The sequence below is a fragment of the Ammospiza nelsoni genome, chromosome Z (genome assembly GCF_027579445.1).
Source record: "Ammospiza nelsoni isolate bAmmNel1 chromosome Z, bAmmNel1.pri, whole genome shotgun sequence".
Taxonomy (NCBI): domain Eukaryota; kingdom Metazoa; phylum Chordata; class Aves; order Passeriformes; family Passerellidae; genus Ammospiza; species Ammospiza nelsoni.
This window is the reverse complement of record NC_080669.1, coordinates 56992232-57047690: the sequence shown is the minus strand read 5'-3', so window position 1 is coordinate 57047690 and position 55459 is coordinate 56992232. Positions and strand designations below refer to the sequence as shown.

The 55459-nt window shown below is 40.2% G+C and overlaps 1 long non-coding RNA gene across 1 annotated transcript; it reads left to right on the top strand.

Moving 5' to 3' along the window:
• Positions 1–28302: 28302 nt before the first annotated feature.
• Positions 28303–33269, top strand: LOC132086233 (uncharacterized). The gene is made up of 3 exons (XR_009420391.1): positions 28303–28351; positions 29223–29316; positions 33059–33269. It is a non-coding gene; the product is annotated as an uncharacterized LOC132086233 (long non-coding RNA).
• Positions 33270–55459: the final 22190 nt, after the last annotated feature.

Sequence of the window (55459 nt, the reverse complement as noted above, 5' to 3'; positions counted from 1 at the left end):
AGGAAGGAAATGTCGGAAGGAAGTGTCGGAAGGAAGGAAGGAAGGATATGTCGGAAGGAAGGAAGTGTCGGAAGGAAGGAAGGAAGTGTCGGAAGGAAGTGTCGGAAGGAAGTGTCGGAAGGAAGTGTCGGAAGGAAGGAAGTGTCGGAAGGAAGGAAGGAAGGAAGGAAGGAAGGAAGGAAGGAAGGAAGGAAGGAAGGAAGGAAGGAAGGAAGGAAGGAAGTGTCGGAGGGAAGGAAGGAAGTGTCGGAAGGAAGGAGCGTCGGTAGGAAGGAAGGAAGGAAGGAAGGAAGGAAGGAAGGAAGGAAGGAAGGAAGGAAGGAAGGAAGGAAGGAAGGAAGGAAGGAAGTGTTGGAAGGAAGTGTCGGAAGTGTCGGAAGGAAGTGTCGGAAGGAAAGAAGGAAGTGTCGGAAGGAAGGAAATGTCAGAAGGAAGGAAGGAAGGAAGGAAGGAAGGAAGGAAGGAAGGAAGGAAGGAAGGAAGTGTCGGAAGGAAGGAAGTGTCGGAAGGAAGAGTCAGAAGGAAGTATCGGAAGGAAGGAAGGAAGGGAGGAAGGAAGGAAGTGTCGGAAGGTTGGAAATGTCGAAAGGAAGTCTAGGAAGGAAGTGTCGGAAGGAAGGAAATGTCGGAAGGAAGTGTCGGAAGGAAATGTCGGAAGGAAATGTCGGAAGAAAGGAAGTGTTGGGAGGAAATGTCGGAACAAAGTGTTGGAAGGAAGTGTCGGAAGTGTCGGAAGGAAGTGTCGGAAGGAAGGAATGATGGAAGTGTCGGAAGGAAGGAAGGAAGTGTCGGAAGGAAGGAAGTGTCGGAAGGAAGTGTCCGGAAGGAAGTGTCGGAAGGAAGGAAGGAAGTGTCGGAAGGAAGGAAGTGTCGGAAGGAAGTGTCGGAAGGAAGTGTCGCAAGGAAGTGTCGGAAGGAAGGAAGGAAGGAAGGAAGGAAGGAAGGGAGGGAGGAAGGAAGGAAGGAAGGAAGGATGGAAGGAAGGAAGGAAGGAAGGAAGGAAGGAAGGAAGGAAGGAAGGAAGGAAGGAAGGAAGGAAGGAAGGAAGGAAGGAAGGAAGGAAGGAAGGAAGGAAGTGTCGGAAGGAAGGAAGGAAGGAAGTGTCGGAAGGAAGGAAGCGTCGGTAGGAAGGAAGGAAGTGTCGGAAGGAAGTGTTGGAAGGAAGTGTCGGGAAGTGTCGGAAGGAAGTGTTGGAAGGAAGTGTCGGAAGTGTCGGAAGGAAGGAAATGTCGGAAGGAAGGAAGGAAGGAAGGAAGGAAGGAAGGAAGGAAGTGTCGGAACGAAGTGTCGGAAGGTTAGGAAGGAAGGAAGGAAGTGTCGGAAGGAAGGAAGTGTCGGAAGGAAGGAAGTGTCGGAAGGAAGGAAGGAAGGAAGGAAGGAAGGAAGGAAGGAAGGAAGGAAGGAAGGAAGGAAGGAAGGAAGGAAGGAAGGAAGGAAGGAAGGATGGAAGGAAGGAAGGAAGGAAATGTCGGAAGGAAGTGTCGGAAGGAAGGAAGGAAGGAAGTGTCGGAAGGAAGGAAGTGTCGGAAGGAAGGAAGGAAGTGTCAGAAGGAAGTGTCGGAAGGAAGTGTCGGAAGGAAGGGAAGGAAGGAAGGAAGGAAGGAAGGAAGGAAGGAAGGAAGGAAGGAAGGAAGGAAGGAAGGAAGGAAGGAAGGAAGGAAGGAAGGAAGGAAGGAAGGAGGAAGGAAGGAAGGAAGGAAGGAAGGAAGGAAGGAAGGAAAGAAGTGTCGGAAAAAAGGAAGTGTCTGAAGTAAGGAAGTGTCGGAAGGAAGGAAGGAAGGAAGGAAGGAAGGAAGGAAGGAAGGAAGGAGGAAGGAAGGAAGGAAGGAAGGAAGGAAGGAAGGAAGGAAGGAAGGAAGGAAGGAAGGAAGGAAGGAAGGAAGTGTCGGAAGGAAGGAAGCGTCGGTAGGAAGGAAGGAAGGAAGGAAGGAAGGAAGGAAGGAAGTGTTGGAAGGAAGTGTCGGAAATGTCGGAAGGAAGTGTCGGCAGGAAGGAAGGAAGTGTCGGAAGGAAGGAATGTCGGAAGGAAGGAAGGAAGGAAGGAAGGAAGGAAGGAAGGAAGGAAGTGTCGGAAGGACGGAAGTGTCGGAAGGAAGTGTTGAAAGGAAGTATCGGAAGGAAGTGTCGGAAGGAAGGAAGGAAGGAAGGAACGAAGGAAGGAAGGAAGGAAGGAAGGAAGGAAGGAAGGAAGGAAGGAAGGAAGGAAGGAAGGAAGGAAGGAAGGAAGGAAGGAAGGAAGGAAGGAAGGAAGGAAGGAAGGAAGGAAGGAAGGAAGGAAGGAAGGAAGGAAGGAAGGAAGGAAGGAAGTGTCGGAAGAAAGTAAGGAAGGAAGTGTCGGAAGGAAGTAAGGAAGGAAGGAAGTGTCGGAAGGAAGAGTCAGAAGAAAGTATCGGAAGGAAGGAAGGAAGGGAGGAAGGAAGGAAGTGTCGGAAGGTTGGAAATGTCGAAAGGAAGTCTAGGAAGGAAGTGTCGGAAGGAAGGAAATGTCGGAAGGAGGTGTCGGAAGGAAATGTCGGAAGGAAATGTCGGAAGAAAGAAAGTGTTGGGAGGAAATGTCGGAAAAAAGTGTTGGAAGGAAGTGTCGGAAGTGTCGGAAGGAAGTGTCGGAAGGAAGGAATGATGGAAGTGTCGGAAGGAAGGAAGGAAGTGTCGGAAGGAAGGAAGTGTCGGAAGGAAGTGTCGGAAGGAAGTGTCGGAAGGAAGGAAGGAAGTGTCGGAAGGAAGGAAGTGTCGGAAGGAAGTGTCGGAAGGAAGTGTCGGAAGGAAGTGTCGGAAGGAAGGAAGGAAGGAAGGAAGGAAGGAAGGAAGGAAGGAAGGGAAAGAGGGAGGAAGGAAGGAAGGAAGGAAGGAAGGAAGGAAGGAAGGAAGGAAGGAAGGAAGGAAGGAAGGATGGAAGGAAGGAAGGAAGGAAGGAAGGAAGGAAGGAAGGAAGGAAGGAAGGAAGGAAGGAAGGAAGGAAGGAAGGAAGGAAGTGTAAGAAGGAAGTGTAAGAAGGAAGGAAGGAAGGAAGGAAGGAAGGAAGGAAGGAAGGAAGGAAGGAAGGAAGGAAGGAAGGAAGGAAGGAAGGAAGGAAGGAAGTGTCAGAAGGATAGTATCGGAAGGAAGGAAGGAAGTGTCGGAAGGAAGGAAGCGTCGGTAGGAAGGAGGAAGGAAGGAAGGAAGGAAGGAAGGAAGGAAGGAAGGAAGGAAGGAAGGAAGGAAGGAAGGAAGGAAGGAAGGAAGGAAGGAAGGAAGGAAGTGTTGGAAGGAAGTGTTGGAAGGAAGTGTCGGAAGTGTCGGAAGGAAGTGTCGGAAGGAAAGAAGGAAGTGTCGGAAGGAAGGAAGTGTCGGAAGGAAGGAAGTGTCGGAAGGAAGGAAGGAAGTGTCGGAAGGAAGTGTCGGAAGGAAGTGTCGGAAGGAAGTGTCGGAAGGAAGTGTCGGAAGGAAGGAAGGAAGTGTCGGAAGGAAGGAAGTTTCGGAAGGAAGTGTCGGAAGGAAGTGTCGGAAGGAAGGAAGGAAGTGTCGGAAGGAAGGAAGTGTCGGAAGGAAGTGTCGGAAGGAAGTGTCGGAAGGAAGTGTCGGAAGGAAGTGTCGGAAGGAAGGAAGGAAGGCAGGAAGTGTCGGAAGGAAGGAAGGAAGTGTCGGAAGGAAGGAAGCGTCAGAAGGAAGGATGGAAGGAAGGAAGGAAGGAAGGAAGGAAGGAAGGAAGGAAGGAAGGAAGGAAGGAAGGAAGTGTTGGAAGGAAGTGTCGGAAGTGTCGGAAGGTAGTGTCGGAAGGAAAGGAAGAAGTGTCGGAAGGAAGGAAATGTCGGAAGGAAGGAAGGAAGGAAGGAAGGAAGTGTCGGAAGGAAGGAAGTGTCGGAAGGAAGTGTCGGAAGGAAGTGTTGGAAGGAAGTGTCGGAAGGAAGTGTCGGAAGGAAGTGTCGGAAGGAAGTGTCGGAAGGAAGGAAGGAAGGAAGGAAGGAAGGAAGGAAGGAAGGAAGGAAGGAAGGAAGGAAGGAAGGAAGGAAGTGTCAGAAGGAAGTATCGGAAGGAAGGAAGGAAGGAAGGGAGGAAGGAAGGAAGTGTCGGAAGGTTGGAAATGTCGAAAGGAAGTCTAGGAAGGAAGTGTCGGAAGGAAGGAAATGTCGGAAGGAAATGTCGGAAGGAAATGTCGGAAGGAAATGTCGGAAGAAAGGAAGTGTTGGGAGGAAATGTCGGAACAAAGTGTTGGAAGGAAGTGTCGGAAGTGTCGGAAGGAAGTGTCGGAAGGAAGGAATGATGGAAGTGTCGGAAGGAAGGAAGGAAGTGTCGGAAGGAAGGAAGTGTCGGAAGGAAGTGTCGGAAGGAAGGAAGGAAGTTTCGGAAGGAAGGAAGTGTCGGAAGGAAGTGTCGGAAGGAAGTGTCGGAAGGAAGTGTCGGAAGGAAGTGTCGGAAGGAAGGAAGGAAGGAAGGAAGGAAGGAAGGAAGGAAGGAAGGAAGGAAGGAAGGAAGGAAGGGAGGACGGAAGGAATTAAGGAAGTGTCAGAAGAAAGTGTCGGAAGGAAGGAAGGAAGTGTCGGAAGGAAGGAAGGAAGGAAGTGTCGGAAGGAAGGAAGCGTCGGTAGGAAGGAAGGAAGGAAGGAAGGAAGTGTTGGAAGGAAGTGTCGGAAGTGTCGGAAGGAAGTGTCGGAAGGAAAGAAGGAAGTGTCGGAAGGAAGGAAATGTCGGAAGGAAGGAAGGAAGGAAGGAAGGAAGGAAGGAAGGAAGGAAGTGTCGGAAGGAAGTGTCGGAAGGAAGTGTCGGAAGGAAGTGTCGGAAGGAAGGAAGGAAGGAAGTGTCGGAAGGAAGGAAGTGTCGGAAGGAAGGAAGGAAGGAAGGAAGGAAGGAAGGAAGGAAGGAAGTATCGGAAGGAAGGACTGAAGTGTCGGAAGGAAGTGTCGGAAGGAAATGTCGAAAAGAAGTGTCGGAGGGAAGTGTAGGAAGGAAGTGTCGGAAGGAAATGTCGAAAGGAAGTGTCGGAAGGAAGTGTCGGAAGGAAGGTAGTGTCGGAAGGAAGTGTCGCAAGGAAGGAAGGATGTGTCGGAAGGAAGGAAGGAATTTTCAGAACGAAGTGTTGGAAGGAAGTGTCGGAAGGAAGTGTCAGAAGGAAGGAAGTGTCGGAAGGAAGAAAGTGTCGGATGGAAGGAAGGAAGGAAGTGTCGGAAGGACGTAAGTGTCGAAAGGAAGTGTCAGAAGGAAGTGTCGGCAAGAAGTGTCGGAAGGAAGTGTCAGAAGGAAGTCTCGGAAGAAAGGAAGGGAGGAAGTGTCAGAAGGTAGTGTCGGAAGGAAGTATCGGAAGGAAGTGCTGGAAGGAAGTGTCGGAAGGAAGGAAGGAAGTGTTGGAAGGAAGGATGTGTCGGAAGGAAGATAGTGTCGGAAGGAAGGAAGGAAGGAAGGAAGTGTGAGAAGGAAGGAAGTGTCGGAAGGAAGTGTCAGAAGGAAGTGTCGGAAGGAAGGAAGGAAGTGTCAGAGGGAATTGTCAGAAGGAAGTGTCGGAAGGAAGGAATGAAGTTTCTGAAGGAAATGTCGGAAGGAAGTGTCCGAAGTGTCGGAAGGAAGTGTCGGAAGGAAGTGTCGGAAGGAAGGAAGGAAGGAAGTGTCGGAAGGAAGTGTCGGAAGGAAGTGTCGGAAGGAAGTGTCGGAAGGAAGGAAGGGAGGAAGGAAGGAAGGAAGGAAGGAAGGAAGGAAGGAAGGAAGGAAGGAAGGAAGGAAGGAAGGAAGGAAGGAAGGAAGGAAGGAAGGAAGGAAGGAAGGAAGGAAGGAAGTGTCGGAAGGAAGGAAGGAAGGAAGTGTCGGAAGGAAGGAAGCGTCGGTAGGAAGGAAGGAAGTGTCGGAAGGAAGTGTTGGAAGGAAGTGTCGGAAGTGTCGGAAGGAAGTGTTGGAAGGAAGTGTCGGAAGTGTCGGAAGGAAGGAAATGTCGGAAGGAAGGAAGGAAGGAAGGAAGGAAGGAAGGAAGTGTCGGAACGAAGTGTCGGAAGGTTAGGAAGGAAGGAAGGAAGTGTCGGAAGGAAGGAAGTGTCGGAAGGAAGGAAGTGTCGGAAGGAAGGAAGGAAGGAAGGAAGGAAGGAAGGAAGGAAGGAAGGAAGGAAGGAAGGAAGGAAGGAAGGATGGAAGGAAGGAAGGAAATGTCGGAAGGAAGTGTCGGAAGGAAGGAAGGAAGGAAGTGTCGGAAGGAAGGAAGTGTCGGAAGGAAGGAAGGAAGTGTCGGAAGGAAGTGTCGGAAGGAAGTGTCGGAAGGAAGGAAGGAAGGAAGGAAGGAAGGAAGGAAGGAAGGAAGGAAGGAAGGAAGGAAGGAAGGAAGGAAGGAAGGAAGGAAGGAAGGAAGGAAGGAAGGAAGGAAGGAAGGAAGGAAGGAAAGAAGTGTCGGAAAAAAGGAAGTGTCGGAAGTAAGGAAGTGTCGGAAGGAAGGAAGGAAGGAAGGAAGGAAGGAAGGAAGGAAGGAAGGAAGGAAGGAAGGAAGGAAGGAAGGAAGGAAGGAAGGAAGGAAGGAAGGAAGGAAGTGTCGGAAGGAAGGAAGCGTCGGTAGGAAGGAAGGAAGGAAGGAAGGAAGGAAGTGTTGGAAGGAAGTGTCGGAAATGTCGGAAGGAAGTGTCGGCAGGAAAGAAGGAAGTGTCGGAAGGAAGGAAATGTCGGAAGGAAGGAAGGAAGGAAGGAAGGAAGGAAGGAAGGAAGGAAGGAAGGAAGGAAGTGTCGGAAGGACGGAAGTGTCGGAAGGAAGTGTTGAAAGGAAGTATCGGAAGGAAGTGTCGGAAGGAAGTGTCGGAAGGAAGGAAGGAAGGAAGGAAGGAAGGAAGGAAGGAAGGAAGGAAGGAAGGAAGGAAGGAAGGAAGGAAGTGTCGGAAGGAAGTAAGGAAGGAAGTGTCGGAAGGAAGTAAGGAAGGAAGGAAGTGTCGGAAGGAAGAGTCAGAAGGAAGTATCGGAAGGAAGGAAGGAAGGGAGGAAGGAAGGAAGTGTCGGAAGGTTGGAAATGTCGAAAGGAAGTCTAGGAAGGAAGTGTCGGAAGGAAGGAAATGTCGGAAGGAAGTGTCGGAAGGAAATGTCGGAAGGAAATGTCGGAAGAAAGAAAGTGTTGGGAGGAAATGTCGGAAAAAAGTGTTGGAAGGAAGTGTCGGAAGTGTCGGAAGGAAGTGTCGGAAGGAAGGAATGATGGAAGTGTCGGAAGGAAGGAAGGAAGTGTCGGAAGGAAGGAAGTGTCGGAAGGAAGTGTCGGAAGGAAGTGTCGGAAGGAAGGAAGGAAGTGTCGGAAGGAAGGAAGTGTCGGAAGGAAGTGTCGGAAGGAAGTGTCGGAAGGAAGTGTCGGAAGGAAGGAAGGAAGGAAGGAAGGAAGGAAGGAAGGAAGGAAGGAAGGAAGGAAGGAAGGAAGGGAAAGAGGGAGGAAGGAAGGAAGGAAGGAAGGAAGGAAGGAAGGAAGGAAGGAAGGAAGGAAGGAAGGAAGGAAGGAAGGAAGGATGGAAGGAAGGAAGGAAGGAAGGAAGGAAGGAAGGAAGGAAGGAAGGAAGGAAGGAAGGAAGGAAGGAAGGAAGGAAGGAAGGAAGGAAGGAAGGAAGGAAGGAAGGAAGGAAGGAAGTGTAAGAAGGAAGGAAGGAAGGAAGGAAGGAAGGAAGGAAGGAAGGAAGGAAGGAAGGAAGGAAGGAAGGAAGGAAGGAAGGAAGGAAGGAAGGAAGGAAGGAAGGAAGGAAGGAAGGAAGGAAGGAAGGAAGTGTCAGAAGGAAGTATCGGAAGGAAGGAAGGAAGTGTCGGAAGGAAGGAAGCGTCGGTAGGAAGGAAGGAAGGAAGGAAGGAAGGAAGGAAGGAAGGAAGGAAGTGTTGGAAGGAAGTGTTGGAAGGAAGTGTCGGAAGTGTCGGAAGGAAGTGTCGGAAGGAAAGAAGGAAGTGTCGGAAGGAAGGAAGTGTCGGGAGGAAGGAAGTGTCGGAAGGAAGGAAGGAAGTGTCGGAAGGAAGTGTCGGAAGGAAGTGTCGGAAGGAAGTGTCGGAAGGAAGTGTCGGAAGGAAGGAAGGAAGTGTCGGAAGGAAGGAAGTTTCGGAAGGAAGTGTCGGAAGGAAGTGTCGGAAGGAAGGAAGGAAGTGTCGGAAGGAAGGAAGTGTCGGAAGGAAGTGTCGGAAGGAAGTGTCGGAAGGAAGTGTCGGAAGGAAGTGTCGGAAGGAAGGAAGGAAGGCAGGAAGTGTCGGAAGGAAGGAAGGAAGTGTCGGAAGGAAGGAAGCGTCAGAAGGAAGGATGGAAGGAAGGAAGGAAGGAAGGAAGGAAGGAAGGAAGGAAGGAAGGAAGGAAGGAAGGAAGGAAGGAAGGAAGTGTTGGAAGGAAGTGTCGGAAGTGTCGGAAGGTAGTGTCGGAAGGAAAGGAAGAAGTGTCGGAAGGAAGGAAATGTCGGAAGGAAGGAAGGAAGGAAGGAAGGAAGGAAGTGTCGGAAGGAAGGAAGTGTCGGAAGGAAGTGTCGGAAGGAAGTGTTGGAAGGAAGTGTCGGAAGGAAGTGTCGGAAGGAAGTGTCGGAAGGAAGGAAGGAAGGAAGGAAGGAAGGAAGGAAGGAAGGAAGGAAGGAAGTGTCAGAAGGAAGTATCGGAAGGAAGGAAGGAAGGAAGGAAGGGAGGAAGGAAGGAAGTGTCGGAAGGTTGGAAATGTCGAAAGGAAGTCTAGGAAGGAAGTGTCGGAAGGAAGGAAATGTCGGAAGGAAATGTCGGAAGGAAATGTCGGAAGGAAATGTCGGAAGAAAGGAAGTGTTGGGAGGAAATGTCGGAACAAAGTGTTGGAAGGAAGTGTCGGAAGTGTCGGAAGGAAGTGTCGGAAGGAAGGAATGATGGAAGTGTCGGAAGGAAGGAAGGAAGTGTCGGAAGGAAGGAAGTGTCGGAAGGAAGTGTCGGAAGGAAGGAAGGAAGTTTCGGAAGGAAGGAAGTGTCGTAAGGAAGTGTCGGAAGGAAGTGTCGGAAGGAAGTGTCGGAAGGAAGTGTCGGAAGGAAGGAAGGATGGAAGGAAGGAAGGAAGGGAGGACGGAAGGAATTAAGGAAGTGTCAGAAGAAAGTGTCGGAAGGAAGGAAGGAAGTGTCGGAAGGAAGGAAGGAAGGAAGTGTCGGAAGGAAGGAAGCGTCGGTAGGAAGGAAGGAAGGAAGGAAGGAAGTGTTGGAAGGAAGTGTCGGAAGTGTCGGAAGGAAGTGTCGGAAGGAAAGAAGGAAGTGTCGGAAGGAAGGAAATGTCGGAAGGAAGGAAGGAAGGAAGGAAGGAAGGAAGGAAGGAAGGAAGTGTCGGAAGGAAGTGTCGGAAGGAAGTGTCGGAAGGAAGGAAGGAAGGAAGGAAGGAAGTGTCGGAAGGAAGGAAGTGTCGGAAGGAAGGAAGGAAGGAAGGAAGGAAGGAAGGAAGGAAGGAAGGAAGGAAGGAAGGAAGTATCGGAAGGAAGGACTGAAGTGTCGGAAGGAAGTGTCGGAAGGAAATGTCGAAAAGAAGTGTCGGAGGGAAGTGTAGGAAGGAAGTGTCGGAAGGAAATGTCGAAAGGAAGTGTCGGAAGGAAGTGTCGGTAGGAAGGTAGTGTCGGAAGGAAGTGTCGCAAGGAAGGAAGGATGTGTCGGAAGGAAGGAAGGAATTTTCAGAACGAAGTGTTGGAAGGAAGTGTCGGAAGGAAGTGTCAGAAGGAAGGAAGTGTCGGAAGGAAGAAAGTGTCGGATGGAAGGAAGGAAGGAAGTGTCGGAAGGACGTAAGTGTCGAAAGGAAGTGTCAGAAGGAAGTGTCGGCAAGAAGTGTCGGAAGGAAGTGTCAGAAGGAAGTCTCGGAAGAAAGGAAGGGAGGAAGTGTCAGAAGGTAGTGTCGGAAGGAAGTATCGGAAGGAAGTGCTGGAAGGAAGTGTCGGAAGGAAGGAAGGAAGTGTTGGAAGGAAGGATGTGTCGGAAGGAAGATAGTGTCGGAAGGAAGGAAGGAAGGAAGGAAGTGTGAGAAGGAAGGAAGTGTCGGAAGGAAGTGTCAGAAGGAAGTGTCGGAAGGAAGGAAGGAAGTGTCAGAGGGAATTGTCAGAAGGAAGTGTCGGAAGGAAGGAATGAAGTTTCTGAAGGAAATGTCGGAAGGAAGTGTCCGAAGTGTCGGAAGGAAGTGTCGGAAGGAAGTGTCGGAAGGAAGGAAGGAAGGAAGTGTCGGAAGGAAGTGTCGGAAGGAAGTGTCGGAAGGAAGTGTCGGAAGGAAGTTTCGGAAGGAAGGAAGGAAGGAAGGGAGGAAGGAAGGAAGGAAGGATGGAAGGAAGTGTTGGAAAGAAGTGTTGGGAGGGAGGAAGGAAGTGTCGGAAGGAAGGAAGTGTCGGAAGGAAGTGTCGGAAGGAAGGAAGTGTCGGAAGGAGGTGTCGGAAGTAAGGAAGTGTTGGAAGGAAGTGTTGGAAGGAAGTGTCGGAAGGAAGTGTCGGAAGGAAGTGTCGGAAGAAAGGAAGGAAGTGTCGGAAGGAAGGAAGTGTCGGAAGGAAGTGTCGGAAGGAAGTGTCGGAAGGAAGCAAGAAAGGAAGGAAGGAAGTGTCGGAAGGAAGGAAGTGTCGGAAGGAAGGAAGGAAGTGTCGGAAGGAAGGACGTGTCGGAAGGAAGTGTCGGAAGGAAGTGTCGGAAGGAAGGAAGGAAGAAAGGAAGGAAGGAAGTGTCGGAAGGAAGGAAGTGTCGGAAGAAAGTGTCGGAAGGAAGGAAGTGTCGGAAGGAAGTGTCGGAAGGAAGTGTCGGAAGGAAGGAAGGAAGGGAGGGAGGGAGGGAGGAAGGAAGGAAGGAAGGAAGGAAGGAAGGAAGGAAGGAAGGAAGGAAGGAAGGAAGGAAGGAAGGAAGGAAGGAAGGAAGGAAGGAAGGAAGGAAGGAAGGAAGGAAGGAAGGAAGGAAGGAAGTGTTGGAAGGAAGTGTCGGAAGTGTCGGAAGGAAGTGTCGGAAGGAAAGAATGAAGTGTCGGAAGGAAGGAAATGTCGGAAGGAAGGAAGGAAGGAAGGAAGGAAGGAAGGAAGGAAGGAAGGAAGTGTCGGAAGGAAGGAAGTGTCGGAAGGAAGTGTTGGAAGGAAGTGTCGGAAGGAAGTGTCGGAAGGAAGTGTCGGAAGGAAGTGTCGGAAGGAAGGAAGGAAGGAAGGAAGGAAGGGAGGAAGGAAGGAAGGAAGGATGGAAGGAAGTGTTGGAAAGAAGTGTTGGAAGGGAGGAAGGAAGTGTCGGAAGGAAGGAAGTGTCGGAAGGAAGTGTCGGAAGGAAGGAAGTGTCGGAAGGAGGTGTCGGAAGTAAGGAAGTGTTGGAAGGAAGTGTTGGAAGGAAGTGTCGGAAGGAAGTGTCGGAAGGAAGTGTCGGAAGGAAGTGTCGGAAGGAAGGAAGGAAGTGTCGGAAGGAAGTGTCGGAAGGAAGGAAGGAAGAAAGGAAGGAAGGAAGTGTCGGAAGGAAGGAAGTGTCGGAAGGAAGGAAGGAAGTGTCGGAAGGAAGGAAGTGTCGGAAGGAAGTGTCGGAAGGAAGGAAGGAAGAAAGGAAGGAAGGAAGTGTCGGAAGGAAGGAAGAGTCGGAAGGAAGTGTCGGAAGGAAGGAAGTGTCGGAAGGAAGGAAGTGTCGTAAGAAAGTGTCGGAAGGAAGGAAGTGTCGGAAGGAAGTGTCGGAAGGAAGTGTCGGAAGGAAGTGTCGGAAGGAAGGAAGGAAGGAAGGAAGGAAGGAAGGGAGGAAGGAAGGAAGGAAGTGTCGGAAGGAAGTGTCGGAAGGAAGTGTCGGAAGGAAGTGTCGGAAGGAAGTGTCGGAAGGAAGTGTCGGAAGGAAGGAAGGAAGGAAGGAAGGAAGGAAGGAAGGAAGGAAGGGTCGGAAGGAAGGAAGGAAGTGTCGGAAGGAAGTGTCGGAAGGAAATGTCGGAAGGAAGGAAGGAAGGAAGGAAGGAAGGAAGGAAGGAAGGAAGGAAGGAAGGAAGGAAGGAAGGAAGGAAGGAAGGAAGGAAGGAAGGAAGGAAGGAAGGAAGGAAGGAAGGAAGGAAGGAAGGAAGGAAGGAAGGAAGGAAGGAAGTGTCGGAAGGAAGGAAGGAAGGAAGGAAGGAAGGAAGGAAGGAAGGAAGGAAGGAAGGAAGGAAGGAAGGAAGGAAGGAAGGAAGGAAGGAAGGAAGGAAGGAAGGAAGGAAGGAAGGAAGGAAGGAAGGAAGGAAGGAAGGAAGGAAGGAAGTGTCGCAAGGAAGTGTCGCAAGGAAGTGTCGGAAGGAAGGAAGGAAGGAAATCATAGTAGTAATTGAAAAACTTTGCAGGATTTTTCAGATGATAGCAAAAGTATGAGTCTCTTTTAAAGTATAAAGCAAAAAAATAGGATTTAATGGACTTTCTGTTGCGAACTTAATGTTGTCGTTTTCAAATGCTAAGGATAGTAGCTATTTGCGGTAGGTCAAAATGAAAGAGATGTGTTTCACCTGCAACTATCTACCGACCTGCAGGGAGAGACCAGCACGCCAGAGAATGGCCCATGCTGCCTTAAAATGTTCAAAATATATGGGAACCATGATGCAGATCCTGCAGGGAAGAATGTGGCTTAGGACATGCCACATCCTGTGTTGTTGCTGCTATCGAGCACTCTGGGAAGTATGGGCTATCAGCAAAGACCAACTGAGTTAGGACTGTCAGACTGGGGGGTCCTTTCACTTTACTGTTTCTCTGTATGTGGCTGGTGAAATTAGGAAAACAGCAATTTTGAGAAGGTTGGAATCTTCTGTCCAAAACATTGGCAATTGTCTGTCATAAATTATGTATTGATTCTGGTCCCAACATCCTTGTGACAATCTTGAGGCCACTTTTCTGTTATTATTGCACATTGATCTTTAAAACCTTTTCAAGGCAAAAGCAGGAACATTGACTCTGGCAGACTCACCAGCTCTTAGCAGTCCCTGCAAAACCAGAGTGTCTCCATTCAATACCCTAGGAGTAGCAGGAAACAAATTTGATGTCTGAATATCCATTCAAAAGGATATTGCACACTGGGAGAGACTGGAAAGCAAATGGTTTGTAGGACTTCACCCAGACTGAAATGCCAAAAAAGTTTCCACACAGGAGGATGAGACTGGATGAGAGACAAAAGCATAACAGAATATTTGCGAGGTTTTGTAACTCTTGCCTTTAGAGTAAATGTATACTCATTGAATATCCTTTGTTAAACTTTATTCCTAAATTGTCTGCTGTATTTCTCCAGAAAGTGAAAGACACACTTTCTGTCACTTTCTGACTTATCTATCACCTTGTAGAAGATCTCTGTGGGATTCCACTTCGAGAAGCATTTCCAGAAAGCATACAGAGAGTCAGGTTCTAACATTGACCAGATTATGTTCATAAATTATACATCACCAGGGTGATGGATCGTAATTAAAATTTTCCATAATTCATCTCTCACTTGAATGTGAATATTATTGGTGCATCCTAGTGATGCCATGTAATTCCAGTGCTGAATTCACAGAAGGTCTCTACAGTGGCTTGAATAAATCCTTTCAAAGGACACAAAATATGAGTCATGAAATTACTTATGAAGAATAAATCAAAGATGTAAAAAAATCATAGACAGGAAAAATCCTCCCTTCCTCTGGGATCAGATTATGTCGGGGCATTAGGGTCCTAACCAGAACAGATTAAAAATAATAATCATTTTAAACACTAAAATTGCAGCAGTTCAATAATCCAGTCCTCATTGTTGACTCTCGTTCAACAACGTGAACCAGAAGCTTCACAGTGAAAATAATTGTGAAAAATGGCATAGTTTTCATTGAGAAATCTGGTGAGAAAGGAAGAGAACCCTCTCCTCCTTAAATATTAGAAATCATGCAGTGTACAAGTTCCTAAGATCATGGTGTGGTGTCAGCATTTTGGATGCACTTAAGAACAAGTTAATTGAATTTACCAGCAGCAGCAGCAGGGGTGGCTGTGAAGATCCAGCACCTGTGCAGAGCTCCTGTGCCAGTCCAGAACCTTTGGAGACTGTTACTGATAGGGGTCAGTGCAGATCAGAGCAGATCAGCACATTCCCATCCCAAGTGGTATAATGAGCCAGATCCAAAAATAATGTTTAAATGCTTGATTCAGTTCAGCTTTTCTCTTAAGTGACATAAATCCTGAGGATAATTTAACTTGCATGCATGAGTCCAATTAGATTAAAGGTGCTGGTGGTACTGCTAATTTTCTTGCCAACAACTATACCAATTGCCATTCAGGATGGCTCTTCTCTAATAGCAGGATTATTCTGTTAGGTTGTTTACTGTGGATTTCCTTCTCCATCCATACACTTTAGACAGGAAGCAGATATTAATGTAAACCTATTAAGAATGTTGCATACATGTAAGACATCAATTCTTAGCTAGTGTAATCTTGAATATTTTTAGCCACTTCTGTAAATCCGCAGAATAAATTAATCTGAAAAGCTGGCTGAGTAGTTTGAATTTCCTGGGGCTGAGTCTGTGTACCTCTGGGTTTAATATCCCATTAAAAAAAACCATTTGAGTTCCAGAGTTTTTGAAAAGGTCTGTCATTTAGTAATGGATCAGATTTTTTAAAAGAACTCAAGTCCTCATGAAGGAGATGTTAATTTGCCTTTTGAATTATTTGACTTGAGAGATGAATCTTCAATTCACTGATTTTTCAGTTTCCAGCATTTTTTATAGATTCCATAGAGATGGAGTTCCACTACCACTTTTCCTTCCATATTCTCTCACTTGCAGACTTGACTTAACAAATATATTCAAGCACCATTTACATTTCATTTCACATTTCCATTTGTTTCCATTTCCATCCCACTTAAATATTTTTTTCTATAGATCACTTACATTTAATGTGATTATAGTAATAAAATAGCTTTCCCTGGGGAGGTTAAATTATACATGAAGCCCATGTAAGCTCAATCTCTTAAAAATACACATTTAAATAGAAGGAAATTGAATGTTGAATGCTAAGGATCAGTGATTTACAGTGAATTCTGGCTCGATGTGAAGTAAAATTGAGCAGGTCATTTTCCATTCTCTTATTATTGTTAAAAATGCAGCTTCTAAAAATGATCATTAAACTGCTTATTGGCAGGTAATGCCTTTTGCCTCAGTTTCACACTAAAAAGAATTTAAAAGACTGCTAAATTAAAGATTTTAATCCCTTCATTTTTATTGTTTTCCTCCTGATAGAGAATAAATATGCCTCTCCTTTGATTTTTTTTTTAATTAATCTGTAGAATTTTTTGCTATCTTGAGAACTCTTCATGGTAAATCCCAACAGTTAATGTTTATCAAGCGCAAACCTTTCTTCTTGCACATTTTATATAACTTCATTTTTTCTATGACTGATAGATCCTTTACATAACAGAACAACATGCTCCTTCAATAGTTTGTTTCAGGGATAAAAATCAAAGAGTTTAAAACTCCCCGGAAAAAATTGGCGATGGTTTTAATCAGCTACCATGTGAAGTTCTGTGCTTCTGCTGAGTAGATATTTTTTGAAAGATGCAGATTAAGCATCGTTAAAGCAACTTTTCATTTACAGCATTACATCTCTCAGCAAGTGCATCTGCTCTCCCATCCCTCTGTGCACACACAGCCAGAAACAAAAAAAAAAATAAAAGATTTGAAAGCAGAGATAGAAGGTATTTGATCAGAGAACTATAAGGGAACCTAGGAGAAATAGAAGGTAGTACTCAATGGGCTTGGAACATTCTGATTTCCTATTATCTGCTCAGAAGGACGAGAGACTTTTTTTAGATTAAAAGGTTTGAAGACTTCTTGTTGTTTGGTGCTTTGTTTTGTGTGCAGAACTGATCCGAGGGAACCATCTTCATCGGGTTTTTTAAAATGCTGTTGTGCTTAGCATTTTCTTTTAGTCTAGACATATCTTGCAAATAAGATTTATTTTCATAGATTAAAGCTCTCAGTCTCTATGGAGAAATACTGCATCTACAGGAAACATCGGCACCCCAAAGCACTGTTCACACAGTGACATTAAGACGCTGCTTAAATGTATTGTAAAAATCTGAGTTTACATGTTTGCCAAATCTAAGAATGTAGAAAAACATGTTTGGAAAGGCAAGAACATACCAGTATATGTATATGAGACAGAATACATACACTGGAGATATTAAACAAAATCAAAACTTGCAAAATTCCTTTTTCTCTTTACATACTGAAAAACAAAAATAGTGTTTAACAAGTTTAGAACTGAGTACCTCTTTGTATAGATTGTCCTCCTCTTCATGCTGGGAGACAGAAATGGCACAGAGGTAGAGAATAATCTGTCATTCAGCTTGGGTTATTAGGTTTAGCTGGACATCCTCACCCCACAGCCTGCTCTGAAACCTCTTTCCTTTGATTTTCAGGTCTCTTTTATATTACAGGGCTCTCTTTGATCTCCACAGAAGGTCTCACTTAGGCTTTTTATTTATATAAGATGATTTTCAAGATGTGGCACATTACAGGCTAGGGCAGAGGTTATCTGTAACACCATTTGAAAGGTTCTTTACTCTGAATGAAATCATGTACCAGTGAAGTTCTAGTGAAGAGCCCATTTTCAAAACCAATAGTCACTATGAAAAATGGTTAAGGTGTATCAGCATGTTTAATGCTGTTGCCTAACTTGCACTTCAAAAAATTGTCTTGCAACAGAGCACTAAATAGTAGGTGGAGATTCTGTGAATATAAATGATTAAACATGTTTACAATCACAAATTAAATGGGTGATTAGAGTGAAATGACAAGTCACAAAGAAGAACAGTCTTAATAAAAAGGGTTATTTTCTCAGTTCTTGACTGTTAAACACAAACAGTTTACAAGGGGTTTCTTTTTCATGTTAAGCCACAATAATTTTGAAAACCAAGTTCTGCTTTTGTTTCTCTTGTCCCTCTCCTTCTTTCATTTGAGGTTCACTTCTGCTATATTAAAGATTTTTTAAGCAAGACTAACAGTTTTTTTTTACTTGAACTGTTACTTCTGAAAAAATATTGGTACAGTGTTTTCAAACTGTCATTTAAAGATGTGGCTTGTCTCAGTTCTTCCTGAGCATCTAATAGACCGTGTGTGATCATTTTCTTTTGGTATTCCTAACATTCTGTCTGCAGTCTGCACATTTGAGGCAGCTGTTTTCAACTTCTTTCTCTTTCAGAATATATTTTTATAGGGCTGGCAGAAGGAAAAGGATAAAATTTGGCTCAGGCCTGCATGACAACAGCTCCTCATCAGTGGATTCTCTTCTGGTTCTTTATTGTATAAATTGTTCTCACAAGACCTTAGCAGACAGATTTACTTGTACTTATTTGATCTGGCTAATATCAGTTTGTCAGACTAAGCAAGGTGTTTTACATCTGCTGCTATGCGGCTGATAACCACAATTTGCTGAAATAATCACATTTGATCCAGAAATCCTGGAGTCCTGGCTAGGACTGGGAGGATAGGTAACCAAAATAAGGAGCTACAATTAAAAATTATCTTGCTGCTCTGCAAAGTTTTGTAATGCTGTGGAAAGCCAATGGAAAATTTAAATACTTAATCAATGTGAGCTCCCACATTTAAAGCCAAAGAACATACAATGTGAAAGAGCACTGAAGAATGTAGAGGTCATAAATATAATGTGCAACACTGGAGGAATTCACCCTGTCTGTCCTTTGGTACTAAAGGACGAGGCTGCTCTCACTGAGCCACCCAGGATGAGCAAAAGGTGTTGAGAGAGGGTTTCAGAGTGCTTATATTAACATTGTGCCCACACACCTGAGACTCCAGTCTATTATCCCAGATTCTCCAACACTACTCAGCATGAATACTATTCCTTAAATATCCCTCCTTCCTGTTGGATTTTCAGTGGAGGAAAGTACTGCATGCGCCCAAGCAGTCATACATTCCCATGTGGACTGCAGAAGACACTACATCTGAAAATTATTTTTCTGTTTCTTATGTAAAGTTTTCATAATCTGGGACTTTTCATAATTAATGGTTAAACCAAGGCACTGGTGTAGAAATAGCTATAATTGCTGAGAGAGTTTAGCAGAAGACTCTTCATTTGAATAAAATCTCATGTTCTTGAAAATGCCTTTCTTGATTTTTTAATACGTTTTACTAATATTATAGAAGTCCCATTATTGTACAGCATTGGAGTACAAGGTGATTTTGGCAGAGGTATTACAGAAAATATAGATAAGTTTGTAAGTCCAAATCTGCTGGGCTGCACAGTTTACCCTAGCAAGACTCTACAGTACTCCCCTATGATATTTCATTCATTAGTGCCTCCCTAATCCCTAGGGAATTATTTAAATGGCCAAAATAAATGGATGTTTAAGAGCTGCTATTTATGGCAGTACAGTGTTTAAATCAGCTTCTTTTCCAAACTGAGCACTTATGGCTATTTCAGATCAATCTCATTACTGGTCTGGTTTGAATATCTTGATTTTCTGCTTTTGATGCACAATAAGTAAATGCACGTTGCTTTCTAAATGTAGCTAATGTAATAAATCCCTTTATCAAAGTGTTAACATCTATTCAGATGTTAACAGCCCATATAAACCCAGATGCTAGCCAACCCGTCTAAATACATTTAGCTGTGAATGTAGAGAGATTACCTATAGAGTACTTGATTCATCTCTGCCTGGATACAGTTTCCAATATCACCATGAAGAAGCTTGTTGTGCCATTAATTACTCTAATGGGCATGCAGCTAGGAGGAAAAAGGGGAGGAAAGGTATTTTCATGTACAAAAAATGAATGGCAGTGTGATATCAGGTCCTCACTCCTGTGAAATCCATCCAGAATACACAGCCACAAGTTACCACCCATTAGCTCTGAAAAGCTACATTTTTTGTTTATTATGACAATTAAATATCTACTATTTGATTACCGAATCACTCATCAGAAGAAATATCTTTAAAAATGTAGGTTACTATTAGACAATAGATTATAAAAGTTACACTGGGAAAATCAAGATTGGCTGTACATTCCATTATTTTTGTACTTAGGGCAAAAAAAATTTGTGATGGTGAAAATTCACTCGTGAAGGTAAAAATTATGAAGATTTTGCTGAATCACTAACATGTAAGCTTCCAATTTTAACAGAAGTCAGGAATGCTCTAATGGCCTATGGGTTGTGACTGAAATATGTGTGAAAACAATTACAATTTGCAAAATATTTGGAAAAAAGGATAAAGTGCCCGCCGTGTGCATAGCATTCTCTTAAACACATACAATGGCTTTAATTTATTTCAAGTGGAACCAGTATGGGTCCCCTTTTCTTTTCAGAACAATGATGAGACAGAAACTTAGTGATATCAAACATTTTTATAGTTTTTTTAAGTCTCAATGTATAGATAAACTTAAAGGACTTAAACTTTTCCGGGATTTGTTCCAGCTGTCCCTAGTTATTATGAACTAGCTTTGATATTGGCTTTGATATCTTGCAGGGACGCATTACATATATTATATCAGATTTACTTGCAATTGCAATATTTCTCCAATAAGTATTTCCCAAACTGCACCGTTTTGGTCGGATCAGCAAGGTGTGATCCTACTCTGTATCTGGACATTATTTATATACACACATATACAGGTTAGGATTTTCTGTTTGCAGATGTGACTGTAACTCTTCAGTAATTGCAATAGTGGCACTGCTGGCAAAACAAAACGCTTTGTACAGAGTCTGCAAAGCCTCAGCACTGGGGCTTGTGATGCTTGCTTCACATGAACTTCCCTTGGCCTGGCTGGAACCTTGTTCATTCTTGCTTTAGCTTAACAGCAACTTTTCTAATGCCTATGTGTAACTTCTTTTACTTTTTTTCATATGGTGTGGCCATATTATTATATGGGTAGTATAAAACAATATAGTCTTCACAGAATAAGAGATTTATGAGGCCAGTATAAAGATAAACTGTGGTCAAAGAGAGTTGTGGTATCACAGGTAAGGCCTTGAGGAGTGGGATCAGAAGACCTGATACACAGGCAGGGTCACAAGCTGGCACTGGAGACCTCTTAATTATCACATCTACCAGTGCTCAGGGTAGGGCTAGGACAAAGAGAGCAAAGAGCGTATATGAGCAGCCACATGAAAACCACCATACATAGTCTAATGGAAGTAACATGAACTCGCAAAAAAATGAAGAGAAATCAAATTGTAAAAAACATATGAGCAAATTTAATAATTTCCTAAGGTGTAAGGGACAGGGAGGCCATCAATATCAACAGCACATGGGAAAGGACATAGGATGGTGATGACCTGCTGTACACTTCATTTCTACCATCAAAAGGTTGCTGTCAACATTAGGACTCTAAGAGGCAATGAAAGAGTTTGGACAAAATGAAAAAAAGGCATAGACATCAGGAAAAAAATGTATATGAATTTTAATTTCATTATTTTGGAACTTCTTTTCTGTAACAGTGTTTATTTCTTTTTTCATTAAAATAGATAATCTCTAATAATGTCTTGCTGATTATATTTTTAAGATTTCATTTATACAAGCAATAAATTCATACCTTTCTGTATTCAGTGTGTTTTCTATTTGTCCTTAATAATCCCACAATTTGATTTATAAAACAGGCTGGAAGAATTGATATGTGATTAGATGTGACATTGCATACTGAGCTGTCAAAATCTGAACAGGTTAACTCGGATGTTCTTGAGTAGTCAAATGGAAAATTAGGGTACATCCTTAGTGTATTGAATTGTGACTGGCCACCACGGGTACAGATCTGATCTTTGCAAAGCAGGAGTTCATTCTTGGTTCAGTTAACCAAGTTAGAACTTGAGCGTGTGTGTATGGTAAAATACTAAGCCGTTGTTTGTAGGGCATGAAAACCTTGATAGCTTTTTAAAATCCTTTTGCTGTTTCAGTAAATGTATTCACCTTATTGGTAATAGGCTTCCTAACTTGAGGGTTTAAGATCTAAAGTCAGAAAAATTAATTCTGGAAAACAAGACTGCAACACAAAGATCAGTGAAGCTGAGTGCCTTCCAAGTGGTGGCATCATAAATTTAGTGTGTTGGTTGGTGGAGAAGGCAGAAATTCCTTGATGCTGGGTATGTGAGTCTGATGCACAGATGGAGGGTCTGAACAACCTGGAGGCACCCCAATGATTCTGAAGCTATAAAATCTTCCTAGGCACTCAGATCAGACTGAGAGTGATGTACCCACACGGCCTGGGGATGGTGATAGCCTGGGTGGATCTCCTCATGCTGTTCAGAGCACAGTCCTTCCTCAGGAAGAATCAGGAGCAGACACAGGCACTAACAGACAAGGTTAGTGCAGACAGGAGGTGTGGTAAAATGACTGGGAAACATCTTGAATTAGTGGATTAAGTTTTAGATGGATTATTCAGGGAATAATATGCACTTTTTTTGTACAAATGCTGTTTTCTTGGTCTTGTTTTTGGTTAGGCTTTAGGTCTTTTAAAAAAATAGATGTTCCATACAGTATTTCCTTTGCAGTTCCTTTGTTCAATATAAGCTTAATTTTATACATTAATTTTCTAATACTTTGGGAATTTACTGAGAAAAATAAAATTCTGAGTTAAATTCTCATTCAATAAAAATGTGGTATTTATTTTCCAATTTCATTTATTGATTAAAAAGGTATTGTTAGTGCATTCCTTTGGCTGCTTTTCCATTTTTTCCTGCAACTACATGATTCAATTACTTTTATTTTAGAATAATTTTTATTTCATTCTTTTTCTTTGCATAGAGTAATGTGTGCATTATTGAAACTGTTGAATAGTCAAGACTGAACTCATTCTCCTTATTGCACAATAATCTATTAATAACTCCACTAGAAGGAGAAAGTGAATCTCAAGTGAACCTACTCCTTTTATTCATGTGTTAAATAAGAGACCTTGCTGAAGCCTCAAATTCATGTCCATCAAGCTAACTAGAAACAGCTGAAGTGTGTGAAGACAAAAAATGAAGATTGATATCACAAGCGCATATTACACAAATTTCATAGAATATCAATAAAAGTAAAATTTATTCTCATTTTTAAAGATATGTTAAGTCTCCTTATAACAAAAACAAGATTAAGCAAAAGTAACAATTATATGCCCAGCTCCTGATGGATTTTTGGTCATGATGGGAGCCTGGGTGCCAGATTTAGTAACAGGTTTAAGTTCCTAAGGAGCAATTAGGTAATGAGATTTTTCAAAGGTGCCCTGGTGCCAAAGAATGCACAGGCAAAGAGTAAAATTACTGGTACATTAGTGATTAAGGTCTGTACCAGTTGTGTTCCACACTTTTCAGCCATCAGACAACTCTTAGGAGCTTAAGTCTCTCAGCTTATTTGTCAGTAAAGCACCTTGTGTGGTTAAATGCTTCCTCAAACATAATTAAATATCACTTTGACTGAGGAGAGGGACTATGGATATATTCCTGAGATAACACAGTTCTCTTCCAGTTGGCAGGGACATTGTTGTCTCTTTGCTGGAAAAAATGTCCTCATGAGTGTTAATCTAAGTAACTCTTATGTGCAGGTAACCCACATGTGTACAGAAGAATTTTTATGGATCAGACTGTGAGAGGCTCTGCCACTGTTCCCAGTAGTTCAGGTGGTTGGAACCACCATTAGAAAAGAGCAAATCACTGTGAGGGTCTGCATGCTGACACTTTTCAGTTAGAGGTTGTATTTAACATTTTATTTTGGCAAACCACAAGATTAATTTCTATCAGTGGGATTGAAGAAAATTGGAGAGACATTTCATCCATACAGTAAGTTTATTGCAATATATAGTCAAGGTTAGCTGAGACCTATTGTATTGACATTTTTTTGATCACAATTCAGTTGTCATGGCGCCAGGCCCATTGGCAACAGGTGGAGTACACCTGTCTCAAATAGGAAAAAAATCTTTGCTCAAAGCTTAGCCTCTTCTCCCAAGTAACAAGTTGCTTCACTTGCACCAGAGAAGGTTTACAATAGATATTAGGAAAAATTTATTTGCAGAAAGGGTTTCAGGCACTGGAGAAGGCTGCCCAGGAAAGTGGTTGTGTTACCATTCCTGGAGGTACTTAGAAGACATGCAGATATGACACTGGTTTAATGGTTTAATGGTGGTCTTGGCAGAGTTCAGGGCTGGGCCTGGTGATCTCAAAGGCCTTTTCCAATCTAAATGATTCTATGATTTATTATTCTGTGGAAACGACTCATAGAATTTTATAGTTAATATACAAGCACTATGCTCTTACTTTTCCACCTAATTTTAAACCTGGAAAAAAAAAATTGAAACACAAGACATATGTTGAATATGTTTAGATATTTTGCCTTGAAATTAGCAGAATTTTTTCCATCATTGCAATTCTCAGGGAGTTTATTTTTGCCATTCTACAAATCATGTGTAATGCCTTTTGGCATTTAAGTGCATCTTAACATCCAAGCCAAGTGTAGAAGAACATGGTGAAATCCAAATTCTGCACACTCCAAAGTGAACTGATTGAAGGCTCAGAAAATATACACCTGGATGATGAAAGCAGAACCAGGTTGCTGAGCTCAGAAAATTATGTCATCCCATTTCCAATACCTTAATCCATTTACCCCTTTAGTTTCCATTACTGATCCTGTCATACAGAGAAATGATCAAACCTACTTTCAAAGTTCTTTGATCTCATTGAGATACTCTCAGAAACATTCAGTATAATTTACTAACACCTTCCTTAATTTAATTTCTTCAAACATACACAAAATTTCATACCTACAAAGTAAGAGCAATGTCAAGTTTTGGACAATATCAGGCTAAATGACGTGAATTCTAATCCTTAGTAGGTGGCAAGGAAAGTTTTGCTTGCAACAATTTCTGAAGATTAATACTGACTTTATGCAGGCAGCAACTTTTCCTTCTGAAGGAGGGATAAGTGCACATAAGTTTCTTGGATTTTTTATGTATATTTTATATATTCGGCTTTTCAGTCTAGTAACTTTATTGAAATTGTGAAGAAACCATTTTGAAAAGGCAATAGACCTAGTGCACTGTGTGCTTTGACCGTGAATAAAGTAGAATGACTTTATTTGAGGGAGCACTTTGCATTTCCTGAGTTAAGCAGTAGAGAAAAGAAATCGCACCATGTGCAACAATGTACCCATTTGCCGGGTTTGAGCTGTTTAGAGTGGTTAGGAAGTGAAAAGTAACTGATAAACCATTATGAGGCAATTCCAATTAATTTGTGTCCAAGGAAGTGCAAATGAAATGTGAAATCACTGAAATATGGTACTCACCACATTCAAAATCTGATTTTAACTTCCACAAAAGCTAATGGGTGATTAATGTCACTAGGTTGTAGATTTTTCTGGGGGGTGGGAGGGGGAATGTAAGTTATTGCAGCACACTTTAAGTACCTACAGCACAAGTAACTTGGTAATGGCAAGTAGTGACAATGCTTTGGAGAATCTGGATATATTCCTTTTTCGCACTTCATTATTTATAACTATCATTTTGCACAATCCTGAACTTCAAACCAAAAAGAGTATGGATTCAGAACTTTCATTATGAGACAGAAGAGTAGGTCATTAAAATGGGCTTGCCATGATATGAGAAGCATGGAGCCAGAGGAAGGAAAATGAGCGACTTTTTGGCAAGGTATTCCTTGAAAAACAGTTGTTAGTGTCATAGCCTCCTTTCATTTAAAAGAAACCAACTAGCTTTTTTCTTAAAACTTAAGATTCTTGTGGATTTGGTTTTGTAGAGATTTAATCACCTATCATAATATCTAACATTGAAATGAGTTAACAGAACCCTAAAACAGGATATTAGTTTTTCAAGTATTCGAACACCTATCTTGCATCCAACTGTGGAGACTGAGCATTTATACACCTTTTAAATGCATTCTGAGAAGATAAACACATCTTAAAGTCACCAAGAAGCTTATTTTGTGTAATCTTGGTAAAGTCAGCCAGAAAGTTTTAATGCATGCCTCTTAGCCGAATTATCTGCAGGAAGATGTTTACTTAGCAGATAGACCTAATGGGCAGAAGGCAAGCTCAGCAAAGGTGGCATTTTAAATATGCATTTAGAAATATCCTTACATGTTTTAAGTTAGGTATCTAAAGTGCACGTCTATCTGGAAAAATCATAGTAGAAATTAATTTGTGAACAATTCTCAGTGTTAATCAAAAAAAAAAAAAAAAAAAGTCATCTGAAAGGAACCTCTAACTCCTACTCAGAGTGGAGATAATTCCAAAATTAGAGATATTTGTTCATGGCCTTATTCAGCTTAGTTTCGAAAATCTTTAATGATGGAAATTCCAGTCTCTGTGAGAAACCTTTTTCATTGCTTAATGAAACTGACTTTCTTACCTTGCTTGTGACCTTTGGCTGCTGCCTGCCCTATTGCTCTGCACCCTGGAGACGAGTGTGCCTCTACTTTCCCAGTACATTCCTCCAGAATCTCGTTCTTTTTTCCTGGCACTGAGATTCCCTCTCCTCCCCCTGCATCTCCTTACAAGTTACCTGCTGACCTCACTTTCACAGCTCAACCACAAAAGTGGATAACCTCTGCCACCACAAGAGTACTCTGCTGACACATGGCACAACAGGCACTGGAGATGGTAATTTAGCACTCTGAAAGGTTTAGAGGATTCCAGCAGACTTGAATTTTAAGAATCTACCTGAATTAATAGCAATGGTATAAATTTAAATTCTTCTAGGATTTAGCTGGAAAAGAACAGAATATTTTTTTTCCTGCAACTTTTCCACAGAATTTGCCTATGCAGGCTTCTGCTCATGTGGTCACATGGAGTATCTCCATTATTTCTCATGGAATTAAAAGTTAAGGATTCAAAGGGTGCTCCTCACATCATCAAGTCAAATCCTCTTTCAGGGTTATAATCCGAGAAACATATTTAGTAGAGCTTCTTGTAAAATCTAGCTCAGGCTTATGTTTCCGGTGCTTGCACTAAGAAGTGGTTCCACTACCCTGATGGTTAGGAAAGTATTCTAATTCTCAGACTAGATGTATTCAGCTCAAGTTTATAACCAATCGTAACTGTGCCAGCGTTGCCTTTTAACTGCAATAGCTCTTTATCCTCCCCAGTAATAACAGTCCTGGTGTATTTATAGATACATCCCTTCTTAGCCTTTCATTTCCTGGTTTCAAAAACTGAAAATCACAGAGTGCAGCAGAGAATCTTTTCTAAAGTGTTGTAGAATTGTACTCACCCGTCTTATGACTCCATCTGTTTAATGGTTCCCCCAGTGTCTCTCACCACCTGCACTGCTTCCTTTTACCTCACTCATTAAACACCTGACCTTACTGCTTCTGCTTTTCCAATGCTGAGAGGTTTGATTTTGCCTCACATATGTTCTGAAAAGGCTGTGACCATTGGACCACTAAGACAGCACTTTTCCTTTCTCTTAGAAACTCACAGTTATTCAAGTTTTGTGGGTTTTTTTTTTTCCTCTTGTCAGCTGCAAATAAAATAGATATATGTGATAGATGAACAATAGAACAAAAGTGAGGTGATCAAACCTGTTTCTATTGTTCCTGTGATACAGGTAATAACTGTGAATCTTCTTGTCAGAGCTGTCATGAATTATTTGAGTGAAATTTTCAGGAACATTTCTTGTACTGGAATTTGAGATGGAGAAGCAATTCCTTCCCCATAAAGTTATTTATCCTGATTTTAAAAGCAGTTTTAAATCTTTTAAACATTGAACTATTTCTGTTAGTAGAAAAACCTGAAAGGGCAGATATGCAAGTGAGAGTCCCAGCATCACTAGAAAAAATTTCACAATATGGTGCAAAATCTATGGAACGGTTGTACAGAGATGTTCAACATGGATTACAGAAAATTAATGATGTCTCCACAGCATGGATGGATGAAGAAATCCCACCATCAAAAGCTATGAGATTAAGAGAATATCAGAAAAGGACTATGTTAGATATTCCTTACTAATTATTCAATATCAACCTGTCAAATTAGTTGGAAAACTGTTCTGTATGAAAAACTATGAAAAGTGATCAATTTCTAGGAAAACAGATTTTGCATTAAGGTACAGAAAGTATGATTCTCCTGCTACTTTCTTCTTTTTTTTTTTGCAACGCTAAAAGTACATTTTCCATTCCACATAACGTTAAAGAAAAAGATATGTATAATGATGGTGAAGACAGCAGCAAGCTTGATGGGAGAACACCATCATAACTGTATAAATGAATTTCATTAATTCACATTTGCAAGTGACTTATGTACCTCTAAATTTCACTACTTCTACCGGTATCAGTAATAAGCAAAGAAAGCAAGTTTCACTTTAAATTATGGCAAAGTTGTGTCTTAACATTAATAGACATCTGTTGAAGTTGTATTAGTGTATTAAATGTAAAGGATTAGTTACTTAAAATGCAGCTTGTAGTTTTTAAAACATTAATTGGGGGGGGGGAATTTTTTCTGCATTTTTGTGAAGTTTGGGTTTTCACAGTTTTAAAAGTGGATTTTATTTGATTCTACTATGCATTAGCAGGTAATTCAAGGACACATTAATTAATCTCATCCTACAATGTGTAGTCATCCTGTCAGCTGGAGAAAAAAGGGTTGTGGGTGTATTTTAATATGCAAATACCATGACTCCTCTGAAATTCATTTGTAAATGAACATTTTTCATTCAAGGACAAGGGATATCCTTACCTGACAAAGTCATGCACCCACTTGGAAATATAAATAGATCCAAATAGTAATCTATTGGATGTAGACTTTGATCTACATCATGTTTTCCTACTTACATATTGCATATCTTACATATCTTGTGCATCTTGATGCACTTGCAGCAAAACTATATTGGATGTTGGCTGGATGTGAAGAAGAGGAGCAACATTTAATTTCAAAAGGAGACTATAGCTGTTTTGACCAATTGAAATATTGGACATTTAAACATATATTTATATTTTCAAAGTCCTGCATAGAGTTTTACTAATAAATCTTCTCATCCTCCCATAAAAACAGAAGTTGGGGCTACATGTTTATGTGAGAAAGTATCTAACCCCAGGAGGAGCACACATCTCAGGCTGATGACAGGTTAAAAGCAAAAGTAACTAGCCTTTAGGATTATGACTTTTAACATAAAGAAAACACATTCAACTAATATATGATACCTGAGACATGGAGGTTTATTATTCTGAAGCCCATGGTATGCACCGCTGCTTTTGTGATCACAAAACATTAGGAGAGGGAATTCTAGGATTTTGCCTTTTGTACCAGGTACAACAAAAGCCCTACATGAGCTCATACTATTCTACCACAAGCCAGCTTGTTTGTCTCCAAATCTAAGTGCCAAAATACAACCCTACTAAGTTTTAGACTTCAGAGGTAACAGACATCTTTCCTTTGCCTCATCACGTTTTCACTTTAAGTTTCCCTCCTGCTAATGAATCACACCTGCTTGTAGCAAGAAAAGACATGGGCTGCTCAACAGCTCACTGATACAAACGAATGAACAGTGGTTTTTCTGAAGCAGAGCAAATGCAACCAACTAAAACCACTGGAGGTAAGAGCAGTGACTTTCTATTGAGCTAACAATATATATAGCTTCCTTTTCCCAGATATTTTATTTAATCTGTAGTGGTAGATCTTACATAAATAATAGCCCAGCTGACACTGGTTCTTGCCCTAAAGTAGTGAAAATGAAGGTGTTAACCTAAACCCATAACTTTGCATTTTCATTGTACTGCTTCAATTGTTATATTACTATATTTTTATTTCTGAATATGAATATAAACATACTGCTCCTTACCTGGTAATTCATAGCTTTAAGATCAAAACTTATATCCAGAACTACTAGCATTGTTAAAACAAGACCTCTACTTTTGAAACATAGATTTCTTTCTTTTGAGAAATAAGTTTTGTAACATTTCTGCTCTATATGTTAATATCCTACAGAAATGCAACATGCCCTCTAGCTGAATATGCTGGCTATCAGGCTGCAGAGACATTATGTTTTTCCTTGTTTTCCCTTTCTCTGTTCCCGTGAATTTTGAATTATCCTGCTTTTTCAGGAGAGCACAATTTTAAGAGAAGCCAGTGACTTAGCTGCAGGGTACTGTTTCACCTGATCTGAGCCATGGGTTTAGCCACCCTCTGGTTGACACAGATCCTTCCTCTGCAGAAAATCATCCAATCCATTGTGCCATGGTGCAAGAAGGCAGGCAGCCACCTTCATGCAGATTTTAAAAGAAAACATATTGGCTCTGTTCTTCAAAAAGAATGGTTCAAGATTACAGCTTTTGCATAAATCTGTAGGCTAGGGGGTCCCAAAAAGGTAGAGACGTCCTGATAGCTCTGGATCACGTAATCCCACTCCATGGAGATGGAATTTCAAAATAGAACCTTTCCTCCATGTTTCTTGTTCTTCACTACAGGGTCCATTCTTGCTGAATATCTCCTTTCTGAAGTGCCTGATGTCCCTGGGCCCTGAGATGCATCCTAAGGCTGAACAGTGCAAAACTATAAAAGGTGGGTTTACTTTTTAAAATTTCTCTTTAGGCTACAGAAATAATTTGTTACTTGTAAAAGGGCTTGGGGTAACAGTGCAGGCATCAAAACGCCTGTGTGATGAGCACAGTGGTGGGGCACTAAGGGTGATGGAGATGAAAAACTCTTTTTCTGTTTATTATGATGAGTACATTAGTTGCAAATGTAATAATACTGGATTAATCAGCTCATAGTCTTAGAGCAGTTTCATGTTGCTTTAAATTATGCTATCCATGAAATTTTCATCCTTCCCGAGAAGTTGTAAGTAGAATTTCTCTTCAGTTCCAACCCTAAGTCTGATTCTGAAAAATCTAAATTATTTTCATATTGGCACATATTTATAATAAAATTAATTTTTATAATAGTCTTTTAAAAATCTTAGTATTTTATCTTAGTATATTATTGATCCTTTTTTCCTAAATTAAATTTCACATATTATCCTCTATATAGCCTATTTCTATTATATACCATTTACAAAGTACATAGCAGAAGTCCTTCGGAGAAAATACCTAGGATGGAATAGATCAGATATTTCAGGTCCAAATGGTAACAAATACCCTGATAGTTTAAGTAGTATTTTTTAAGATCTCTTTCATAAAGAAAGGACATCATTCCCTGGTCATCACAGTATGTCTGGAGAAAAGGACATTACAATTCATCTCAGACTGCCAAAAGCAGAAAGTATATTTTAGACAGTTAAACAGCTGCACTTATGTCTAAAGGGGGACAGATAAGAAAGGCTTTTCACAAAAATGATTTACAGAGATTGTGTTAGCTAAATGGTCAGGTCTGTTCAAAATTAGTCCTGATCCTTAGCTGAACTTTCAGCTGGACACAATATTTTGTTCTGTCTACTATGATTTTTCCATAGGTGCTCCATGTATTCGTGGTGGATGCTAACCCATAAAATACAACACTGGTCAGTGGCAGTCAGAGAGGCAGTCCAGGGTCTCTTGATTCAACAGTGGGAGACCATGGCTCAGGATAACATGCTTTATTCTTTTTATTAGGAGAATGTGTTCTGAATAGCTGAAGGCAAGAAATGTGAGGCTAAAATGTGTAGGCCATAGAAAGAGAGCCATGCTATATTGAAACTGATACAGCAATGGTAATCTATTTTCTGGGTTGTTTGCTACTTATTACTTAAGCTGTTTCAGGTGATCTAAAATATGCAGCTTTTGGCGTGGGGGGTTATGTAGGGGAATGTTTTTTGACCATAAATAACATAAACATTTTGTATTTGTGACTCACAGCACTCTAAGTGGCTTGCAACTCAAAGACACTAAATTAATTTTTCAGCTTTCTGTGTCCAGCCAACTGAGAAAATGATGCTCCAGAGCCCTTCAGTTCCTGTCTAGTCTGAAAACACTACATACAGGGAAGAAGAAATTAATTCCACCCCAGAAACCCCCTGGCATTACTGTATTCTATTTCCTGCCAATATTATCTATCTATTTAAAGAAAAACAAACAGCACTCTTAGTAAATGAAAGGCATACATACAATTACAATGACTTAGACAGCAAAACCCTTGTATTAAAATGTACTGGATGTGTGCATATAAATACTTCTGTTAAATAGAAGATATAAAACTGGTACTGTTATATAATTTATGTATTAATAATGGTAATGAAAAGAAGGAAGTAAGGGAAAGCATATTGGAAGAAACTCTAATATATGCATGTAGCTTTTCCTGGCAGATTTACAAAGGGTTGTACTGACTTTGCAATAGTTATATGCATAAGCTCTTCAGGGACCTTGATCCTGAATTGCTCCACACCGACATAAATATTATTATAGGCACGAACTGTCACAGTGGAGCTCTCTACAAGAAAAGTCAAATAGGGATAACAAGTTATTTCTCAACTTTCTCAAAATTCACTTGCAATTTCTATGAGCAGCAAAAGTAGACTAGGTATTCATTATCACAGGGAAGTAGACAGCAACTGATCATAAAAGATCAAATAATCCATGAGTAAAATACTCTTTGTAGTAGCTTTATTCATGTTTTCTTTTTCTAGAACTAAAGAGCAGCTGTTCCAATTAATGTGATTTTTTTTTTCTCCTTTTTGTTATAGCTTTTGAATTTTTCTGGAAACAGAGAGGTACATATTATACGAAGTGTAATCAACAGCAAAGTTGAATTGAGGTTGGAAAACATTGCAAACATTTCAGTTTTGTGAGAAAAAGAATGGTGATTACATGGCCATAAATGCCATGAATTCCACTGCTACTGAGTGAAACCAATACCATTATGTACCTTTTTATACACTGTTACCTTGACTCCGCAAAGTGAGACATCGCTCTTCCCCCATCTTTCAAATGGCTAAAATCTGGTCTCCGATACCTCACAGGAAGTCTTCCAGAAATTTAACTTTCAGATTGAGGGAAAAAAACTTAAAATAAAAAATTTGGCCCACTAAAAGAAAACTGCCTCTGTATATAGACAGAAAACAGGTGACTAGAGTTATGGATTCTGAAGCTAAAAGGATCATTTGATGTTAGCCTGGCTTTCTGTATACCACATGGGTTTTTTTCTTGTTTATAATTACTTCTTTATTGAGTGTGGTTTTTTGTTGCGGTTTAAAAAATGTTTGTGTTCTTCACTTGTTGATTTAATATTTGATCAATTGCTCTCCTGAAAGCATCTTATTTTTTCTTTGAATTTACTTGTACCAGGTTTAGCTTACTTGAGATCTGCAGTTATGTGAGGCTAAAGAGGTTACTTTATCCTCTTGACAGTATTTGCCTTTTTAACAAAGAATTTCAAAGACAGAATTAAAACCATTTTAGTGCCATATTTTTTCTTGCATTATGAGAAAACTATTTCCTAGCAGAGACTTCTGATTGCTGACAAATTCTGTTAGAAATATTACGCTTTGTTTCTTGTTTTTATTAACAATTACCTTCCAAGATCTGTAAGCTACCTGTTTTTTTTCATTAAATATGCAGAATTGTTGGTTGTGATATTATCTTCCCACATATAAAATCTCCAGCACATTGTATCTACACAGTAGCCTTTATTAACCTCTTTTTCTGTCTTTTTAGAGAATTAGGCTTCTTTGCAAAAATATTATCTTAATTTACATTAATCACACCCTTCACTTTAATTCTTTATTAAATGGATCCTCTACCTGCACTTCTGTTTATTCTGTTGGTGACAAACTTCCCTTGACTGACCAATAGGATCATCCTGTTGTGCTATGGTAAACCAAGCATTGTTCCAACCTTAGCATTTCCATCAGTTTAAAAAAAAAAAAAAGAAAAAATCTGCGTGGATTTAGTAATTTTACAAGTTAATTCCTATTAATGCAGTCTAGCATACTCCCTAATTGCTAATTACTGAAAGCCTTCAGTAGGTTCTCCTTCTGGGAGCAGCTTAAATTTCACTAGTATTTTCAAGGAAAGGTATCTAGAATTGTTCATTCATTTTTTAACCATCAGTTCATTAACAAATAATAAATTGACAAATCAATGAAAGACTCTTGCAACAACACTGGAATTGCCTGTTTGTTTCATTTTCTCGGCAATACAGGCAGTATAATCCCAGCTGTTTGGAGCATGAAGAGGTTTGATTTTTGCAAGCTGCCCCACCTGTAATCTGAGAGCCGTGAGTGTGGAGCAGTGACATTTATAACTCTGTGTACCTGGCTATTGATTATCCTTGTGTTTATGAGTTCATACAGGAACAGATGTTAGCTGACATTTTTTGTTTAATCTTACAGACGTGCTGAAATTGCCATTGGAGATTTGGGTGAATATGGAGAGGCATGTTATTATCAAAAACTGAAACCACATGGAAATAAGCCAAGAAGATTTTTTTACTCTCACAGAAGTATAGAAGAATCGGGGGCAATTTCTGATCAATACGAGCTCATCACTACAAGAATTTTTAGGAATTTTGTTCTATTGTGCAAAGCCAAGGACTTACCTCAATTGGCATCTAATTGCAGGTCTAGTTCATCTAGATCATGAAATAAAAGGCAAAAAAAAAAAAATCTGTTTTCAAACAAGTATATTGCTATTTTTTCACAGACACACTGAGAAAGACACTAATTCTCCACCTAGACTGCAAGCCCCTTCAGTATGTTTCCCAGAGCCTCCCATTAGCATGGCAACTCATAAACCCCACAGATCTTCTGAACGAATTTGAGGTTTTTAACAAATCATTATTCTAAATATTGCATTTTTATATGCCACTGGTTATGCGTGGCCTTTTGTAATTGCTGAATGATTCATGGGCTGTTTGGAAGAGTACACATATGCCCACAAATATTTATAACTCTATACGTTTTGTTAAGCAAGGTCGTTGACCTCCTTTAACCAAGAAATGTAAAGGCTTTGTGCTGACTTTTGAGTTTTACTGGTTGTTTAAGACACAATCAAGGTGTGAGTGCAATTTAAGATGGGGGCTGTAACCACTCACTTGCAAACCTGAGCTCCATGCCCTTTGGTGTAGCCTCTGAGTGCATATTAGCTCTAATAATTAAATTCCAGGAGTGTGTAGTGTTTAACCTGTGGTGTTGGAGGAAGAGGAATATGTTTTCTGAGATCAGGACCTAAACAGTTACACTTTTTTCCTGACCATGTTTGAAGACTGAGGAAAGCTGAGTCTGAAGGAGTACAGTCAGTGTCTTGTAATGGATTTCTGGGTGGCTGCTCATGCAAGTATTGCCATTTAAGCCTACAGCATCACTAGGCACCCTGATGCTTCAAAGCCATCCCTGTTTACCACATTTTGGAGCAACATGGCCTTCATGTCTGCTTGATGACCCTATCAAATTTTTAAGAAATGCTTTCAACATTGTTCCTAAACACAGGTAATAAACTTACATACATATTCTCAGCATCTTACAGTTCTTGATGTTTGCAGAGGCATCCATTTGCACATGACTTGTAGCTGTGACAGGTCTGCATAAAGAAATACCGGCTTTTACCACAGACCACTTGACCTGAGAGAGCAAAATTAACAGGAAGCAGCACACATGCCACATATCCCACAATTTAGTGACTGAGTGCTAGATTCACTGGGCAAACACCATCTTTACATCAAGACATTTTCCAGACAAGCAGATCTACAAGAAAGGTGAGTTTGCAAAGAAAACCTCAGGATTCCTAGATTTTTGAAGCAGTTTAGGGAAGAAAATGCTCCATCTTGCTCCTTGCATGTTTACCTTTTGCTACTTGTATGTTTACCTGTGCTCTGAACGACTTGGTATTCCTAGCTTTTGCTGGTTTTTAAAAAATGTATTTAAAAAATAGTTACCTGCTGTGCATGAGGTCTTTTGACCTGAATATTCAGAATGCTGTTTTCCTTTTTTTGGGATGCAACGTTGTGTGAGCTAACACACAAACACAGCCTTCTAGCACAATAATACTAATATCTGTATGTCTTACTCACTAAAAAATAAAAGCAGAAGAAAAATTTTAAAAATAATTCTACTGCTTGTGGGTAAAGCAAACAAACATTTCACTGCAGCATATCTCTGCCTTCTTGCAGAATAGAACTGATGGACTGACTAAAAGGCAGTATTCTGGAGATGTGACCAGCCCCTCTACTGCGCTTGTAATGCTAAAGCTCTGTGCAGCTCTGGGCTTGAGCAAGTCCTAGTTGTATTTCGTAAGAGAAACATACTTTTCCTCATTACACATTGTAACTTTTATACTTTCATTTAGTTGGAAGGAAAGCTGTTCAAGATAAAACCCATTTTTATTTCTTCCTTAAAGGAAAAAAAGCAGTATATAAGTGATTTTTCTGTATCTGGTGCCTTACTCAGTTTTTCTGTTTGTTATCCCATAGACAATTAATTCTCCAAGACCACAGGTTTATTAGAGTCAAACATAGAGCAACTTCAACAATAACTTTTACTTAAATGTTTAAACTCTTATTACACTTGACAAATTTGCCAGAATAAGGCCACAGCCAAAAGGAAAAAATCTAGCAAGAGTTAAAATTATTTATATCCATTACATCTGAGTGAAAGACAAAACTCCATTGGTATGGAATACTTAGAAATACAGTCAATCAGCTAAGGGCATTCTTACAGATCTGCTTGCAATATAGTAAGGAGTTTCTTGTTAAGAAGAAAGTGAGACCCAACACCTGTATCTGTTTTAATCTGTGGAGGATTTCCAGGACTCCTTGTTCCTCTGTGTTTTCCATGAAGATAACACGTTTATAACAGTAACAATCACCTATTTTGCCAGGTGAAAAGCTAATTTGCATTTCAGGAGTGGAGATTCTTATGTCAAATACAGCTTGTTCCTGGGCAAGCAACGTCAGTAATGCTGGCATGCATTCAGCATTCTGGAAATAATATTTTGAGTCCTGGCTGATGTTAAACTAAGTAAGATGGACAGGCAAAGCTTCATCTCACTTAATGTCCTTGTCTTAAATATGCCTGCATTATCCAGAGATTTAAACTATATGAAATTTGAACTAGGAAAATGTCAATGCCTTATGACTAAATAGGAGTACTTTTATCCGAGTTAGAAAAAGGAAAAGGAAGAAAAGAGGAGACTTGCTGAGACTTTCATTTTGATTAGATGGAGACAGGCCATCTGCCCACCTGCATTTCAGGAAATACCCATGGACTACTAGAAAAGAGAAGGCAAGATAAGGTAGTCTTCCTGACAGTCTGATACAAACCTTTAAGAAACTTGGGCTGTTTGTGAAGTGTGAAGTCATTCTTCACCATTGGTATGAAAGTATCATTAGGAATAACATGACAAATTCAGGTCTCCATTATGTTTCATAGAATTTGATCAACTCCTATGTGAGACAGAGGCAGAAATGAGAAGCCAGTGATGTGTGTGTGCTCCCTCACTGTTCCAAAGAAAAACGTCTATCATCACTCAATGCTCTCAGACTGTTTCCTCTAACCTGGATCCCTGGCTTCAAAGCTTTCCTGTTTATTCTGCATGGTACCTCACCAATAGAAGAGATTGCTATCTGTTTTCCACTCATTTTGATGGTCATGCCATCAGCCTACAAAAAAAGAAATCCCTAAATATTAATATTGATTTCATTAACCCCACTGAAAATAATATCTCCCTCAGTCCTATGAAAAACAAAACTGTTGTGGAAAAGAGTGCTAGACTTCTGTAGGACAGTGAAAGCTGGTCTGACCCAGAGCTGTGCAGTTTTTTAAACGCAAAATTTGCTGCAGGGCCAGAGAAAAATGTTTTACTAGATTCGTAGTAGAATCTGAGAATCTGATCTGTGTGAGTGGGTGTTTTATCTTTCTTTTTTAATCTCCTTGGTTTGTATTTGTAAACATTATGAGTCACATTAATTGCTAGTAAGAGGCTGACAGTAACTACAATAGCTGTGCTGAAGATGTTGGACTTTGGCTGATGTGCACCAGGCAGAATCTAACTTTCAGAAGCTTTCAACTCAGTAACGATTCTTTTATTTCTGCCATACACCTCTGTGCATTTCATCATACCGTATCCAGGAGAATGTATCCTTTCAATAGCTGTCACCACTTTCTAAACACCTGCTGTTTATTCTTTTAAAAGTTGCAAGGGAGAGGAAGAAAAATAAATTTAGCAGATTTATAGGCTTATTTTCCCCCCAGATCATATCTCTTTATCCTATATAAGAGCACTGTTAGTTTTCTAACATATTTTGAAAAGGTTAGGATTGTGCATTAAAGATCCCGTTTCATATTTCACAGAATAATCACATACTGTGTGCTGTTTCTTTCCTAAGCAGTCTAACAGAACATGGCAAATTTGGTGCTAGAAAAGTGGCAACTTCTTTAAAGATTTAGGTTCTTCTCTGGGGCACAATGTACTCTTCAGTGCTTATGCTCATCTGCCCTGTCTGCATTCACAGAGCTGTTCCAGGTATGGGGAGAATGTTCCTAAGCCAGGGTAGGGAACAGAAGAAAACTGAAAATTTACCTTAAACTAAAAAAACAGTGCTTTGAATGTTCAACAGTGTTATGGCTATTAATTAGTACATGTACTGCAGTGTACTGAAGTGTCTTGGCTTGAAAACATCATAGTTTGTAGACACATCACCTGATAAAAAGAAGACCTTAATGCCTCATTTTCCATGTGCCTGCTAATATTATTATTCAACTGACACAGTTTTCCCATTCTGAACAATGAAGCTAATAGAAAACTGTTTTTTGCAGGTACTTGTTGAAGTATTCTTGCTTCATTACTTCCAAAGTATTATCAGCTACAATCAAATTCAGATAGTTTTTTTTGAGATAGACCCAGAAGAGACATTTATAACACAAAATGTGTTATGATATATCAATGGAGTATTTTTGTTAAATGCTTTAAATTTTCTTGCTCCATGACTTCATCTGCCTGTTATTTAATTAGGATTAAAATGCTATAAATAGGTTTAAGTGGTTATAACATAGGTCCCTGAAGTTTGCCAACATATCTGGGATCCTATAACACATATCCACACAACATCTTTGCATATGTAGGGTCATTTACAGTTGTACAGTCAAATACTGTAATTTTAAGGGTGCCATGGATAGCTTTTGCTGTGCATCCCTGTGAGACAAAATTATCTCTGGTGTGTCACCACAAGGCCATGCTCTTACTTGCAGCTTTGCAAAAACTCAGCTGCATGCTCACAAGCAAAGTTCTGCTTAAATTCTGAACAAGTAAATGAAAAAAGTAAATTACATTCTAAACTAATTTTTTCTCATTCTCTTTTTGGTTTGAACCTTATTACTTCTGTTTGTGGCATAAAGAATTTTTCAATGCTAGAAAACTTGTCTTCTCTTGCTGCTTTACCACTGCTTCAACAGCAGTTATTAAGCTATCACAAAGTAACTGCAATACATCAGTATTTAATTTAAATATAAGTAGTCAAATGAAACCTAGGGATGAGGTGATGACCCATAGTGATAAAAAAGATAATTAGAATTACCATTTTTCTGGTATGAGAAGAGCCATGCAGTGACACATATATCAGATACTAGGGAATATGTCTAGGCATTTCCATTAGTTTTGCCTTAATTTTCACTTTGAATTCAGACAAACTCAGCTATGAATGTTTCTGTAAAAAATAAATGTCTGTGCTACCTAACCTCTCATGTTGGATTCCTGTACAGTTATGTTCTGTATTTCTATCAGTGACACTGGAAAATTAAGTGCAAGCACAGACCAGATATGGCCCTTGTCAACACTCAAAAGACTATTTCTTGAACAAGTCCTTGGTAGCAATACAGGATTTATTTGGTGCACCTTCCCACTGTTTTTCTGAGCTATATTCTGCCTCTGTGTGACATTTTCATTTGTGCCGTTATGGCATGAACTGGACTGAAGACCTGATGCAAAGTAAATATGAACATTCATCATTTAGCTTGTGTTGTATTAAATACTAAGCCTCACACTCTCACAAAAGTCATAAATTGGGAGTCTGAGATTGAAACATGTGATGTTATAGGCATAAATTCTAGCAAGAGATAAACACAGGCATATCCTGTGCCTGCCCATATATCCTCCACATCATCCTGTTATTTGTGTCTGAAAACATGGTGAAAGTTCAGGCTGTCATAGCTCATGCAGCAAGAATAATGACCTGTCTGAGAGAGGAAAATATTGCTCTTAATTTTCCCTCTGAATTTGATTTTTGATAAAAGCTAAGCTCCTGAATGAATGGTTAATTCCCACTCTTTCCAGGGCCTGGTTCATTTCCAGTTGAGCATAGTATGTGGGGCAGGAAATTTAAGGACTGAGTCTTGGCAGCAACTCAGTCTAAATAGTTTGGATTCCAGTGCCTTAATGAAAGGATGTGGCTTAAAAAATAGCTCTGGAAACAAGTATTTTTCCTCCTGAGAACAGCTCACAATATTTACTGGGGCCCAGTCCTTAAATTCTCACACATTTGCAGCATCTGGCTTTAATCAGCTGGTTGAAAACATGATCCAAAGACATCAAGACCTGTGGTTCCAGGGCCGTAATGACTAAAATCCCTACTATGAACAAGAGCACGGTCTGCCTTTCATTAAATCCTTTGTAATGAGGATGGACAAGTTGGTGGACCTAAGCAGACAGTTCCTGCTTCACAAATAAGTCACTCTGTAAGACTGCCCTTCCGCTGCTCTGTTTAGTGGCTCAGAAGAGCACAGTACAAAGGTGAGTGTCCAAAGCCATCCTGCAAGCCTTTGGAGCATCTTTGAAGCCACTCACATCCTCGTGGCATCAGGAACAACCACTTCCTCACAGCATGTCTCCTGTATCTAAGCATGGCACCTGGCTCTGCCAGTGCCCATCCCAAAGCAGGGTTTCCAGAGGACAGAAAGCCCCTGTATCTCACCACACTTGCCTCATTACATTATTTGGAGCAAAACCATAGAAGTAGGATAAGCTAATAAAGGCATTGTAGGGAAGGTGCTACACTCGTGGCCTGCCCGTGCTGGTTGGAAGGCAGGGGGCAAGGTGCAGCTGTACCCAGCTGTGGAAAACATCACAGATCTCCTGCCAGAAAAGTATTACTGTGATTCTTCTGACATCAGTGTCATGAAACCTTCAAATACTATTGCATATAATTAATAGAAAACCTAGATACTAAGATTACCATTCAGCTTCCTGGAGCGCCATAAGTGCTATCCAAGGCAATATTTCCAATGGACTGAAACCAACTGGTGAAACTCACAAATGATAAAAACTTTACTACTTTCCTTTCAACAGGAAAACTAAAAAACTACTGCTCAAGGTTCATGTTATGATGTATACCTAAAGCACAAATAAGATTGTTTTTCCCTTAAGGACAGTTTTTTTTTATCCTAATTTGCTGGTGGAATCTTTGCACTGTATTTTTATTTAATTAATACACAACATTAATTTTTATATTTTTTTTCAAGCTTACTGTCAAAATTTTCTTTTAAATTGTTTTCATAATTTAACTTGTTAAATTAAAACATCACAAATACTTCACGATGATATTTTTTTTCTGGTTTTATGGAACTTTCCTAAGCAATTATCCATTGCATCTAAAACCTAATAAAAGAAGTTTTTGTTCCATAGCGTATTTGCATGTCAGCCAGGTCTCACTGCTTCCATTGTTCTTCCAACTAAGGATGCTTACAACAAAGAAAAAAAATTCCTTTGCCCTTCCCACAAAGAAAAAGCCAAACAATGCTGGGACAGAGCTCACCTCCTACATCCAAAAGAGACATTGCATGACTAGAGGATTAAAAATTTAGTACAAATACATCAGAGAGCAGTCATGATTTTAAATAAAGAAAGTAAGCTCACATTAGTGCTCCTTGTGTACTGCCATGCAGCCCTGAGCAGCCAGGATGTGCTCTTAGGGACCCCTGCATCCCACGAGGTCATTGTCAGCTCAACACACAGCCTGTTCCCTCACACACTCCTGCCAGCCAGGTGCTGCTGTGCTCCAGGTCCACCCTAAAGGCTCCTAAGGGATCAGAGCTAAGCTAAACATTAGTTTAGAGCCCTGTCTTTTTGCCATTTCCAGCAAGGCAAATGTAGAGGCAGGTTTAGGGCCAAGGAATGGGAGCTGCCTTGCTCATTTAGCTGGATCCTGCACAGGCCAGACACTTCAGGTAGATGCTGAAGTACACAAGGTTTTCCTTTGAGGTGAGGCCAAACAAACATCTATAAATTTTTTTCATTATAGTTTGCTCTCTACTCATACCAGTGCTAGTAGTACTTTCCAGTCTTGCTGTAAAGCTGTCTTATGAGAGCAAAGAACTGACCAGAGGGAACAGGGAAGCAAATCATTTTGAAGAGAGAGATCAAATCTTAAGATTTTCTCCCTCATACTGCCAAATGCAGTGATAAGTAATCATTTGCTGTCTATGCAACAAAATAAGGGGAAAAATGCTTCCAAAGTGGGATAGATTTGTTTTGTAAGCTATAATAGGCCTGTATATTTTGTTGACCAAGATACTCCTGTTATGCCAACCAGCTGAAATAAGCTGCAGAATAAAGCTAAAATAAGAATTTAGGTGCAATAGTCAATTACCTTTAAGCATAACTGGCTTAACTGAAAAAAACCCCAAAAAGCTAAACCATATATAGTCATCCTGAGATTGCAGGAATTTTAACAAAATGCTTCCATTGGCAGGAAATATTAAAAATTAAATGATCCCTTCTTACTGTGTTTGTTACAGATATCCTAAATAGATCTATCCATATATACCATCCATACATATCCAGATCCATATATACCAGTCCATATACGGACCAGTGTGTATACATATGTATATATCTATATCTGTATATTAATATCCATATCCCCATAGTAATATCTCTATATATGTATATAATCTAATCTCTATCTATCAATATAATCTGTATCTATATCTATCTCCCATATTTCTATATAGTATAGAGAAGTGCTATATATTTGTGTTAGAATTTATGCATTGTTAGCTTTGACACATTTTGACATCCTGCATAAATGGGATGCACACAAGCATAATGGGATACATACTCAGCATATAAACAGTATCATCAGAAAATGGATAGTGTGTCAAACTTGAGGTTTCTCTAGTAGGAGAGATCCCGTGACTTCTGTATGGCTGAAACACTTACCAATGTGGATTTACCTAGCCCACATCCACAGGCTGTTTGACTTAAGTGCCTGGAAGCAAAAAGTCTAGGGGTGCACTCTCTGGCTGCAGCACCACAATGTGGAAACTAAAACAAATGTTTAAAGCTTTTCCTTTTCAAATATCTTTTCTTTTTCTAATTGCCATTACACTTTTGATAAAGCTAAAAGGGAATGATAATTACTGAAAATACTAATTTGAATTAATTTTAGCTGTGAATGAATGGCACAGAGACCTTTTCTTTCCTCTTTTGTAGGCCACAAAATGAAGAAGAGACTACGGCATTTAAACCCAGTTAAAATAGTAGTGCTAATTTTAACCTTGATAGATGAAATAATGATCCCGCTGTAAGAAAACTACAGCACTGTTCCAGTTCCAGTCTCCCATGGGGCTGGGTATCTCAGCAAACAGTCCCGTGGCAGAATGGCTGGAAGGGGATGTGTGATGTGAGCACCACGGGAGCAAGGCAGGGAAGGGAGCCTGAGGCAGCATCACCCATGGCAATGCACAAGCCATCAAAGAGTCCAACAGAGCTGAGAGCAGCCACACTGACAGGGAGCCTCACAACACCCCTCCTAAGATCCCTTGGGGCACATATGGATGGAGCTGTGCTTGTTTTCATAGCAACCCTGAAAAGTTGTTTGTCTCCGTAACTATGTTTTATAAAGGCTTCTTTTACACTGTAAAAGAAAAGTCTCCAGAAAAGAGATGTAAGGTGGAAATAACCAGATATTTTGAAGCATCTCACAGGGATTATTTGGTTTTTGTATTCATTAACACTGATAGAAACACGAAATAGCAAGCACCTTAAGCATTTCAAATAAGATACTCTTGCCACTGCATGAAAAAATGCACAAATTCATCTAGAGACTTTGTCGTCTGAAACAAGTCAGCTGATTGTCAAGAGACCAATGACTCAGATATCTTCTTAATATTGCTAGATGACCTGTCAAGGTTTACTGAAATTCCAATTACCAAAAGTCATTCAAGCACTCTCTAGTAATAATTATATCCTCTGCTACCTAGTACACGGTACTGAGCAGGAAATTGGAGGGAAAATATAAATCTACATTACATTCTAATGACTTTAAATTTAGTGAACAATCCAAGGAAAAAATTACTATTTCCAGATGATTGCCCCTGAACATCATGAATAAAGATAAATATTAAGTGTCTTCATTGATGCTCAAGAAATAAAAAAAACAGCTGAAAAACAATCACTGTTTCTAGGTCTTAATAACCATGTGGGTTCAGGTATTTCTCATTACCGTGGTTTGAGAAGGTATAGGATTTTGCTTCCTCCTTAGTCATTATAGAAGTAATTGGCCTCATTCCAGCACTTTAATGTTTAAATGAATCTTTATCTTTCTGTTCAAGAGATTCAGTTAGTTAATGGTTGAACAGCAATTCTAATAAATGTGTTGAACAAAGTAGATGATCATCATCATAATTTAAAATAATTCCATTAATGCTTTATCACCATTGTGTAATATTGTAGCATTAGAGTGTGTTTTGGCAAAACTTTCATAGTTACCCTGGCCTCAAAAAAGAAGCTCATTAGTAAAATTACTTAAGTATTTTTCTGGCAGTTAACACATGCAATCTAAGAGTGGTCATCATCATTGACTCATTATGATAACAAAAATGATAGGATAAATCTGATGAGACAGGGAGAATTGATGGGGTCAATATGTGTGAATAAAAGACCATGAGATGAGTCCAAATCAATTAGTTGCTACAGGTCTGTGGAAAGAAGATCCTGGATGGCAAAGTTTGCAACCGGGCAGCATCCATCATCTCCAACGTCCATTTGGAGAGCTACAAAGCTTTTCAGAAAGGTAGATCAAAACTTTAGCAGTAATCTCGTGGTTGTGTACTCATGGGGAGAGTAGATAGAAGACAAATGAACTCATCAGGTAATGTGACCAGCCTAAGACTGCGTGTCCTAGCACATCTTCTGCTACACAGACATCCCCACCTGCACTGACTAATGAGGACAGCCTGATCTGTTCCCTCACCCAGACTGTAAAGGAAAATGGATAACTGGAGGCCAGAGCTTGGACCAATGACCAGGCTCTGTTCAATCTGCAAACTACTGTGTCCTATCTAATTATCTCACAAGTGCATCTGTGCTGACACAAGTTGTCTCAGCACATGCTTGGGGAATTTACTTCAACAGTTCTGAATGGCATCTACATTTCCATAATGTCAGTTAGGTGATATGAAACATATGAGATACCACTGATATATACAAATATCAGAATGTCTTTCAGAGGTTCTTAAAACCAAGGGATGTTTATTATGTGCTTTTCATGAACACAGTGTCAAAGAGCTCATACCAAAATTTCCCAAATATGCTCTTTTCTTTATCAGGTTTTCCCAGTTCACAAAAAAACATAGTGAAGTACAAAATTTAAAGTTGGGTACCCATTAATAACTTCATGAGTATGAGCAGTGGGAGTACTTAGTGAGAGCCCCTGCACAGCACGGCACTGCAAGGCAGTAGCACATCATGGGAGCATGAGGGCCACCAACTCTTGTGATGGCATTTCCTGAGGCTCAGCTATTTCAAGGTGTTGGAGCTGCTTCTGGCTTCCACCTTGGCAGTCAAAAGGCAGCTCAGGCCTCTCTGTGTTCTTCTGTTATTATTGCATAGAGACCAGATGTTGTCCACTTTTCTATTTGTCTCTCATTTCTATGTATAAAGAAAGGTTTTTGCTTTCATTATCACCAGGGCTTGTGACATTTTTGCCCATCACAATCTCTTTAGGAAGCTATGTCATATTTATATAATAAATAATAACATTTCTGAGTTTTCATTTATATTAGCAAGTACTCAGTGGAACTCTTATTAGGTGACAGTGGTACTGGCAGGTCTTATAAACTTCTGACAGAAAAGAGAAAAAGGAACAGTTGGGACACAGAGTCACATATTCATTCTCAGTAGCAGCTTGGGCAATCACAATCAGCTTTCCCCATACTATTGGAAAGGCAGGTTTGGTTTGTGTTTTCTTCAACTGATTGGCATGTTGTGCAGACAGATCTGCCTGCATAATTTTCTCTATGAGAATACACCCCCCAAACTCCACAAGGTTTTTGAATCAATAAATCTAGAGATTTTTCACAAGTCGCTCTAGAATAACTAACTCCTTCAATGGGAAACACAAATCTTCCAGGGTTAAATAGATGAAAATGACAGGGTTTTTTGCAGAGAAAAGTCCCTTCCTTCAGAGCCATTGGTAGTTCAGAAAAATCTGTGTGTTCCCTGTGGACCCCTTGAGACCCCTCCTTTCCATCTTGGCTGTCACTTGAGAATGCAACTGCTCCACATCTTGCTGGGAACCCTTCCTGGCCTGTGACCAAATCTCTGAGCAGTGGCTCGGGCGCCTCTTGCTCCCTGCCTACCCTACCCAGCAGCCAGAGAAAACACTGGGAGCAAACAAATTGTGGTGATCTTTTCCCCACCACAAATGCAATCCTTTGACTTTGTATCACTTTTTATTTGCCAGAAGCTCCAGAAAATGTATTTAAAAAAAAGTCTTACCTAGGTTTGTATCCAATCTGTAAGCTGTGAAATTGCACCTGAAAACAAGCAAGAATTAAATTCCTTGGCAGGTTTTCTTTCTTGGTTAAACCTTTCTCAGCTACAAGGATAAATATTTTTTACTTATCTAATATTGCTTACTTAGCTAATATTGACCTCCTTCAAAGGCATGAAATTTATTTATGTCAGTGCCCAAGGACTGAAGTCTAGTTCTCCATTTGAATAAATGGTTTTAGCAAGTAGAGTGGTAGACAAATTATTGTATTTTGTGGTGCTTCTGGGCATAATTTATCTTACATTTTATGCTGCACCATGAACAACTTCTGGTACTGATTTTGTTGATTCTGAGTTTGAACAGTACACAGCTTTCTCCCCCAGGTCTCTTTTCCTTCTCATTTTATATTCTCTCTCATGTCCAAACTGGAGACCCACTATCCATCCCTATAAACATCAGACTGGAGGAAGCAAATTCCCTGGCTTGCCATATTTAATTACTTTGTCAAAGGCAGATTCTGTGTCTTTCTGAATGTTCTGCCTCAAATCCTGTAATAATAAGTTCCCTTAGTCAGAAACCTTCCTCAAATATTCTTTTGTTACTCTCTCAATATCAATAAGAATACATCTGAAAAGTTTGTTTGGCTATCTTTTTATTTTTTTCTCCAAAGTAAAACATAATTGCAACACTTGACTCATACAGTTTTGTCAAAGTTCCCTATTCACATAACAGCTCAATGTTATAAATTATGCCCATTTATAAGGGGAGTTTTAGACTGATGACTGGAATCAAAGTTATCAGATTGCTAGACTATGGGAAAATTGGTTCATGAAAATTTCCTTTTAACATCTTAGTCTGCTGTTATGTAACAATTTCTATCTTCCCTTAAGATGAATCAAGTTATAAAGAGCCTTTTTGTTGGACAAAAGTTATGGTCAATTTTAACTCCCTTAATTTATGATTGCCTCTTGGTTAAAGATTTCTGGGTACAAGGTCCAGAATTCATTAAAGAAGTTATAAATGCTGACCTTGATCTACCCTTGCCTCTGGTGGTTCTTATATCTGCTTCCCTGCCTAGGGGCAAGGATACTAATGTTGAAAATGTATTAAAATATGCTTCCACAAAGATCCTTGCTAATTGGCCAGATTTTTTCCAAGATCAATAGCAAGCACACTGGACTGAACTCTCAGTGCTTGACCTATGAATGCTGAAAAATTCCAGCAACCAAAACTGACAGGTCATTAAGATGTCATCCCAGGATCCCAGAATATTTTTCCTAATTGCTAGTTTATCCTGCCCAAAACTTGAATCTGTAAGTTTCATATCTCCTACTGTATCCTGTGGCATCATATCATAGCCTTTGATTAGCTCATATTTTGTTCAAAGGTAATTTTAATTGGTTTTCTGGCTTGCTTTAATGTCTCCTTCAATTTGTGGAAGCATCACATATAAAATGAATCATGGCAAGCTAGAGAGGAAATGCATGAACCTAGAACCTCTGTCTATGTTTTCCATCATTTCTTTCACATAGTACACTTTTACACTTTCTTCCTATCTGAAAATCATGGTTCTGTAAACAAAATAATAATATTTTTGTTATGATCTTGTTTTCTCCTTCCTGCTAAACGGCAGCTTTGCACTGGTCTTTCAGTCATCCACTTCAGCCACCAGAAGGTGAAGAAGAAGAGTAGCATTTCACCCAGAAAATCAAACTGAAACTGTATCTTTGCTTGGAGGGAACATACAGAAGATTGTTCTCAACTAACATAAAACATCTAAAGATGTCTAGATCTATGCAGTTGCTTTAAGCTCTGTGCCTGATCAACCGAAAAAAAACATTCATGTCCAAGCAGTGAGTCATCCTATCTATTTTAGGCATCTTAGCAAGATGCTGGAGATGCTTTTTTTCCTTACTTAAGAGAGATTTTTTAGTTCTATTAGATAAAAGTCTATCAAGGCCATCAGGAGTTAAATTTTTAATTGGCATGAATTAGATTACATAAAGTAAGATAAATTGTATGAAATTTGATCAGATTATTAAAAGTTTTTCTTTGGATAACACTGGAATGAAAGACCACTTGATCTGGTCAGAATAGGGCACACAAAAACTTCCAGTGTTGAGATTTTTTTGATTTTTAACTCCATACTTGATGCACTTTTTAGTACGAAACCTGTAACATTTCAACAGTTTATCATAATTGCATCATAGGAAATTATAATTCCTATGAAGAACAAATGATCCTTTAAAAATACTTCTGCAAAATGAATTTATGTTTTTCTTCAAATTAGAAATGTTTTGTTGGATTGGAAAGCACACACTGCAAATACTTCCTGATTCACCTTCTGATTCACCTTTAAGGAGAACCTGTATTGTTCTTTAAGGATCAGCATCTTTCTCACCTTCTGTTCTGAAATACGAGGACATAGATAAGTGGGAATAGAAGCAAAAATTCCAGGTAAGAAAATAAAGGCTGTCTGTTCAGCTGCTCCCGAGGGCTGCATGCCAGGAGCAGGGCAGAGCCCAGGGGCAGTGGTTTGGTGCTGGGGAAAGCTGAGTATGCTCTGAGTCAGCCTGAGCTGCAGGAGATCATGAATCTGAGAGCTTCTGGGAAGAGGGGAAGAAAAAAACCCACCATACAAAACAAAAGAGAAACACTCCATATCCCACCTATTTCTAGTGACCCAAAAAGAAATCTGCCATTTCAGGTAGTCAAAGAAGCCATGGAATGGCACTGGGCTAACCTTAAGGGAAAAGGAACAGAGAGGAGACAGAGATTTGTTTTGAAATTTTTGTTGTAAGTCTTTTTAGCAGAAAGACATCATTATCTCCATTTCAAAAGTGACATTCATAAATTCACTAGAAAGTTCTTACTTCAAGAGACTGAAAACAATTTATGGTTTCAAAGTGTTCTGGTAAAGGGAAAAAATAAGCTAAGGACTTAGCAAAAAGGGCAAAACATTCTTTAAAATCCTCAGCTATAGTCATATAAATTTGTTTGTAGTAACAAGATGCCAGGTCCTTACAGTTCCTTACATTTATAAAGAACTGCTTTATAAATGGTAGCTGAAGGTATTTTCAACATATGAGTCAGATGGATCAGAGCATTTGTGTCTCTTCTGGGAAGAAACTTACTGAATGTTCCTGAATGTTGCTGTGGTTTGAATAAAACAAGCAATAGGCTCCTCTTAATTTAAAAGGTTCTACATAGCACCCAGCCAAATACTTAATGCATATTTTTCCAGTTCTAAAATTCTTACCAGGGGATAGTCTTCTTCCTTGTTCTATGTTTTTTTACAAAGACCTAGGTTTGAAGAAAGGACAGTGAAGTCTCCTTAAGTTACACATTTCTTTGATCTCAGATAACCCTAAAGCTGGTGCACACAGCAACTTAAGTTTGCATACATAAAAATTAACTCTCTTTGGTGTACCAAAGATAGCAGTAATTTTTACTTCAGGCTATTTGCTTTCTGCTTTAGTACTAAGTCTGCTCTGACCTACACTTCAGTTTGCTTTAATTGTTCTCTTTCTTCTAATTTTATTTTAATTTTTAATATTGAAGCGGTTCAGCAGAGTAACGTAGAAGCAAAGGAGACACTCTCCTTTTCTTGCAATATTTTCCAAATAAATAATAGGCAGAAGCTGTCTGTGACCATATTTCATGAGGGCTGGATGACACCTTGGAAAAGGTTGCCTGTGCCAAAAAAATTGCAGGTGGAGAACTCGCTTGAAAACTACAGAAAAAAAATATCCTGACACTCCAAATTACCTGTATAGAAAAACCCAAACAAATGAACAGTGGCATTTTAGTTTAGTTTAGGAAGAAGAATTCACACTCCAGAATAAAGCTGCTGACTTTCCAACTGTATTTTTGGTGACCAATTATAAAATCAAAGAAAAAAAAAAATGGACTGAGAAGGTCACCTATTTTATCTTTGGGTTACATCAACTATACCTAACCAGTCCTGACAGATGTTTCTCTAACTTGTCCTTAAAATCCTCCAGTGATAGAAAGGCTACAGGCTTCCAAAGCAGTCTCATGCACACCAATTTATTATGATAGATAACTAAACAGTTTAATCAGAGATTACTTTTAATGCTCCAAAGGAAAACATGTTTTGAAACTGCCTGAATATCATCCAGGCTGGCTTGAGAGAATCACAAGAAGATATGTAATTGCAGTTCACTCGTGGTCAAGGCCAGGACTCAAGGATGTACATCTGTTTGCTCAAAAGTATGAGGGATCAATTGCTGAATGCAACTGCAATGAGAAGTACAAATTACTGGCAAAGGTACAGCATTAAATCCATGCAGCACCTGGTAGGTACACATGCACGTGTAGCCCCACCAAATGCCAGGTACCCTAGTTCTCATTTATTGAGTGGGAGGAAACAAAGAAAAGGCATGGAACACAGCCCAGTAATGTGGAACCGCTGATTAAAAACTCTCACCACCGTTTACTTAATAATATTTTCATCTATACACACAGAACAGATAACGCAGTGCAATCTATTATAATCTTGACTGTGCTAAGGATTTTGAGGAAAATATAAAAGGTTTCTTTCTTCTTGGTGTCTGTTTTTTCTATTTTATCAGGGTCAACCCACTGACAGTCACATGGGAGTCTTACTCTGAGACTCAGATAAAAAAAATCTGGAACTTTCATAAAAATTTTAAAAGCAACCAAAGGATTAGGTGATAACCAAATTTCTCTGAACTGGAGAATAGGTTTGGTATTGAACAACTGCGCTGTAAAATCAATACATGACTGATATTTTTCAGTTTCTCCATATCTCCCAGTATAAGCAGAAAACAGTCTGAGCTGTGCATTGACTTGCATTGGACCCAAGAAGGTTTTAGAGTTGTGAATGTCTACTCACTCTCTTGCGTCACATACTTTACATCTGTTGTGACTAATACCAAATTCACCACGGACCACAGCCTTTAGAAATTGTTGGCTAAGGGAAAATGTTGGTTCAAGGGCAAGAAGAGCAAGCCAGGGGCAAAAAGAGCAAGCCAGGTTTGCAAAGAGAACAGCAACAACTGGTCCTTCAGATATATTAGGAGAAAATATTGATGTGGACATATTAACACAAAATAGTCTATTTACACTGACTATACACCAGCTGCACAGGGACCATACTTCTACAAAAGAAGAGTAAAATATTTTACACATCACCTGCAAGACAAGATAGAAGATGCTGGAGAAATTTGGGAGGAAAAGAAATTATTAAACAAAGGTAAAAATGAAACTAAGGGAGATATGGGCATTTTCAGCAAATAGGAAAGTACTTTAACTGCTAATAGGACAATTAACCAAGGAAAGTTTAGGTTGTAAACTACAAAATAGCAGGGTGAGTTAGGTAGGACTGGAAAACGACCTCTTGGCAGACAGAGGCTGGAGAAACCCTGTCTCCAGATGGTTTTAAAAAGACCCTTTTAAAATAAATCTCTGTGGGAGCTGCTTCAGGAATTGCTGATCTTGTCTTAGAGAAGGAGACCAGATCAAGACACCTGCAGATATTTACTAAACAGAGTAGATTTTTAATGGTTCAAAACATTTACTTGCTCTAGTATAAGTGACACAAAGAATTTGTCAGTAAAGACGAATGAAATACAAGAAGAGAGTTTCCTCCATTACTTTAACAGTTCTGGAGCTAAGACATGGGGTCTTCCATTACTGCTTGCTGCAGATCCATTATTGCTTTATAAACTTGCTTGTAGGTTTGCCTCAGATGCAGAATCATGGTGAAACTGTACCAGTGAAGTCCTATCCAAGTAGCAGAGAATGAAACAGGAACAAGGCACTACAGACAAAGCAGAGACTTTTGAACAACTGAGAACACAGTCTCTCAAAGTGTAGTCTGTTACAAAGGCTGCAGACTTGTGTTAAATACACTCAATGTAAAATCCTTCAGAAAGATGTTGTTTTGGAAAATGCATGAGATGATAAACAATTTCTCCATTGGGATATAAATGGATAAATTATTTATTGGTCTGGATGTAAATGGATAAACTATTTCTTGGTCTGTACATAACCTGGGGTGAGCCACTATATATCTGTGGAAATCTGAGTCAGTGGGACTGACGTGGTTCATTCAGTTCAGTACGTCCACTCGAGTCCCTTTGCCTCTTCACAAGGACAAGGACAAGCTGAGCTCCACTGCAAGGGATTTCATGTTTGTTTTTGTAAAATTTTCAGTGGAGCAGTTAACAAAGTGAATGTAGTAATCCATCTACAGCTCAAGTATATTGCACAAGCAGGCAGGCTAGTAAATCTCAGACCAGGTGGAGCAGGCCATGTTCATATACCCACCACATGCTGAATACCCCAAGCACTTTGAAACACAACTGACTAATCCTCCATGAGAACGTGCAGAATCTGATCACAGATTATGGTTAGAGGAGCTATTTCTTTTTTTAAGCCTCATAGGAATAGAGAGCCTTATTTTAAGCTTATTTTATTTTTTTTTATTTGTAAGATTTGAGTGCTAGGTGGCTTTGCTTGTATGTGATATGCTATTAGTGGCTTACTGAAAATATTTCTGGAAACAGAGAGAGGGTCAGGCATGCAGATTCTCTCCTTGAACTGTCCCACTGTGGCTACCAGAGAACATGGGAGGCACAAATGCACAGTTATTCTCATAGCCCTCTGAAGTGACTGCAGGAGCAAAAACCCTGCTGCTGTTACCGCAGCTATATCCCAAAGGCTACACTGAGCACTCTCCAAAAAGCAGGATTGTATATCTGGTCAGGGCTTGTCTACGTGGAGGATTTTCTTATTTTCTTCACAGCAGAATGCTGCACCTGCCAGGGGACTGGTGTTCCCTGCATGGCACTTTGGGGAAGTTAAAACACACCAGTTTTCACTCCCACTTAGCTTGGACAATCATGGAGCAGGAGAGCTGTTGGGGTCTCTCGCTGGTCGCTGTGACCCCAAGAAAAGTTGGAAAGTATTTCTTCCCAGCTCAGCACTTGAAGAAGGAGTCAGAGCTCTTCATTTCTTGGTCTCAAGATTGTTTATTGCATCTTATCTATAAAATTCTTTCTGCTGTCCTGCTGAGGTCCGCTCAGCAAGACAGTCCGAGGCATTCTGCCTGCCCCCGGGGTGGTGTTATGTCTTTATACTAAAAATTATGTCTACAATGTTTACAATTACTTTCCAATACCTATCACCTATGTTAGACAGTGAGCTTCTACTCTAAACCAATCCAAAAGTGCCAACATCATAGCAGATGATGGAGGCCAAGAAGAAGAAGGGCGCACAGATCCCTCCATCTTGCCCCCCTGAATCCCCATTCTAGAAACCCTCAAAATCTACTTTTTCACATTGTGATAAATTCACTATCATTCTACTTAAACTGTCATGGCCTGCAGATCTTCATCTAAGGATGGTAATTTGCTCCATGGGTCATAATCAAACCCACCGGCATCTTGGGCTCTGTGCCAGGGTCTCTGAGCCCCCTGGCAGGGGTCTTGGCTGCTCAGGACAGCCAGAGGGATGGCCTGGGTCCTGACAGAGAGCACAGTGCATCATGACCTTCTAAAATTGAAGGTAATCAGTAAGCTGTATGCTTTTCTCAGTCCATGAACATATCTGTGTTGCCATGTGTTTAAGCAGCATGAATCTTTCCTTACATCTGTGCATTTAATTTCAATTAATTAGAAAAAGTGCTAATCCTAGCTGGATTATGCATGGATTAAATACATAGTACAACCTCTAGTAAGAAGGTTGATGTTTTTCAATGCCACATTTCACCACCTAATAACTGAACATCCTGTGTCGGTCGTATGTGTCACCAGGAAAGGGTCATACTTGCAAGGTCAAAGTGCACAGTAAAATTTAAGAATGATTAACAATGATTTAATTCTAGAAATTTTGAAAAAAACACTATATTTTGTTTATTTTCCCCTAACAAGAGCAATTATCAATTCAGAGACAAAACAAAACCCAACCAATTCCCAGAAATGTTACTAAAAGCTTAATGAATGTACTTGAAAAAAAAAAAATAAACTAAGGAATAAGTGCCCAGTGAGCAAAAAAAGTAATGTTTCCCTACTTGCAAAACCATTTTAAGAGAATTTTGCTTCTTAATGATCTCAGCCTATTTCTATTTCTAGTTTTGCAAGTACTGCTTTTTAGGAGTTTCACAGCATTTGATACTTTACAGTGGTGTGTTCTGTCCCAGATGTGTCATTCTGCATGCTAAAATACATTTGCACAAGCTGCAGGTTTTGTTCTGCTGACTCTTAGTGCAATATCAAAGGCAGGTGCATGCAGGATTTGGATAAAAAATTATTAACCTACCCCATAGCCTTTTAATAATATTTTTGTTTTGTAAATATATAAACAATTTCAATACTTCATCGGCTGCAGGGATGAAAAATGCAAAGGCTCAGTGTTGGAGTTGTTTTAGTAAAATTCCAGGGAGTCACTTGCTCAAACAAATTTTACTATTTTGTTAATCTTAGGGATGAACCAGATGCTCAGGAAAAGACTATTTGGGTGGCAGATTTGAGGGCTGGATTGTGTTGTGAAAGCTGCCACATGTTTCTGGAGCTTTTTTTAAATGCCCATCACTGCAGGGGATGGGGAGGACACACTCTTTGTAAATTCTTAGAGGAAAATAGAAGAAATTACCCAGCCAGACCTAGTTCTCAATACTATTACTATTTTAGCACATCTTTCAGATGTGCCAGATCATCTGATATGGAAAAAATGTTCAGGGTTTAGCCTGAATCTCTTTAAGCACTCACACTAAAATTGTTCCTGTTTCTGAGCACTTCCAGATAAGAACCACTAGTTATTAAATTATTAAATTTTTTTCTATTTTAAGCAAAAAACCTGAGCGTGGCTAAATCAAAGTTACAGGAATGTCTTCGGAGAGACTGAAAACCAGCTGAGCTGTTTATGTCTTCACCATAGACAGTTTGTATGACTTTTAGAAAAGTATTTGGCAATACCAAAACATGAAGACATGAAATAGGTTTCTGCTGTAGGTATTTAGACATGACTCTTCTACAAAGTCCCTGGTTATTAAAAAAAATCATCTCTGTAAAAATGAGAACAAATTGAGGAAATCCTTAGTGTTATATATGCCTTTGTAGTAACTTTCCTTTTCCCTCCTTTCCACCATCCCCCACACATGCTTGGCTCTGATTCATCCTAATTCTCTTATATGATAAATTCCTAAAGCTGCTGGAAGCTGTTGGCAGAGAGAGATGTAATAAAAACAACAGGAGGGAGAGGGCATTAGTACTTATAATAACACTGACACCAAATGACTTCCACCAGAGCTGTAAACATGTTCCTAAGGAGGGATTCACCAGGCTGCTTCCCTCTGCCCACAGTTTAGCTCCACAATGGAACACAGAGTGGGAGCAAGTCGGGGGAAAAATCACATTTCTGGGAAACAAACACATTTCTGGGAAACAAAGCACAAACAGGGAAAAAGCCATGACCCCAGTAGCCCTCCTCTATGCTGATTTAGCTTGCAAGCAAGGTTTGTGGGCACACACTTTTCCCACCTCCGTGTGAAATCCCTCCTGTGCTGATGGGCCCAAGAGCTGTCAGGTTCTGCTGTGTTTTCTTTGAGACTTGTGCATGCCTGGAGACAGCAGGTCCCACCCTGCCCTGATGGACTCTGCAGTTTCTGGCTGCCCTGCCCAGCATTACAACAATGCACCAAAAAACAAAGGAAGCACAGGCTCCACTGCAACAAGCAGTTTTCCCAGTTCTGTGCTCTTCAATGCAGGGAAATGCACAAACGCTAATAATTATCTTGCCTGAATAGATGCAAAGGTAAATTACACTCAAAGAAGTGAAAAGAATCTGCAGCCTCCCCAAAAAACCCAAAAAAACCCTACACTGAAAAACCTCAAACACAACCAACTAAACACACAAATAAACACAAAAACACAACAAACAAATGCCACAAAAACATGACCAAAAGAGAATATTTGGAAATTGATAACCTGGAAAGACTTAGAAATAAAAAGACACGTATGAAATGTGATAGAAATAAAATATT